Source organism: Stenella coeruleoalba, assembly GCF_951394435.1.
Source record: "Stenella coeruleoalba genome assembly, chromosome: 13".
Classification (NCBI taxonomy): domain Eukaryota; kingdom Metazoa; phylum Chordata; class Mammalia; order Artiodactyla; family Delphinidae; genus Stenella; species Stenella coeruleoalba.
Window position 1 is genome coordinate 74,684,336 of NC_137159.1, and position 70,415 is coordinate 74,754,750.

The 70,415-nt window shown below is 52.2% G+C and overlaps 1 protein-coding gene across 2 annotated transcripts; it reads left to right on the forward strand.

Moving 5' to 3' along the window:
* Positions 1–3,387: 3,387 nt before the first annotated feature.
* Positions 3,388–56,612, forward strand: HS1BP3 (HCLS1 binding protein 3). Of its 2 annotated transcripts, none has more exons than XM_079940101.1 (7): positions 3,388–3,489; positions 8,162–8,327; positions 16,908–17,115; positions 19,278–19,497; positions 31,133–31,296; positions 32,704–32,839; positions 56,525–56,612. In XM_079940101.1, exons 1-7 carry the CDS (start codon positions 3,458–3,460, stop codon positions 56,556–56,558), a joined length of 960 nt encoding a protein of 319 aa, XP_079796227.1. In that variant the 5' UTR covers positions 3,388–3,457; the 3' UTR covers positions 56,559–56,612. The 2 variants fall into 2 exon arrangements, with proteins under 2 accessions (XP_079796227.1, XP_079796226.1); XM_079940100.1 differs by lacking the exon at positions 56,525–56,612 and adding an exon at positions 36,826–39,163.
* The last annotated feature ends 13,803 nt before the right edge of the window (positions 56,613–70,415 follow it).

Genomic DNA, 70,415 nt, shown 5'->3' on the forward strand with positions numbered 1-70,415 from the left:
CGACTCCTCCCGTGCATGTGCACTCGATTCTGTCTTGTCCAGTCCCACTTCCTAAGTCTCTGTGTCACCTGTGCCCTGTTCTCCACCTGGGGGGCCCTCACCCCAATTCATGCCACCACTGTCCCCAGTCTGGATTGTTCTGCAGTTCTGCTCACCTTCCCACCTCCAGCATCACGTGTTCCAAACCGATGTCGGCAGCAGAGCTGGTCGGGCCGCTCCGATGTTCACAGTCCGGCGGTGGCCTCGAGTTGGCCTCAGGGTCAGCGTGAAGCCCTCAGCCTGGCGCACATGAGTCTCTACGCCTGTCCTCCCCCTTGAGCTCCCTCCCCAACTTGTTCCCTGAATTCCGTTTCTTCTTGTCTCCAGGACTTCATAGATGATGTTCCTTCTACCCCATCCTATTCCTTCTCATCTCTTCAGGTTAACCTTGGACTCTGGCTCCTTTCGAGTGTCCTCTCTGACCCCTATCTCACCCCAAGTCTAAGGGCAAAGAAGCTCGCTGAGGGCAGCGACCGCGCCTCGTTCACTGTACTCTCAGCGCCCAGCACGTGGTGTATGGTCCACAAGTGTCTGTGCGGTGGTGACCGCTTGACCGGCTGGCCCTTCCCGAGGGCTGAGCTGCGCCAGACTCCTGGGGTGCCGAGGCTCACACCCTTTCTGCCTGCTTTGAAGTGGGGCATGTCAATTTAAACTAGACACGGGGGCCGTCTGCTACCTCAGACTCTGCCCTGCAGACAGACAGACGGGCAGGTGGGCAGGCAGAGCAGACAGCAGACTGGGTGTTCCCGCAGCCCTTTCACTCACTCATCCTTCTGTTCATTATTGCTCATCTTGTCTACAAACAAATTGGAAACGAGCTATTCAAGCATATGAACATATATATCTATTCAAGAGACAAAGTGGAGGGCTTGCCTGGTGGCGCAGTGGTTGAGAGTCCGCCTGCCGATGCAGGGGACACGGGTTCGTGCCCCGGTCTGGGAAGATCCCACGTGCCGCGGAGCGGCTGGGCCCGTGAGCCATGGCCGCTGAGCCTGGGCGTCCGGAGCCTGTGCTCCGCAACGGGAGAGGCCACAACAGTGAGAGGCCCGCATACCGCAAAAAAAAAAAAAAAAAAAAAAAAAAAAAAAAGAGGTAAAGTGGGGAAAGTGATGCATTTTTCAAAACTTTTCACTGTAGGATTTCTTCATGAAAATGAGTCAAATACAGATAATAACGATGCTGGTGGGGCGGTGGGTGGGAAGCTGAGGCCCACAGGGACACCGTGCTGCCCCTCCTGTAGGAAACACGGTGCATATTACCCCATTGCGCATCTGATGCCGCTAAGCCCAGCTTCTGCTGTTCTCTGTCAGTGGGACTCTCATGGACAGAGCACAGAATACTTGTGGCGATTTGCACTTTTCTCCTGGCCCTGTTTCCAGACTGAGCTTTTCTCTTTCTGGGCCACTGTGGCAGGTGATACAACCTCCATTTCTCACCCCATGGACAGCTGAATAGCTGATGAGAGGGTCTATTATGTCCGGCGCACCTCTACCCCAAGGCTTCTCTGAGGGAAACTGGCCCCTTGACCTCACTGCTCTGGTCCCAGCTGTGTACCCAAAGGCAGCCATCAGGGGCCCCGTCACCTACCAGGCAGTGGCTCCCCGAAGACCCTGAAGAGAGGCTCAGAAAGGGGAAGCTGAGGGAGCAGGTCCGTGGGCGCACCGTGGGAGCACAGGGCTGCAGCGTCCTAGTCACTAAGCGGCTCCAGAGCCTCCACAGGGCCCAGAACACAGGCCCAGCCCAGTAGATAATGTTGAATGAATGAACGAACAATTGAATGAATGACTGAATGGAAAGTCCATGAGGGAGCCAGGAGAGTAGTTTTGTGATGGAGTCTGACTAGTAGCAGAAACAGAGCAGACAGACCTGTCTTTTTAGTTGCTAAACATTAGAGCAACACAAACATTCGCACTGATTAAATGTCACTATGGGCCAGGCGGAGCTAAGTGGGTTTTTTTTGCGGTACGCGGGCCTCTCACTGCTGTGGCCTCTCCCGTTGCGAGCACAGGCTCCAGGCGCAAACGCTCAGCGGCCATGGCTCACAGGCCCAGCCGCTCCGTGGCATGTGGGATCCTCCCGGACCGGGGCACGAACCCGTGTCCCCTGCATCAGCAGGCGGACTCTCAACCACTGCGCCACCAGGGAAGCCCGGAGCTAAGTGTTTTACAGGTAGTTGCAAAGAGCTGGGACATTGGTTGATCAGAGTTCCAGGGCGGTGCAGGTGGGGCAAGGGGCTGGATTTTTGGGAAAATTCAGTCAAGCAGAAGCCCCACCTCCTCTTGCCAGAGGGCCGGAAGCAGCATGGGCAGCGGGTGTCATTAGGGGCAGAGGAAAGGAGGAGTGGGTACCTGGAGATTCGGGTCTGCACGCACAGCGGGGGAGAGGGTTTTTGCAGCTCTCTGAGACGGAAACTTTGGGCAACAAAGACCTTCTCCTTGACCAAACTTCAGGCTCCTCTGAGCCCTCTTCTCAGCTAGGCCTTTGACCTTGGTCTCTGCCCAGTCTTTGGCCTGCCCAGCCCAGTCTTAGCAAGAATCCTGCTAAGTCAGTTTAGAGAGGATTCCCACCCTTGATATCTGATCACCCTTGGTCTCTGATCAAGTTCCTCATCCCCGCCCTTTGATGTCTAAGCCCTTGGCCTGCTTTCAGCAAGAATCCCCCTACCCTTGTCGGCCCCTCCCTACTCCCTATCGACCCCGGTGTCTGCTGTATTCAGGGTTGAGCCTGAACTCTCTCCCCGTTGCGTCAGTCTTGAGCCCTGTTGCCACAGTCTTGAATAAAGTCCTCCTTACTGTTTTAACAAGTGTCAGAACAACATTTCCTTAGTGAGCGAGAAGAAAGACACAGAGTTCTCAGAAGCTTTTGTTGGGAAGGCCCTGTAGGCCGCTTTACAGAAAAGCCACTGGAAGGCCTCGGGGGTCAGGCTGATGCTTCTTTGGATCACTGCCCCTCGTTCCACAGAGGGGTCTGATTTATCTTGTTTTCTGGACTCTTCCTAACCTCTCTCCGAGCATCCCTGGGGCCGTGAGCACCGCTGCGTGGTTTCCCCGTCATTCTCCCCAAGGAAGGAGAACCAAATAATTTCAGGAGTGTCTGAACCGGGACACTCTGGGCACTCCTAAGAGTGAAACGGGCGCTGTCACTGATAACGCTGGGACATCAGATCCAAACCTCTGGATGGCCCAGGACACTCGGGCGCGGGGGACGCGCTCAGCTCCGACGGGGCCTCCAGCAGCGACGAGCCCGCGCAGGACTCTCAGCCCCGAGTCTCCGCCCAGAGTTCCAGAAAGGCCTGGAAACGCGCGGCCGCTTGCGGCCGAGCGCGGTGGCCACTAGGCGGCGGGCCAGGGCCCGGAACGCGGCGACGCCGGCGCCCGCGGGTCTCGTGACCGCGCGCCCCGCCCGGAGCTTCGCCGTCATGCAGTCCCCGGCGGTGCTCGTCACCTCCAGGTGAGCCAGACCCCGCGCCCGGCGCTGCGTCTCGGGCAACGTGGAGTCGGGTGCCCGGGAGCCGCGGCCCTATGCGCCCGGGGCGGAGGAGACGGCGGAGGCGGCCGGTCCCGACGATCCCGCCCGCCCCGCGGCGTCCCCAGCGCGCCGGCCGTTGACCTGGGCTCGGCCCCTCCACCGCCCAGCGGGAGAGGCGGGCGGCGGCGAGTCCCTCCCCCCGCTCCCCCCCCCCCCGGTTTTACAGATGGGGAAACTGAGGTCCCTAGAGGGTAACGAACTCACCCAAAACCCAGTGGAAGGCCTGGACTGGCTGGTCCCGGCCAGCAGGCAAAGGGAGGGCTCTCCTCCCCGCTTTCCTGTCCACCTAGCTTCCTTTCTCTTCGAAGATCTAGTTATGCATCCTGTCCGCGCTCACCGTGCGCCAGGCCCCGGGCACGGCACTGGGGACGGGGTGAATCCGGCAAGGCTCGGCCCTGCAGGGGAAACTGGGATGAACGCAGACCCTCGGGAGACAGATGCTGAATGGGGGGTAGTGGGTTCAGGTTGCCATGGGAACACAGGGCAGGAGGTAACCCCGGCTTCTGAGGGGGTGCATGAGGCCCCCCTCCTGCAGGAGGAATGGAGGTTAATGAGGTGAAGGGAGAGAAGAGGGAGCATCTGCTCAAACAGGTAGCTCAGGAAAAGTGCAGTTACCTCCAAGGCCTGCGGAGGGTCCCTGGAGGCAGAGGATGCAGGGTGACCCACCCCACCCTGACCCAGGCCTGGGGGACCCAGTGCAAGACGGATCCTGGAAAGGCTGGGATGGTCATGGTTTTATTCTTTCCCCCTTTCTAACATCTGGCAAGTGACTCACTTCAAGTATTTTCATACACTCCGCCCTTGTTCCCCCTACCCCGAATCTTGGGCTAAGACATCAATCTCTTACATAAATGAATGTTATTTTTCCAGCAGTAATCTGAACATCCCTGTGGCTTCAGGTCTAGAAAAGTATGTGTGATTCTTTAAGTGAACCCTGATATCAGAACCTGCTCGGCCTCTGTGTGGTTGCTGGTCGTGTCCTCGCTGGCAGAAGAGGTTTCCCCAGGGCCGCATGAATCACCTCCTCTCCCTGAGCCTCAGTGTCATTTCCTGCAAAAAGGAGCTTTGAGGTTGGCAGGTGTGAGCAGGGCCGCCAGCAGCAGACCAGTGGGGCTGTGACCTTGGTGCTGGGAGCCTGGGAAGGGCGTGGGTGGCTTCCCTCACTGCCACACCTGGGCAGGGCTCCTTAACAGATGCAGGTGCTGGTGGTGAAGGCCAGGAGAGTGGTTCTAGGATACAGTAGTGAACCACACAAAGTCCCTCTCGTGAGCTTTCCTGGGGCCGACGGACAATAGGTAAATATATGGTGTGTCAGGGATGATAAATGGTATGAAGGAAAATAAAGTGGTAGGGAAATAGGGTGCTAGGAGGAGTGAATGCTGTTTTATATGGTGTGGCCCAGGAGTGTCTTTCTGACAGAGAGTGGCATTTGGGCAGACTCCTGACAAACGCAAGAGAAATCTTGAGAAAGAGTGTACCAGGCAGAGGGGACAGCAGGAGCCAATGTCCTGGGGCAGAGAGGTGCTTGGGCACCAGCGAGGAGGTCAGGGTGGCTGGAGTGCTGTGAGCCGCGGAGAGCATTAGGTGATGTGGTGCGGAGCTGGGGTCTTGGAGGCAGGGGACAGTCAGGCCAGGCCTCCCAGGCTGAGGTGAGGCTCTGGGCGAAGTGGGACCTGGCTTGGGTTTCACAAAGGTCATTTGGCCGCTGTGTTGAGCAGAAGGTAGGTGAGCAGGGTGCAGCAAGGGGACCGTTCTGGCAGTGATCCACGTGAGAGCTGATGGTGGCAGAGGGGGTGCGAAATGTTTGGGTTCTGGCTGTATTTTGACCGTACAGCTTTCAGGGTTTGCTGATGATTAGATGTGGGTCGCGAGAACAGGAAAGAGGAGTCAAGATTGATTGCAAGACTTGCCCTGAGTTCCTGAAAGAGGGAGGTTGCAATGGACCGAGTCGGGAGACTATGGATGGAGCAGGTTTAGGAAGGTGAGAATCACCATTTGTCTGGACACGTTCATGAAGAAGCTTGTTGACAGCCAAGCGGAGATGTCGGGCAGGCAGCTGGTAGAAGGAGTGTGGCCTTGAGGGGAGAGTCCGGAGCAGAAAGAGGAACGGAGGACCATCCAGGGAAGCGGAGCAGGAGTGGCCAGGGAGGGCGGAGAACGGAGAGAGGCTGGGGGTCCCGGGAGCAATGAAGACAGAGCTTCAAGGAGCAGAGAGGGACTGTCAGCTGCCGCTGGAGTAAGAGGAGAGGGAGAATTAACCTTAGGGTTTAACCACGTAGACCAGTATCAGCATCACATGACAGCCGTTAGAAATGCATATTCCCAGGCCCTGCCCCCAACCTGCTGGATCAGAATGTGCACATTGACAAGATCTCCAGGCAGCTTGGATGCACTTTACAGTTTGAGAAGTTTGGTCTGGGGCATAGGTGGACAAGCTACACCCATGTGCCCACCACTTAACTTTCGTGATAAAGTTTATGTACTGTCTTCAGCTGCTTTCGCTCTACAGTGGCTGAGTTGAGTAGTTGTAATGGAGACCCTGTGGCCTGCAAAGCCTAAAGTATTTACTCTCTGGCCCTTTAGAGGAAACGTTTCCTTGGGGGCCTCGGGGAGTGGGAGAGAGCGTTAGGCTCAGGTGACTGTTAACATGAAGTTGATTCAGCACCCTGGGTCTGCCACTCTCACAAGCTCCCAGGTGATGCTGCAGGGGCCACACTTGGAGAACCCCAGGTCGAGACCAAGGTGGGGCTGCCAGGCCCCACGCTGGAGCTTGCAGGTTGTGGCCGTGAATTTCAGGTGGGACCAGTCAGCACGGCTGTGCGTTTATCCCAGTGACGTGCAGCTGCCGGACACAGGTGCGAGGGACGCGCAGAACTGGAGGGTTTAGGGGCGAGGGCAGGGGAGCTGAGGCCAAGGGTGTGATCCCAGCAGTGGAGCGGCGCGACAGGACGGTGGGGGAGGGGACTGTGGAAAGGGGGAGGGGTCACGGAGGCAGGTCCTGGAGGAGCAAGCTGGACTGATGGGAGGCGCCAGTCAGCGGGGAGGGGGGCGGCAGCCTGGAGTGAACCCTGGCTCCACCTCTGACCCAATGAGCCCAAGCACAGGTGACTCCCCTTTTGTGTCTGTTTCTCTGACTTTAAGTGGGTCTGAGCGGTAGTGACCCTCGGTAAGGCTGAGGGAGGCGGGAGTGTCTCAGACAGGCAGGTGCTTAGAACAGAGCCCGCGGTAGCGCGGCCGCTTCAACTTCAGTCCCCTCCGCTCTCCTGCGCTCCTAACAGTAACACGGCGCGCAGCGCCAGCGGGTCTGTACCTGGTGCAGGGCCAGGGACGCTCATTTGGTTACTGGCAAAAGGAATAGAGGGCTGATTGGTGTTTTTCCGTCTCGCCCATATGTTGGGTTCATTCAACACCTGCCTGAAGGCAGGTTCGCCCGGGCCTTTCTAAGTGATTCGTGCTCATTTTCGCATACCTTACACCCTGTGGATATGTTTGTGTGTGTAAGGGTTTGAATGCTTAGTAGTATGTGGCTACGTGGTGGGCTGTCCTCCCAGTTGGTGACAAATGGCATCATGGTGACAGTGCACATGCTTGGTGTGGAAAGGGGAGGAGTCTGTGTGGAAGGAGTGCTGGGGGCAGGGTGTCATCTGATGGATTGGGATGGAGTTGCAGAGAGGGAAAGGGCCTTGCCCCAGACACAGTCTTAGCGCCAGTAGCCCCACCCCTCGGGCCCTCCCCTTTCCTATCTTCTGAAAGTCCCGCCCGGCACATAGTAGGTCTCGACCCTGATAACTGTGTGCTGGGCATATCCTGTCATAGGTGCTTGTGTGATGTATGTTTATGTGCGTGGGTCTCCATTATACCCTTACATAGAATGAGGAATACATTTAACCTTTTTTCTCACCTCGGAGGAAACATTTCATAACTTCTTTGCTCATCGTGTGATTCAGTACATTTGTATAGCATTTAAAAATCCTCCAAGAGCTGTAATGTTTTGCGGAGTATCCTCTCAAAGCCTCATAGAGCAGGCCTTATCAGTGCCTTGCAGAGGCCCCAGGGCAAACGATGGCCTGGTATCCAGTGCCCTTTCCATCTTCCCCTAGCTGGGCAGGTTCTGTAGCGGCTCTGCTGCTCTCTGGTTAGCTGAAGAGATGCGTTTCTCTCTCCGGATTCCTGGTGGGGTTTCATTCCTGCACTGTGTGCCCAAAGCCAGGCACTTCCCTTGGTTTGAATAGAACCCCTGGAATGCCATCCCCACAAATCCCACAGGAGCTCTTGTGCTGGGTTTGTGTCAGACACCTATAGCTGTTTGTGATTTTCCATGAGTCCCACCTTCTCTGCTGTCACCTGTTTCCCTGCTGGTGAGAGCCCATTGTTCCTGAGTGACCCAAAGGCAGGGCCCAGGCTTGGGGCCTGGGAAGCCAGGCTTTATGAGGGGCTGGGCTGTGGTGGGGTGGGTAGCCGGGACCACAGAGAACGGCCAGTGGAGCAGCCTTGCACCCAGGCCTGCTGGGCCACCTGAGGTCTGGCCTGCATTTCACTCAAGAAGCCTGCTGACTTGAACCTGAGCTTCTTTTGCCTTCTTTCCCTTTGGCAGGCGAGTTCAGAATGTCCACACGGGCCTGGACCTAACCGTGCCCCAGCACCAGGAGGTACGGGGCAAGATGATGTCAGGGCATGTGGAGTACCAGATCCTGGTGGTAACCCGTCTGGCTGCATTCAAGTCGGCCAAGCACAGGCCTGAGGATGTCGTCCAGTTCTTGGTGAGCTGGGGGCTCCGCCAGGATGCTCCCGAGGGTGCCCAGGGTCCGGGGTTCCAGCTGGGCAGACACACCTGCCACCAGGGTGCGAGTAGCATCGGGGTGCGAGCAGTGCTCTGGCCAGCGCTCACTCGGCCTGACGGTGCCAGAGCGATTTGGCGGTAAGGACACCGGTGAACCAGATGCTTACAGTCTGTGGGGAGACAGACCTGTAAAGAGACAGGAGTCCAAGGGGAGGGGAGGACTGTGGTAGTGTAGAGAAGGGGCACCTAACCCATCCTAGGGAAAGGGTTCTGGAAGATGTCTCGGAAGAGGTTAGGGCTGAGCTGGGTTTTGAAGAGCAGGTGGAGACATCAGCATTACTGCGGGTGAGACCCTCCCTTTCTCACTCCCCTTCAGTCTACAGCCAGTGAAACATCCCAAACAGTCTCGCACATCTGTCCATCTAGAGGTGGGCGGACTGGAACATACAATGGAGGCGGAACTGAGGTGGTGTGTGCAGTCCCAGATCCCCGGCCCCGGAGACCGAGCCCGCGGCCCCAGAGAACCCAGCCGCATCAGGGAGGCGGCACGCACAACGCCAGCCTCCGGGCCTCAGCCGCGCCTGCAGCCACAGGGGACTGGGCAGCAGGGCCTGCAACACCGTCCCTCCATTTGTAGAGCTGCCCACAAGTCTGGCCCCCTCTCCCCGACCCACAGTGGCGGCATCCCTAAACCTGACAACCCCAGACACGGCAGAGGTGCCGAGACCCCAGCTCCACCCCGTGCAGTGGAAGCAGACCTGTGACTCAAGATTCTGGACACAGCAGAAGTGCCCACCACCCCACTGACCCAGGCAGCAACAACAGTGACAGCAGCAACCATGGAGACACAAGCAGTGACAATGCGGGCACCAGGCAACACCTCTGACAAGGGCAGTGGAGGCTGGAAAGTGCCCATCCTCTAATATAACCAGAGGCAGCTCAGGTAAGAGAAACCAAAAACTTGTGCTGTAGCGCCACCTAAGGGAAAAGAAAAGAAAACAAAAGCCTCTAACCTGTTGAATAGTTGGAATGAAGTTTAAAAAAAAAAAAGCTTTACCTAAAGAAGAAAGGTGTTTGCTGCTTCATGTGTACCAGCAGAGGAACAACTCATCAGGCACCATAAAGAACCACAGTAACACTGTATCACAAAAATAAAATGGTGATTCTCCAGAAACCAGATTTAAAGTCACAGAACAGTGCAATCTGATAGAGAATTCGAAACAACTGTCAAGAGGAAGCTCAACGGGCTATAAGAAAACTCAGAAAGGCGGTTCAGTGAATGTCAGGGTTGAAATTAATGAACAGAAGAAATACTTTACCAAAGAGACTGGAACTCTGAAAAAGAACCAAACAGAAATTCTAGATCTGAAGAACCTAGTAAGCAAGATGAAGAGTGCATCAGAAAGGACTGGAAATAGAGCAGACCATATGGAAGAGAGAATTAGCCAGTTCAAAGATAGAAATCTAGAAATGATACAGTTAGAAGAGGAGAGAAAATTAAGATCCAAAAAAAAAAAGAGAGAGAAAATTCTACGAGAATTATTGAAGTCTTTTAGGAAGGGCAACATTAGGCTAATGGGTGTCCCAGAAGCAGGAGAGAGAGATAGAGATAGAGATAGATTCAACACCCATTTATAAAACTTTCAGTAAAATGAGTATAGAAGGAATGTACCTCAGCATTAATAAAGGCCATATATGATAAACCTACAGCTATCCCTGTAGGGTCAAGAATAAGACAAGAATTCTCACTCTCACCACTCTTTTTTTTTTTTTCCTGCCCCTTCTGTTCCCTTCCTCCCTCCAGCCCACCACGCTCCACTCACTTTCCAGTCTTATTCAACATAGTATTGGAAGTCCTAGCCACAGCAGTTAGGGAAGAAAAAGAAATAAAAGGCATGCAAATTGGAAAAGAAAAAAGTAAAGCTTTCACTGTTTGTGAATGACATGATTTTATATATAGAAAACCCTAAAGATGCCACCAAAAACTATTAGAAATAATAAATGAATACAGTAAAGTTGCAGGGCACAAAATCAACACACAAAAATCTGTTGTGGACTTCCCTGGTGGCGCAGTGGTTAAGAATCCGCCTGCCAATGCAGGGGACACGGGTTCAAGCCCTGGTCTGGGAAGATCCCACATGCCGCAGAGCAACTAAGCCCGTGAGCCACAACTACTGAGCCTGTACTCTAGAGCCCACGAGCCACAACTACTGTACCTGTGAGCCACAACTGCTGAGCCCGTGAGCCACAACTACTGAGCCTGTGTGCCACAACTACTGAAGCCCACGTGCCTAGAGCCCATGCCCTGCAACAAGAGAAGCCACCACAGTGAGAAGCCCATGCACTGCAACGAAGAGTAGCCCCCGTTCACCGCAACTAGAGAAAGCCCACGTGCAGCAACGAAGACCCAACGCAGCCAAAAATAAATAGATAAATAAATTTATTTTTAAAAAAAGTCAGTTGTGTTTCTGTGTGCTGACAATGAGTGAACAGAAAGAGAGTTAAGAAAACAATCCCATTTACAGCCACCACAGCAACAACAAATGCCCAGGAATAAATTTAACCAAGTACACTGAAAACTATAAGACATTGTTGAAAGAAATTGAAGAAGACACAAACAAATGGAAAGATATTCCATGCTCATGGATTGGGAAAATTAACATTGTTAAAATGTCCATATTACCTAAAGCAATCAACAGATTCAATGCAATCTCTACCAAAATCCCAAGGACATTTTTCACAGAAATAGAACCAAAAAATCTAAAATTTATATGGAACCACAAAAGACCCTGAATAGTCCAAGAAATCTTTTTCCTTGGGAAAAAAGAACAAAGCTGGAGGTATCACACTCCCTGATTTCAAACTGTATTACAAAGCTGTAGTAATCAAAACATCATGGTGTTGACAGAAAAACAAATACATAGATCAATGGAACAGAATTGAGAGCCCAGAAATAAATCCATACAAATGGACAATTAATTTATGACAAAAGGAGCAGAGAACATACAATGAAGAAAGGATAGTCTCTTCAATAGATGGTGTTGGGTAAACTGAACAGCCACATGCAGAAAATGAAAGTAGACCGCTGTCTCACACCATACATAAAAATCAACTCAAAATGAATTAAAGACTTGAATGTAAGACCCAAACCATGAACTCTCAGAAGAAAACGTAGGCAGGATTAGCTTTGACACCAGTCTTAGCAATATCTTTCTGTATATGTCTCCTCAGGCACGGAAAACAAAAAGCAAAACTAATCAAATGGGACTACAGCAAACTAAAAAGCTTCTTCACAGCAAAGAGAGCCATCAGCAAAGCAAAATAACAAGCTTCCGAATGGGAGAAGATAAAACTCATATATCCGATATTACGCATTTTAATAGTATCCAGAATATGTAAAGGACTCATAGAATTCAACAACAAAAACCCAAACAATCCAAGTTAAAAATGGGCAGAGGAGCTGAATAGACATTTTTACAAAGAAGACATACAGATGGCCAATAGGCACATGAAAAGATGCTCAACATCGCTAATTATTAGGGAAATGCCAGAGTTAGCTGTCGCTTCACTCCTGTTAGAATGGCAATTATCAAAAAGGTAAGAAATGACAAATGTTGATGAGGGTGTGGAGAAAAGGGAACCCCCTCCAACACTGTTCGTGGGAATGTAAATTGGTGCAGCCACTATGGAAAATAGTATGGAGAGTCCTTAAAAAATTAAAAATAGGGAATTCCCTGGCGGCCCAGTGGTTAGGACTGCACGCTTTCACTGCCAAGGGCCCGGGTTCAATCCCTGGTTGGGGAACTAAGGTCCCACAAGCCGCATGGCGTGGCTAAAAAATAATAAATAAATAAAAATAGAGCTGCCAGATCATCCAGCAATTTCACTTCTGGGTATTTATCCAAAGATACAAAAGCAATAATTTGAAAAGATACATGCACTCCTATGTTCACGGCAGCACTGTTTACAATAGCCAAGACATGGAAACAACCTAAGTGCCCATCAGTGGATGAACGGATAAAGAAGTTGTGGTCCTTATATACAATGGAATACTACTCAGCCATAAAAAGATGAAATCTTGCCATTTGCAGCAACACAGATGGACCTTGAGGGTATCCTATCAAGTCAGACAGAGAAAGACAAATACCGTATGATTTCACTCATGTGTGGAATATAAAAAATAAAAAAACAGAACGTGAACAAACCAAACAAAACCACGTAGATACAGAGAACAGAGTAGCGGTTGCCAGAGGGAAAGGGGCAGAGGGGAGGGTGAAATGGGTAGAGGGGATGAACTGTATGGTGATGGATAGAAACTAAACCTTTGGAGGTAAGCACACTATAGCATATACAGAAGTAGAAATGTAATGTTGTACACATGCAACTTGTATAATGTTATAAATCAGTGTCACTGCAATAGAAAAAAACAATTTAATGAGCAGACGGAGCTAAGAACAGCAGAAGGGGAGAAGGGTGCCCCAGGCAGAAGGCACAGCCTGAGCAAAGGCACAGAGGCTAGAAACAGGGTATCATGTGGGGAGCTGTGAGCGGCTGAGTATCGTCCTGGATGAAGTGGGAGAAGAGGAGGGTGATAGCGGGCAGCGTCCAGGTCATAGAGGGCGTGCAGGGGGCCCGACCTGTCTGGCAGTCAAGCAGGAGCTTTAAGCAGTGGAATGACATGGTCCTGTTGTCTCTCACTGCCTGCCTGGTGGAGAGTGGAGTTGGATTGGAAGGAACAGGGCAGAGGACAGGGAGCTCAGTGAGGAGGCTGGTAGAGAAACGCCTGGGGCCGGGGGGCAGGCCAGCGGTGGGTGTACAGGAGGGAGGGAGAGCGTTGAAAGGATTTCCAAGGTGACATGCACATAATTAACTGGCTGATTGTTTCTACCCACTGAGATAAAGTGCTCCAGCGGAGGGAGAGGCAGGTGGAAGGAGGACGTTTCCAGTGTGAAGTGTTTGCCTGATGGATACATGAGGTTGGAACTCGGGGCCTCGGGGCGGGGTCGGGCCCAAGGGGCTGCTTTGGGAGGCATCAGCTTGCAGTGATGCTGAAAGGCTGGGAGCAGATGAAGTTGCCCAGAGAGTGGATGTGGGCGTGGAGGTTCTGGCTGAGGAGGAAAGCCTGGGGACGCTAGCACCTCGGGACAGTCAGGGAGAAGAAGCCGAGGCCGAGGGAAGAGAGGAGGCTCAGGGGCTTGAGAATTTCAGGAGGGGGCAAGACCACAAACTCACCCATTTAGTATTTACCTTTGGCTTCTTGTGAAAAGGTCTGGAGACGTGCCCAGGAGAGACGGGCCACGGGATTGTGAGAGAAAGTTAAAATGAGCAAGGGTCCTGTGGGTCAGAGCAGAGCAACCGGCTGGTTTGTTCTGCGTCTCCTGGCAGCCAAGACAGAAAGGCAAGGAGCGAGTTACCCAGGCCTGGGGACCTATCAGAAGAGACACGAGATTCTTTTTTTCTTTGTGTTTAAATTTCTGTCATAATTTCTAATATGGGAAGTAGCAATAACTACAGCTTGCATAAACAAAAGTTCTTTGGGGTCCTCAATAAATTTTTTTTTTTTTTTTTTTTTTTTTTTTGCGGTACGCGGGCCTCTCACTGTTGTGGCCTGTCCCATTGCGGAGCACAGGCTCCGGACACGCAGGCTCAGCGGCCATGGCTCACGGGCCCAGCCGCTCCGCGGCATGTGGGATCCTCCCGGACCGGGGCACGAACCCGTGTCCCCTGCATCAGCAGGCGGACTCTCAACCACTGCGCCACCAGGGAAGCCCTCAATAAATTTTTAATGGAATCTTGATACTAAAATGTTTAGGATCACCTGGATGAGGTAATAAATCCCCATTAAAAAAGAGAAAGTCAAACCCCATTATCAGAAAAGAATAAGAAGGATGGATTTAAGATTGAAATGAACGAGTCAATGTTGTAGTTACAGGAAGAGAGAATTCAGAAAGAGAAAAAAGATGTTTTTAGTAAGATTAAGAAAAAACATAATGTTTTAGGCAAAAGATCCATATGGCTATGCACCCTTTTAACTTCATCAAACAAGGCCATCTGTTTCCCAGAGGTCACTACCAGCTCGCAGACAGTGTAATGCCGCTGTTTCCTGTGCTCATTTATACTTGGTGGTGTCTGACATTTTGATTTTGTGAATCTTGTATTGGTAGGTGTTAGCCCACATTTCCTTGATTACTAATGCGATTGAATATCTTCTCAAATGTTTGTGAAACATTGTTTCTTCTGTGGAATTCCTTCTGAACCATTGGCTGTCTTTTTCTTACTATGTATAGGAATTCTTTATATATTCTTTATATTTATTGCATGACAAATATCCTTTTCCAGTTTGGAGACACCAGCTTCTAAGTGATCAAAGTTTATGGCACAGTTCTTTCGTTAAGAGACATTCAGCACATCCTGGAAAGTGTCTAACAGAGTGTGATGGTTTTCGTTTGCTTCTTGGACAGACTCTTGTTGAGAACCAAGGTGTAATGTAATGGCAGGTGATGGTTCCGGGTCTGCTTTGTCCTACTGGGTGATTTGCAGCTCCTGGTAATCTGACTTGACCCAGATGGAGCTCAACGCACCCATGTTTTTCAGGGACAGGAGCAAAGAGGAAAATATCTGAGACCCAAGTCTGTGGGCGAGACAGAGAGGCAGCACTCGGGGGCCCTTGATAAGGTGCTGGCTGGCCTTATGAGCGAGGGTGTGAGGGGATTTCTTTGACACCTGCATGTGTCATACCAGTGCCGCTTTCTCCTGACCAGTGACTCCCTTGCCTTGCCCTGCGGGTAGCTGTGTGCACAGGTGCCTGTGCGTGGAGGTTCTTCCCAAACATTTTGAACCACCTGCAAGGGCAAAGAACGCGTTGACTCCCTGTGAGGTCTAGGGGTGTAACCCCACACCTGAACTTTCTTTGAAGTTTCACGATTTAGCTTTAAAAAACTAATGAGCATTTTGCTTTCCACTCCTCAAAAGGAGTAGAAGCCCGTGCTTTGGAACACTGGTGAATGTGGGCCCTGTGTGGGGTGGCACCCAAGACTTAAAGCTCCCCGGCTGCCTATGCTGCCAGTGCCCTGGAGACCCACAGCTCCCAGAAGCGGGGCCCTGGTGGGTCGGGTGGCCAGGCCTGCATGGAGCAGTGAGGCCAGCAGAGGGCGCTCCGTCCCCACCTGGTGGAGTCTCGGGTTCTCGGGACCACTAGGAGTTGGGAGCCTGCGTCACTTTTGTGAAAGGACGCTCTTACCTTTCCTTGAGAGCTGTTCTCAGGAAAGCTCCCGAGCAAGGCTCTGTGTTGACAACTGCAGGCCACAGTCCCCTGTCCCAGATAACTCCCCAGGGGGGGTTCCTGAAGTCCCCCAGTGCCCCAGCCACCTGCCAGCATCTGGAACCCTCACGGGCTGGGGGCTCTGAGGGTGATGCCGCGTGCTCCAGCAGAGCTGTGCGATGGGACTGCCAGGTGTCCCTTGTCTGAACGCGTGCAGACGCCTCACAGCCCATCAGCTACACCAGTGCTTCATTGGTGTGCTGTGTGCATGGCCCTGGCTTGGGAGAAGTGGGAATATCTGTCTTCGTAATCGATGCTCCCACGGAGGAGTTAGGGAGACTGGCCAAACGTGCGGGGAGAGCACAGAGGAGTCTAAGACAAGGGAGGACGCTGGGCTGTAGGTGGGGCGTGGCGTGGAGCGAGTGACTCTTCTCTGAGCGCCTGTGTTGGCTTATATAGACCACAGTGATGGCATCGACGCGCTGTGCTACCGCTGCTCCCTTAACTGGAGGCCTGGAGCCTCGGGGGCAGAGACCACACTGTGTGCTCATACAGAGTAAACGCACAGCAAGAGCTTGACAGTGAGTGGACGAGCCCTAAGCTGCGGCGGGAGTTCTGGGGAAAGATGGAGAGGCCGTAGCAGGCAGCCCTTAGCTCTGCAGGAAGCCAGGTACCCCAGGATGACTCTGACGGCCGAGGACCACCTTCCAGCGGACCCCCTGGCCAGCTTCCCCAGGGTCCTGGTGTGCAGTGGGCTTCTGGCTGGCACCAGGGCCAGAAACCAGCTTTGCAGTGTCTGGTTCTCCACCACCTGCGCACTGTAAGGTGTGGCCTTGTCAGAGGCAGCTGCTAGTTCACAGGATAATGACCCTGCAAGACGCTGACCCGTTGTTGCAGGAAGATGACCTAACAACGGCCAGACCGTGAGGTCACCCTGCTAATGCACTGAAGGCCCAGAATGGAGGTATAAGTCACGGCCACCTGCAGGCCAGGTCTCTGTATCAAGTGTCTCTACCCAGACCTGTGATGGTGCCTGGAACCTGCCACGATTGCATCTTTCCTTTGGGCCGCTAGGACTTTCAGGATTAGCACCCAGCGTTGACCAGGAGGCCTAGGAAGTGGAGCCTGAGGCAGGGAGCTGGGCGGAGGGTCCCGAGGGAGGCACAGCCTCCTGGGGCCGGTCCTAGGGGAGGACTCTCCCAAGAGCCCGGCGCCCTCGGGACCTCTGTTGGGGCCGGAAGAGCGGCCTTCTCTCCTTCCCCTCTTCACTCAGGGAACCACATGCTCCTCTCATTCCAGGTCTCCAGAAAGTACAGTGACATCGAGGAGTTTTACCAGAAACTCAGCAGTCGTTACCCAGCGGCCAGCCTTCCCCCGCTCCCCAGGAAGGTGCTCTTTGTTGGGGAGTGTGACATCCGGGAGAGGAGAGCCATGTTCGATGAGATCCTGCGCTGCGTCTCGAAGGATGCTGAGTTGGCAGGCAGCCCTGAGCTGCTAGAATTCTTAGGTACGGGAGGCTCTTTCTCAAATTCCTGAGGTCTCTGCTGGCCCAGAACTAGGCCTCCCTGCCCTGGCTTGGCGGGAGGGGGGTCCACATACCCCCTGCAGCCCAGAAGCTTCAGCCAGGCTGTTGAGGCCCATGGGCCTCACTGCCGTGCTTGGGCCGGGGTGGTGGGTGGAAGAGGCCTGGGACCCAGCCCTGGAGGACTGACCATCTGGGTGCTGGATGGGGCTCACCCAGGGCCCTTCTCCGTAGTCTAAGCCCAGCCACTCCCCGCCTAGCCAGCCCCCTCCAGAGCTCCCCCCACCCGTACACACGCCTCCGCCTCCCACCAGCCAGGCCTGGGGGCCTGCAAAGTCTGGAGAAGGCTGTGCTCCCACAGCCAGGCTGGTGCCCTGGTCCCTGGGGACACCTCGCTCAGCTGGTACCCCTCACCGAGAGGTTTGGAGCGTGGCTCCAGGCAGCCCCTCCCACCCAGTGATGGGAACCTCGAGCACTTGCAGTCCAGGTCCTGCGGCCTCCTGTCTTCCCGCTAGTCCTGTCTGTCGGATGGGAGTCGCCCGGCTAACAGGTGCTGGTGAGAGTCACATGTGCAGAGCTCGCCACACAGGAGGCGCTGTAGAAGCGATGGCTAACGTCTCACCCCCACTCACACCTACTGGACTCAGAACGCTGCGGGCGTGTCCCCGTCCTGCGCCAACACCCCGGGGCAGGGGGAGCGCGGGGAGGGCTCCCATCCGGGGGTGCGGGGCACTCACCGCATTTAACTCTTTTCCCGAGTACCGTGAATCTCCTAGTTTCCCAAGACAGATGGGAATTTTTTAGAAGAAAATTAACAGGAAATAAACCAATTTTGAAAAAAAACAATGTGGGGAAATAAAAGTGGAACGGGTGAGCGCACGGAAAGCCGAGCCTGGTGAGACTGCAGCACCGGTTTTCTTCTCTCCTTTCCCACGCCCCCCACAAGGGTCTTCGGGCTGGGGTCTCTCCGGCCCTCCTGTTTACTGAGGTCACAGCCCTCCGCCCTTTGCCTCTCTCTGGGTCTGCGTTGACTGTAGGAAGGGGGCCCCAGCCTATCCGTAGCTGGAAGAAACTCCCCATCTCCTGGCCCTCTGTGTTACGGGGAAGCAGGATAGGATGGTCTGACTTTCCTAGCCTCTCCGTGCCTCAGTTTCCTTATCTGTAAGATGGAGGAACAGATAGGATCTCTCACGTGGGATTTTTGCCATATTTAAATGAATCTGTACCTGTAAAACTTTTTATTACATGATGCTTATTCCATGAAATTGACGGTTCATGAGATTTTGAATGGGATTTTTACATTTGTCCTAATAAAACAACAGAGCATAATATAATGCAACATAGTCATTGTCACTCAGTTCTACATACTGTGTCAGCATACATATCACATCCTATGTGCCAGGCACTCTGGGGCATATAGGTGGCTTCTTTACCCACAGGGTCATATACTTTGTAAGTAACTGCTATCAAAAATACACTATTCAGTAAACTACTTAGATAGAGATAAACAAGTAGTGTAAACCCACGCTTCTCAAACCATTGTGGGGAAGGACTAACTTTTTCATTCCCAGTATGTCACAAACAGCATTCCAAGGTACTGTGGAAGTTTCTGGATGCTTGCTCCGCCTTTCTGTAGTTACCTTGTTGTGGACACCCGCCTATGGACCACACTTTGAGAAGCGCTTATGTAAGCCAGTTCGTAGTGAAGCCATCACAGTGCGTTCTCGAATCTTCCATGTGCTCGCGGAGCAGTCACTGAGTTCCTAGTCTAATCACCCAGACCCTCGGAGCAAGTCTCCAACCGTGGTTGGCAGAGCTCCCCGATGGGCTCCGCAACTGCAAAGCATTTCTGGAACTGTTCTGTGGGAACCCACGTACACTGGCTGGCTTCTGCCATCAGCCCGTGGACTGTAGCCTGTCGTCCCAACAGGCCCTGGGCTGCAGAGGTTCAGGAACTGCTCCCTCTGTCCCTCTGTCTTCTCCACCCCAGGCTTTGCTACCCCCATCCAGACCCACCATCCTGGTCCCAGGACGCTGCAGGAAGCCCCCAGCCTCGGGTGCTGGCACTGGAGCTTGCGCGCCGGGAAGTGCTTCCTCGCGTCCCCCCGGCGGTGGGTGTCAGGTGCCCTCTCTGTCTCCCTCCACAGGTACCAGATCCCCCGGGGCTGCGGATCTCAGCAGCAGAGATTTCTCTGTCCTGGACACAGACAGCCAAGGGGGGGACGACGGGGATGCTTTCGACTTCTTCCAGCAGCAGGATCGAGTGGAGGGTGAGGGTCTCCCCACGCTGGACCAGAAGGGCCAGGATGCAGGGAAGTCCTCAGAGGACGAGGCAGAGGAGGCCCTGGACCCTCTGGGCATCATGCGGTACGTCTCCTCTTCTGGGTGCCCCCCCCCCCCCCCCCCCGGTCTGGTCTGTCTTTCTCCAGGCTCCTCCCTCCCTCCTGGGAGTCTGAGAAAACCGGTATCCCTGGGTTATTGCCCCTAGGGGCCTGGTACTCAGGGAACTGGCTCTCTGCTCGTCCCAACATCACCTGGGTCTTTGGGGCTCAGCCCAGGTATCTCCTGCCCCTCCCTGCTCACAGCGTGGCCCCCCACCCCCCAGTTCTGCACTGAGACCAGGCAGGGCTGCCCCCACCCCTGGCAGTTCAGCACCCCAGGAGGCCTGGGTTCTCAGTCCAGCTCGTTGCTGACAGCCTGTGACTCGTGATGCGTGACTGGAGCTCCCTGGGCCGTGTCCCGCTGCTCTGGGGACAGGGCTGTGTACCTTGGCCCTGCCTCCCCAAGGTGGTTGTAAGGCTTGGGGGGACTGGTGACCCCTAAGCTGCTGACTGTGATGGAAGGAGGTAGAGTGAGCCCCAGGGTAAACTGTGTCCCCTTTACACGCGCACACTTGCACACACACGTACACACACACGTACACCGGAGAAGAAGAGGCAACTAGCTGTGGTCTTGATGGCCCCTTGGTGTCCTGATTCTGTCACCTTCCTGTTCCTTCTCCTTTCCTGTCCCTCTGCCTGCCTTTAGCCAATCAGTGAGCTGCTCCTGAGCCCCCACTGGGAGAGCACCCTGAGCTGGGGGAGGGGCTGCAGGCTAGATGAGACCGGAGAGCCAGACCCCAGGCTCCCCAGGCCCCTCCGATGGGCACAGGCTGAGGCGTTGGGCAGGACCTCCCGACCAGAAGGAGATGAGGGGGAGCCCGACAGACGCAGCCCGCCTCCCAGGACCCTCACTTCTTGGCCCGAATGAGCAAGAAACAAGGTGGGAACTGCTGATCTTGAGCACCTAATACGCGCCTGGCATTGTACTTTGCACTTTGTCTACTGTGTCTCATTGACAGCCTGCCCCGCATACAGCTGTTAGTATGCCATTGGACAGATTAAAGAAACTGACGTCTGCAGAGGCCAGGTGCCTTGCCCGAGGTCAGGCGGCTTGGTGGCTAATGGTACTGGGGTTCCAACCGAGCTCAGGGTCCTGTCCTGGACTGCGGAGCCAGACTCCCTGGACCAGAATCCCGGCAATTTACCCCTTTCCTTCAGTTTTCTGCAAGGAAAGCAGGATAATGATAGCACCCATCTTTTGCGGCTCTCATGAAAATTAAGTGAGTTAGACGTCACGGCCCCATCGTTCTGCCCCACCACCTCTGCAGAGGTGGACAGACCACAGACCCAGTGACATTCTCTCTGCCTGTCTCGCAGGTCCTGTTCCAGAAAGAAATTAGAGCCAAAGAGAAATCAGGCAGGGACAAGTTCAACTTAAACAGCGTGAAAAATACAGTCGAGAGAGCACTGCCCACCACCCGCAGGCCTTCCTCTCCTAGTGGGGTGTGTGAGGGTGGGCACATGAGGACATGTGGCTGCAGGGTCGACGTGAGACCAGCCTGGAGGGGACGAGGAGTCAGACTTGGGAAAGATCCCAGGCGCTCGGGGAGACGGGGGGCCGGAGCCGGAGGTCCTGCCGCTCCTTGGTGCCAGGTGTCAGGCCCTTCCAGCACCTCCCACCCCCGCTGGCCTTGTCCTAGGAGGGGGTCAGCGGCCTGTGGGAGTGACTGCGAGGTTATGTCGGGAGAAGTTCGTAATAGCCGCTCGTTATCAGCCTTGTGCGACCCGAGGGCCTTGTTGGGCTGTATTTGTTTGAACTCAGCCTCTCTGTTATTCTGAGTAACCAAATGTTACTTGCTGCCAGACTGCTATGGGCTTGCGTGGTTTGTGCCAGCCTCTGGCTAAAGGACGTGCTTAGCAAAGCAGCTCCTTTTTTGGGTAGGAAAACGCTCTTTGGGGTTGGCAAGGGCCGCCTTTAATTCCCTGCTTACTCCAGTAGCAGATGGTTGGGTGAGGTGCTGGCTGTCTGGGGACCCCCTGCGCCCCAGCACCATCCCCAGCTCTGCACTCGGGGGGCCTCCTTTCTGAATCCGAGGAGAGCTGAGCACCTAAAAGGGATCCCGGAGGCTTTTGACCTTCTGCCGGTCTTTCTTTTAATACCGATGTGACAATAGTCAGTGCTGTCGTCTCCACTGGGAATAATAACAACTAACATTTTCTGAGAGTTTATTAAATGCCAGGAACTGATTAGCATTTACATGAATAGATATTTTCTATTCTATTTCTTTTTTTTTTTAAGGGTCATGACTCAACCAAATTGCTTTCCATATCCACCGTGGGTCTGGTTTGGGAAATGGTGCCCTAGGAGGCGGGTTCTGGCGTCGGGCTCGTTCTGTGTGTGAGGAAGCTGACATTTGGAGTCCAGTAGCTCATCCAAATTCATCCAGCCCCAGATGGCAGTCAGGACTTGGTGTCACCTCCCTGCCCTGTCCCCGGATCCCAGTCTCCCAGCAGATTGGGAGGCAGGCAGGGCCCTAGGATTATACCCCCTTCAGAGATGGGAAAATTGAGGACAGAGTTGCGCGGGGACTTGGCTAGTGCCTTGTGTGTGGCAGGGCCCTCCCTTGAAGTGAGGGTGTCCCCTTGGCCTCTCGTGGGACACCCAGGTGGGCCTGTTGACTTCTTTGTACAAGGCTGCCTACCCGACCCTCTGGTGAGGAACATTCTGTTCTTTGCAGGAGACTTAGGCTTGGCCTGCATATTTCTCCATCCTGTGCCCTCAGTTCCTCTGCGGCTGCGGCTGCGGCTGCGGCATCCTTGCTCTCCCAGCCCCCCACCTCCCTGAGCGCCCATCTGGGCCGGATGCCGGCCTTCCCCAAGCGGCCACGTTTCCAGGCGGCAGGCGCTGGCCCTTCCTGCCGTGGCCGCGCCGGGGCGCTGTTTCTCCACTGTGGGGTTGCTGGACGGGTGGGGGCCACGGCACAAAGCCTGGCTTTCCTTTGTCTGTAAAACCTGGTTTTGATTAGGGAAGGACGCACTGCTGCATGCTTAGAAAGTGCCTCAGGATAGACAAAGCCCTCACCGCCTCCAAATCCCACGCTGCCACGCTCCTCTTTTCGGAATTTTTGTGTGTCCCTGTCCCGGCCAGTCCATGTAACTGCAGACATAGTACACATGCCTTTTTACACTCCGCTCTTGCACTTAATGTCCTCACGATCGGTTTCCATGCGGAACACAGTTTTCATGTTTAACTTTCTATTTTAGAGACTTCACAGTCCTGAGAAAGGTGAAGTTCTCCCATAATAGTTTTGCCTTCTGCTGGAAATACTCTGCGAGGAACATTTTAAATTGTAACTGAAATGATGTATGATTAGTGTAGAAATATTGCAAACACCGCTAAAAGCCCTTTCATCATGAAAGGTGTACACTTTTGGATATTCACGTTTTACTACCGAAATGGAACTGCGTTACGTGCGCCATTCCATAATTCGCTTTTTTTCAGCTTACACACTGGGTTTTCCCGGATCAGTAAATAGACTTGTACATTCTTAACTTGGTGCTAGCCCCAGGCCGATGTGCTGTAAATGGCATTCCCAGGCCCCCGCTGGGGGACACTGTGGTGTTTGCCATAGGTTTTTGCTATTACAGGCAATGAAAGAACTTTCCCCCCAGTCACCTGACCCAGAGCAAGGTCCTAAAAGCTTCTGCTGGGGGTCTTGGTTGTGCCTCTCCAGTGAAGGGGTCTTTAAGGACTTAATTCCCCTGTGTTGGGAAGTCCTCCCTGCTTTTCCAAACCCTGCCCATCCACAAGGCCCGCTGCCCCCTCCTCTTCCCCCAGTGTCCAGGGAGCTCCGCAACCTCCAGGCCCCAGGTCCCTGAGGACCCTCAGCTTCCCAAGGGGCAGGCTGGCTCCTGCAGGATCACGCTTTCCTGTAAGACTGGGCTTCCTGCTGTCTGCTCCAAGGAGGGGGAGCCAGCACCCGGGGCCCTGTGCCGTGGCCTCAAGTGGTGAAGCTGGACGTTTCTCTGGAACGTGAATCATGTGTTTTGTCATAAATATTTATACAGATTTTGCTATATCTTTCCTAAAATAACCGTATGTGTTTTAGTATAAAAATACCTCGCTTCCTTTATTCGGATGGAACTGCTACTCTGGGATCATTCTGTGGTTCTGAAGACTTCCGGCACGCTGCCAGGTGCCCCCAGATCTACTAACCCAAGATTTACTTATTTTCCCGCCAGCTTTATTGAGATAAAATTGCCATGTGACGTGTGTAAGGTTAAGGTTCACCATGTGATGACGCGATGCACCTACGTAGTGTGAAATGATTACCACAATAAGGTCAGCCATCGCCTCACCACCGTTTCCAAGATAGAGAAGCGAGGCGACCCCCAAGGACAGGAGCTCTGCAGGGACAGCTTGGCCTCACCCCGCCTCACGAGGGGCCCCAGGAGCTGCTCCTCCTCGGACGCCTCTTGCTAAGTATCCCGGCTGTCCCTTTTGGGCTTACGGCCCCTTTAGGGTTCCAGCCCCCGCCTAGGAGAGCAGAGCCCGGCCGGGAATTCTGCACCACCTGGAGCTGGTTAGAAATGCAGGTTCCACCTCAGGCTCCCTCGAACCTGGACGGGGCCCAAGAACCTGTGTTTTAACGAGCTCTTGGCACGCTCCACAGGCAAATTCCTGCTTGAGGAGCCCCCCAAACCGAGCTCAGCAGAAGTCTGGGAGAAGCAGGAGGACAGTGATGCAGAGAGCAGGTGCACCAGCCGCCAGTCTCTGCCACTCACAGGGGTTCCAGTAGGCGGGCTCGGGGAGGCCTTTCCTGTTACTGTCAGCCCCCGGCCCACCACTGTCTCTCGGGTCTCCCTCTCTGGTCTCCTGCTGGAGGGCCGTTCTTCCTATCGCTCTCGGGGCTGTGAGCCAGGGCTGGCGGCCTCGCGCTGTACCTCCACGCACAGCACTTAGCCTCGGCCGTCCTGGGTCCAAACAAGGAGCGTGCAGGGGGCACAGTGGGCCCCTTCGTCTCACCCTAGAGCTGTCACGGTGACTGCAGCATCAGCTACCGTTAGGGGTGACCACAGCACCCCCTACAGGCATGGGTTTCCCCATCCACGGCAGTGCACAGAGTCTGTCCTGAGTGAATAGAAGTGTCAGGGACAAACACATGGAACAGTGCCTTCCACTTTTCTAACTGAGTAGCAAGACGCTTTGGTTCTAGAGAAATCTCATACAGGACCCTGATATATGAAACAGACAGAAGTAAAGTTGGCCGGGTTGGGACAGGAGTGGGGACTGGATCTCTGCCCCTCAGCCTCAGCCCACCTCGGTGGCGGCCCTGGGCAGCTTTGCAGAAGGCCAGGGCCCCTGAGCGTGGTTTGAAGGCCACTGGATGGAAAAGCAGGAAAGCCTAAGATGTGTGGTCACCCCAGAGCAGGGCTAGCGGCTGACTGTCCCAGGTTCAAGTCCCGGCTCTGCCACTTAGCAGCCGGTGGGCCCTGGGTGGGTTGCTGAACTTCTCAAAAGCCACAGTTTCTCTCTTTGTAAATTAAAGTCCAGGCCCAGTGATTGTAAGGGTAAAACGGGATGAAGTACAGGAAATTTCCTTTGTATGATGTTAACACTATTTGAGGTTTACTTTGCTCTGAAAAAACCCTTGGGTGTTTAAAGTACACAATTGAAATGGAAAAGGCAGCTTTTCCATTTCCTGTTGTCATGCAGATATCGGCCTCGTGTGTTGTGCACACAAGGGCCTTTGCCTCCCCTCCAGCGTCTTTGTGGTTATAATTGAGGAGCCCCTCCAGGATCACACGGTCTGGGGCGTGGTCCAAGCGGGAGCTGCGTCCTCTTGACTCCTGGCCCAGGACTTACCCCATCACCCCCAGACCGAGACGCCCACCTGTGCCGGGTGCCCACTTCACCGCCCCGGTCCATTTGCTCTCCATGGCGGGTGATGTAGGGGATGGGTGTTCTTCGCCGCAAGGACCACCAGCGTCCACTGGTCACGTCAGCGTTTGGAGTGTCGTTGGGGGTATTGGAATAAACGAAGACCGCCCAGATGAGAACACGCAAAGGCCACTTATTCAGAGCAGGCCATAGCAGGGGACTTAGCCACCATCACCTGCGTTTGGGCAGAGACTCACAGGCAGGCGGGGAGCGGGAAAGATTTCTGGTGGCAGAAGGGGAAGGCTCGGGTCTGCCTGACTGCAGACTATTGGCATGCGAAAGCCAGAGGCCTAACCAGAAGTGGGGCGGCCTGCAGCCTGCGTGTTTGCTTGGGGGAGCATATTTGCCTCTGTCGCTGGGCCTAATAAGCGGGAAGCAGGGTGAAGACGAGGGAAGCTGGCAGTTACCGATCAAGGCTTGGCCACTGGGGCCATAGCTGCAGAGACTGCGGTGGGGCTTCCTGGGCCGGTGGCTGCAGGTTGCGGGTTCTGTTTATATCTGGCCTGGCGGTTGCCTGTTTGTTCATACGGTCTGTCGGGGCCACCGTGGGTGTGATCAGGGTTGGGAGTTTTGTTTTCAAGCCGGGGGTGGCAGAGCCCCTTCAGCTGGGCCGCCCTGGTTTCTTGGTGCTGCTGCCGTGGTGGGTGAGGGGCAACGTTTGGCCGCCCCTGTGCAGAGAAGGAGAAATGTCATCCCCCACAAGCTGAGAAGAGAGAGAGGTCCCTGAGGTCCTGGTCCCTCGCGGGGCGGGGAGGGTGCCCAGCGGCCTGGAGAGTCAGGCTGGGGCTGCTGAGGGTGTGACTTGTGGGAAAGGAGCAAATGATGGGCGTCCAGGGCAGCTACCTGGACTGGCCGGTTTACTTTGTAGAGCCCAGAATGGAGGCAGTTGGGACGAAACACAATGTGAGCTAGACGTCCTCAAGCAGCGCCTGTGATCACGGGCCTCTGCTTTGCCCAGCAGCGTACAGGCTCCACTTTGCACCTTCCAGATCATTCCTTGTTCCCACTGAACAGATAAGGAGACACTCAGAGAGTGAAATGACTGGCCTGGGGTGGTACACAGGTTCTCCTGCATCCCCCTCCAGTGTGTCCTCCCTCAGACCGGTCATAATGCCCCCATCCCTGGCCCTGCGGGATGTGGCCCGACTTCCCCTCAGACCCTCCCCCTCCTCCCTCCATGCACCTGCCGTCCAGTTGTTGGGCACTTGAACATACCAAGCCCTTCCCACCTCAGCGTTTTCACAGGGGTCTTCTCTCTGCCTGGAGCACAGCTTTCCCAACCCTGCTCACCCTTCCTCCGGTGCTTTCCTGAATCCCCTGGCCCAGCGAGGCTGGTGTGGGCCCACAGGGTGAACGCCTGTCCTCCATGATTGGCGCGACTCCTGTGATCGGGTCGCGGCGGAAGCCCGTTGCCTAGCGCTGCTGCAAATCACATTGTCCTGGAATGAACATCACAAGTTCATTTACTGGCACTCGGAGAATTTTCACTAATGGGAAAAAAAAAAGAAAGTGAATTTAAGATTAAAAAGTGAAAAGTGCTGTATTTTGAAGCAGGAACGTTACACGCTTGGAAAAGAGTTGATTTCCGTGTCTGATTTAGTATCACCCTGGCTCTGAAGGTAACAGTCATGTTGTCTGTGAGTCTTGGCTTCAGAAGGATCCACCGTCTTCTGGTTAGTCTAGGAGATGCCTCTGCAACTCAAGTGCACTCAGGACCTTGGCCCTTGGTCCCCATCGGGGATCTGTCACAGGGGCAGGTGCATCCGGGAACACTGACACAAGCCCCCTGGGTGGCCGGAGGGGAGGACGTTCTCATGTCAGTCCCTGTCACCAGAGCCGCCTGAGCCCCGTGGAGCAGGGCCGCTCCTTGGCCTATCAGAGCTGTCAGCTGTGGCACCTGCCGCCTGTCACTCATGCGCGCTCCCCGCCCGCCTGCAGGATGTGGCCTGGCCTGGACATCTGTCTTCTATCAGGCACACACAGCAGGAAAGCTGACGTCTGTGCGTGCACACGCGTGTGCACTGCAGGAGCATGGTTCCATGTGCCTGCACCCGTCCAGGGACCTCCCCCCACCGCCCCCCACCCTCGACCTCCTGCAACCCGTGCTGTGCGGGAACCCGCACAAGGTCGGCAGCTGCGGTTCCGTCCATTGCAGACCCCACTGTTTGATGCTCAGTTGCCCCATCCCTGGTGACAGGAGTCTGATCGTACCAGCCTTCCTTTGGAGGAGGGAGAAGGGGGGGCATCCTTTATGACTCCGTGCAGAGGGTGTGCTGGTGGCGGGCACAGCAGAACTGGGTGGTGTGTCCTGCGGGCACCCGGGTGGATGCGGGTGGAAAGGAGCTGAGGGGGGACAGAGGGGGCGCCAGGACCGTAGCCGTGTGTGCAGTCTGAGTCCACGTTCACACGATGTGTGAGGGAGGGGAGGGAACGGGCTTGGAGTCAGAGTGACTCACCTGACATTGAAATGCCTGTCCTGTCCCTGAGTCAGAATCTGGCACCATCCTAAACTTGTCCCTTCTGCCCACGGGTCACTTCAGCAGTCCACATTTATCAGCACTTTGCCTTCTGACGGCCTCCCTGCTCTCATTTTCCCCAGTCCGGGCCCTGGTTGTTCCTCCAGGGACCAGGAGCAAAGCTTCCATTGGGAACTGGGTTCCCGGTGGTGCCCAGTCCCGCAGCCCCTCACAGATTGAGGGTCTCTCTGCCCGTGTCAGTCTTCTGCCCTCAGCCCCACAGGTCACTGCCCTCCTCTACGCCACCTCCCCTAGGAAGCCCTCGGGCTGGGTTGGCTCCTTCCTCGGGGCTCCGGCTATCACAGAATGAGTGCCCTGTGTGGCGATGACGGGTGTATGTCTGTGACCCTGCTCGGCTGTGAGCTTCTGGGGACAGCGCCAGGTCTTCCTCACCTCTGTGCCCTCATCACCCAGCACAGGTTCTTGCCCGTGGGAGGTACTTCCCAAGCGCTGGCACATAGAAGTCACTCCGAGTGAAAGGATGAGCTTTTCTTACAGGAGGGCCGAGGGGCTGCTGGAGAGACCAGCTGGGGTGCCTGCGAGATCCCTGGAGGAGGAGCCGTGGGGTGGAAGGCCTCTTTCTGAGATGATGCTGGCCGCCCCTCTCTCTTCACTCCCTTTCCCCCCATCCGTCTGTCTGTCTGTCCATCCTTGCGCCGCCCCTCCATCCATCTGTTCTTTCGTCTAATATTTATTGAGTGTCTGCTCTGGACCAGGCACACTACTGAGTCCCCAGAATTTGGGGCTAACCAGGACAGGACCCTGGGGCTTTCGGCCATCAAAGCTCCGTGTTTCTTCTTCTTCTTTGTCTCCCCTGGAGACGGGTCGGGGGTAGTCGGGGAGACGGAGGATGGCCCAGGAGGAACGGGGTGGGGTTCAGATGGTGCCTGACTGAGCAGCCCCATGGGCTGTAGAGTCGCTTTATTTCAGTTCGAGACACAGAAGATAAAAAATGTCTCCAGGGAGAAAAACAGGAACATTCATCGGATTTGAGAGGAAAACTCACATAGCAGGAAAGCCAGGCCTAATTTGTGCTCTCCGAACCAGAAGTAGGTGCAAGAAGGGAAATCGTTGAAATCTCTGCCTGGCTCCTCCAGAGATAATTAATCACGTCTGTCCGTTCACTTCCTTTGTTCTTCAGACCCTCCCTTCTCTCTGTGCTGCCTCTGATTTCTGGTCGGTGGAAAGCCCCCAGCCCCTGCCCCAGGGGGCCAGTCTGCTGGGGAGGATGTGTGTGTGCCTTCCCCATGGGTGGTTTCAGAGCTGCCGGTTCCGGTTCCGAGCAGGGTGGACATGCGGACGCTGGCTGCGAGCTCCCTGCTGGGGGCTCCCCGCCCTTCACTGCTGCAGCCCCTGCCGGGTGCAGAGGCACAGCCAGGCAAAGGGCGGCTGCGACGGGTAATTGAGGGGCAGCCTGTGGGACGGAGCCCGCAGGCCCCTGGCTGGTCCAGTGGCTCCCAAACACGGCCGGTCATCAGAGCCCACAGGGACACAAGCGGCTCCCGGCGCCTGCCGCTGGGGTTCTCATTCAGCGGGTCTCGACTGGCTGTGGCCATCTCCAGCTGGCCTGCCCCGAAGGCCAGGGCCTCGTCGGTACCCGCTTACTAGGGGTCATTAGAGCAGCGCTGGCTCTGCCTGGTCTGTGAGGCAGAAGGGGAAGACATCCCAGGAAAAGCAGGACTCCCTGACTCCTTAAGACGTGTAAGGAAGCGCAGATGAAGTTTCTGGAGGAGCCCAGGCTCCCTTCACCTTGCCCAGCACCACAGGCAGGGCCTGGGGATGACACCACAGCGGAGGTGTGGCCCTGGTGGCCTGTGGCCTGAGCCCATCTGGCTTGTGCCCGAGATGGAGAAAAGTGCAGGGACTGGGGTGCGGCCATTGAGTCCCTGGCCCTGCCTGCCGTGTGGCCTTGAGCAGACACCCAGCTTCTTGAACCACCGTTTCCTCGTCTGCTGAGAGAGATCTTCCCGCTGGGGCCTCGGCCCTGAGTGCCGAGGAGTGTTGGTCCCGCGGCCTTCCAGCAGGTGCAGCCTCACCTTTCCTAGCTTCTCCCCACCTCCACCGGGAGACTGAAATTCTAGCAGACATCTAAATCCAGACCGTGGGAACAGCCATCTCTGAGCGCCCTGGCCTCCTACGCCCAGGGCCGCCCTGCTGCTGTTTCTCTGCTGCTGGTTAATCTGTGCCTTGTTTACGGTGGTATCAGCGCAGTTTGACTGCACAGTATCGCCCGCATGAGCTCAGCTGGTGGCCTCGGTCCAGTGGAACGGCCCTCCAGGCAGACAGGCGCACGGAAGCCCCACTTCCGGTCAGAAGCTTATTTCTGTTGTTTGCAGGAACCTTAAAATGGCTAATTTAGGCACCACCAGCAGGGGTTGGATCACCTTGTTAAAATAAAACCAGGTTTGTTTATTTCCTGGCGCTATACCTTCCAGTGACGTGTGTAGATCTGCGGTCTTCAGCTCCCTGAAGGCTGCCATGTCCGCTGTGTAACCACCACCCGGATCGGGAAATAAAGCCCTCCCGGGGCCCGAAGCTTCCCCGAGTCCCCTCCTGGTTTCCCGCAGCAGTGTCTGGCCCAAAGCAGGACCTTGGCCAGTCGATGAATGAGACGCAAAGGCACCCGAGGGGTGCAGAGGTGACTGGGGCTCTGAGTAGCCAGAGGGGTTTCCCGAAGGAGGCGATGCTGGCTCAGTGGGACTGAAGTGTTTTCTGGAACGACGGAGGTTAGACCACTCAAGGGAAGGGGGGATGTGTGGGTGGAAACAAGGGAGCATTGCCCAAGGCTGCCTTCTGTTCTCCCCTGGGTCCAGGCCCTGAGGTGTGCAGCCTCACGTGCGTCCATCCCTGTGTCCGAGCGGCTGTCGGTGGCTCTGTGATGAGCCTGGCCCCCGGGGTGCTGAGGTGGTGTGGCCTCGCAGCTCCGGAAGGAGGGCACGGCCTGTGGCCTGTGGCCTGTGGCCTGTCCTGCTGGCCCTTCAGGGCTGGAGTCGTCTGCAGTCAGTCGTGTAGTCCGGACAGCCTCCTGCCTGCCACACACCCCACAGCGGCCGTTCCCTGGGCGCAGGGCTGGGCCGCTTCCGTAGCGGCGCGTCCCCAGCTCACTGTCGCTCCTTGGAAAGCTCCTACGCGACACCGGCTCAAGCCTGCCCGGTGCCTGTGTGGCTGGCCGGCAGGGCTCTTGTGAGAGGTGCTAACCTCGAATTCTGTCTGTGATTCCCCAGCTCCAAGAAGCCCAAGAAACGCCCGGAGGAAGTGGCCGTGAAGCCCAAACCCTCGCCCTGTCTCTCCATCTTTGATGAGGAGGTGGACCCCGACGAGGGGCTCTTTGGCCCGGGCAGGAAGCCCTCTCCCCGGAGCCCCGCAGAGGACGCGCCCCCCAGGGACTGTAAGTAGAGCCCCGGGGGTGTTCCTTTCACTCTCGGTGTCTCCCGGGTGACCCAGCCAAGCTTTGCGAGTGGCTTTGGACCCACCACACATGAGCAGGACGGCTCATGTGTTAACACGATGCAGATGCAGTCAGTGGAGAGATTTTCTGCTGGAGAAATCTAGTCTCACACCTTGTGTCCCCATAGCCTGGAACGTTCCAGGGCTGTATGTTTATTCTAATCATCCCTCAGAAGCAAAGAGTAGTTTTCTTTGCTGCTTTGAAAAGTGTGGGTCATGACTGGTGTAGAAGTGCCTTTGTTACCTCTGCAGCCAGATGTGGGCACCTGGTGGAGAGTGGACGCTGGCCTGCCTCCGGCCTGCTGGGGCTCTGCATGACTTGGAGTCTAACAAGAGGCTCTGTGTCCCCTGCAGAGACCCCGAGGGAGGGTCCAGTGCAGAGCTGGAACAGGGAAGCTGAGCAGCCCTGGGACTTCCGCACTCGTGCCTGTTCTGACCCTTCCTATCCCCGCCCGCGTTTGCATCCAGGGTAGGGAACTGATGTCACCCATTAATTCAGCCTGCACCAGGCGCCCACTGACGGCCAGGCACTGTGCTGGGGCCGAGAACACCTGGATGAGTGAATCACAGTTCTGGCCTCAGGGCCTCCCTGAGGGAGGTCAGGGACATCTCCTGACCATTAGAGGCTAGCCTGGGCCTGTAACAGGTCTTAGCAGGACGTCCGTGCCTGTGGGGACCCCAGGGAAGGCTTCCTGGGTGAGGGTCAGGTGGAGGAACTGTACCTGAGCTGGATCCTGAAAGGTCAGCGGAGTTTGCCAGGGCTGCTGACGAAGCACATTCCAGGCGGAGAAGCTGCAGTTACCTTTCACGAAGGGCAGCGTTGAGCGGTGGAGACGGCGAGAGGGTGGGGAGTAGACCCCGGCTCCTCGAAGGCAGAGGCTGTGGTCAGAGCCGTGTCTGCTCACCACTGCATCCCAGAGCTGGCAGCCCCGGGCCGGTGGTTGGCGCTCAGTGAGCGCTTGTAGGAAGACTGAGGTGCAGTCCTGGGGGCTGGCCGGGGCCATGGGGAGCCCGGGGTGTGAGCTGAAGAGGCTGTTTCCTCCTAAAAGCAGTGGGGAGGCCGCAAGGACTTGAAACCGGGAGGAGTGCCATCAGGTGGCTCTGGCCCAGCGTGGAGGGAGGCGGGGGCCAGGGCCGCAGGCCCCCGTGAGCACATGTCTCTTGCCCCACGTGGCCCCGTTCCTCTGGTACTTCCGCAATCTGCCTTGCAGACCGAAGTGACAATATTGCTTCCTCTGTCCTGGCTGTGCCAGGAGGTTGGGCCAGACCCTCTCCACCCTGCACCCCGCAGGCAGCCGAGGACAGGCTAGGACTTCTTCTGACCCCTCTGCTGCTTCCTCCTCCGCAGCCCTGAAGCTGTTTGACGATCCTGACCTCGGTGGAGCCGTCCCCCTGGGTGACCCCTTACTGCTGCCAGCTGCCCACGGGGGTGGAGGACCCACGTCCCGCCCAGGCTGCAGGGAGGCCTCCGAGGAGCTGTTCAGGTACCATCTGTCCCCAGTGCTGCTCTACCAGGTCTGAGAGTGGCCTGGACAGAGCCAGGGACCCATCCAGTCTGGGAGCACTTCACCATCCTTGGGCTCCGAGGGAGGGAATCCCGACCCATCAGAGGCAGGAGCCTGTGGGTGGGGGCTGACCAGGAGGCAGCAAGTGGGGTGCGATGAAAGGGTCGGGTGGGGGGCTGTCAGCAGCTCATCAGATTCTAGAAAGACAGGACTGCGTGTATACAAATAGGGTGTGTAAAGAATGAATTATGTAATTGCACGAGCAAGTGTAACTGGCATCAAAGGTTTGGGAACAGATACATAAAACTGACTTGGTAGCACGCAGCGCACGTCGGGGGGGGCAAAGTGCAGACGTTCTGGGCAGTGGCCGGTACCCATCGGCAGGCCGTATGGAGGGGAGAGCGAGGCTTAGCCTGTTACGTGGAGGTTGATTGACAGAACATGTGCATACCTGACCGCCGCGAGGGGTGTGCCGTGTGTCAAGCAGTATGCTGGGCTCTTTACATGTTATCTTATTTAATCCTCAGGCAGCACCGCCTCCCACCCTCACCCTCCACGTAGGTGCTATTTTCTCCTTTTTACGGAAAATGGAGGGTGGGAGAGGTGACTAGCCCAAGGCCCCCAGCTCCCAGGTGACAGGCGGGGATTGAGACCCAGGTCAGCCTGCCTGTGTCCCGTCGTCCCACCCTTCCAGGACTCTGAGCGCTTGGAGGAGGAGAGACTGGCAGCTCCGCCTCCCACCCCGGGGCCGGCAGGCTCTCCCTGGGCTTCTGCTCGTGCCGCTGCTTCCTCAGCACGCTGGGCACTGTGCGTCTCTGCGTCGCATCATCTATGTCCCCAGGAGGCAGGCCGAGCCTGGCCGTCTACGGGACTCTGAGCTCTCTCTTTCCAGGAAGAGTTACGTGGCGCTGGACATGCGATCCCGGGAGGCTGTCACCACCCCCCCTCGTTAGCAACCGCGGGCTGTTAGCCTTCCGAGTGCCCGGCGAGCCTGAGTCACAGCGACGGCTCCTTGCCATTACATCTCCCCACGGCCCCTGGCAGCTGTTCACGCTCATCCTGCGTCCTCACCGCTGACACCCAGGCAGCAGTACTCCCTGGGAGAAGCTGGGACTGTTGTTATGTGCTTCGGGGTGACGCTGAGGCCCAGGGAAGCAGGTCAGCCCCGTTGCCAGGACTCAGCATGTCCTAGCGGGGCAGACCCAGTGGGACCTTTGGGCATCGTTTATACTAAATCCATTACACTGGAACTTTCCAGCCCATGTTCTGCGGAACGCCGGTTTGGGGGGTCTGAAAGGTGTTACCTTCAAACGCTTTCTGTGGCCAGATGTCCGGGTTAAGCAGGACTTTCCAAGCCTTTAGTGTGTGGGCACGCGTGGCTCAAGGGCGATGCCAACGCAGCATTTCACGTTCCGGTTGGTCCCTGGGACCCTTTCCTTTGTAAGGCCTCCTACATCCCACAGGGCTCTCTGGCAGTCACTGCCTTAGAGAATGTGAGTCCTGTGACCCTGCCTTTGCTCTGCCAGACATCTGGTAAAGAAGGAATTACCCTCTTGAGAGCAGGAACCGTATTTTGTTTTCTTTGTGTGTGTCCTGGGACTATGCAGGTGGTAACCGGGCTTCCTTATGATAAACTTTCTAATATTCATCCATCCATCAGTGCTTTCATCACCCCTTCATTCCACCACTGGCATCTGCCATCCCATCCTGAGGCAGCACGGAGGGGCGCTTGAGCCGGGTTTGGAGGCTGAGAAACCCCCGTTCCCTCTTGCTCTGGGGCCCCAGTTTTGGTCTTTAGTCAAGTTCTGCAGAGACCTGGGGAAGAGGAGTGGCCTCGGTGGTTGACCTCACACCTGCAGGGCCTGGAAGGGAGGGGAGCTGGACCTTGTGTCAGTGCGACCTGTTTTTACCCGTGACTCAGGGAGCCCAGTTGGAAATAGGGTGCTTGGCAAGAGATGCTGTGTGGCCACCTGTATCCCGGGTGTGACTGCCCCACCTTCTGCCTCAGAGCAAATCCAGCTCCTGATTCGCTCCAAAGAGTCATTGCTTTGCCAAGCAGTATAAATCCTGAACTCCGACACAAGCTTTTAGCTGCTGCTTTATTTCCCTAAGGGCCCCTGTTTGAGGATTTCAGTCCCCCAGAGCTTTTCCTGGGTACCCAGCCTCCAGTGGAGGATGCAGGACAAGCCAGCACCTGCCCCAGGGGGGCTCAAGGAAGGGCAGCACTTGGAGGGAGCGGGGACACAGCTGAGCTGAACTTGCCAAGAGGAGCCTGTCCCGGGGTGATGCCTCCTGGGATTGCCTGGAACTCACTCTTTCAAGGCCTGGCTTGGGCCAGTCCCTCCGGGTCTGGAGGGACACCTTTTGCTCACTTCTCTGCCATCCGTGCGAGGCTCTGAATTCTCCCCTTGGGGCCTATGCCACATCACAGGAGGCTGACCGAGGAAGCAGGCAGGGTGACCCACTGCCCCTTCAGTAGCTGCTACCTGGCAGGCAGCCCTTCCCGGGAAGGGCACCTCCACCCTCATGTAGACCTCTGCCAGGCCCCGTGGTGCCGGGAGTTGTTCTGGCCAGAGGTGCCTCCCCTCTGCTCCTGCCTTTACTCAGCCGTGCTGCTGTCTGAGCTGGAGCCCGTTCACAGTTAGGGAGACGGAGGCCCAGGCAGGTGGGGTGGGCTGAGGCCACTGAAGGAGTAGCAGGATGAGGGAGGGAACCGCACTCTGCCTGCCACACTGCGTGTCTCTGTACACGGGGTTGTAACCCTGTGGGGTGATGCCGCTGTTGCCATTTGGCAGATGGGAAACCAAAGCTTGGAGAGGCCAAGTGGCCTGCGCGAGGCCCCCCGGTCTTCTGCCTGCAGCGCCTCTGCCCTCCTTCCCCTGTCCCCAGCTAGCTGTGGGCCCCAGGCCAGGCCCTTTATCTTTCTGTGCCCCAGTTTTCACATCTGTAAAATGGAGCTAACATCTGCTACCAGACAGTGTCTTGTGATTACTCAATGAATTAACGGATGCGGAGAAGGCCGGCCGTGGTAGGTACCCAGCCCAACGTTGATTGGGTGGGCAGGTCGGGGGGTGGGTTGATTGGGTCTTTTCGCTGTGCATCTGGTCTGCAGGAGTTGAGTCCTTGTACAAGGAGCTGGCAGCAACAGCTCCCTCGGGCAGAGGGCAGAGCGGGGCTGCCTTTCTTTCCTGCTGTCCAGGACTTGGGCTGATCCTGAGTGACCGTCACACTGCTTCGGCCTTCAGTTCCACCAACAGGCTGTCAGGTTCGGGGCGTGGCGGAGTCTTGGTGGGTGATGGCCGAGGCCGGCTTCAGCCCTCGGTGGGCCGTGTCTAACGAATGCCCGGGTGGCCCACCAGGGGACACTGTGGGCCGGCAGACCCCACCCAACGATGGCTTAGAGCCCCTCATTCATTCTTTCTCTGGCTGAACTTGGCCTGGATGAGAGCCCAGCATCTCAAGTCAGACTTACTGGTTCCAACTCAGGCCGGCCACATGCTTTCACCTCAGGCAGGTGGCTCGGCCTCCTAGGACTTGAGCGTCCGCATCTGCAGGGTGAAGATAGCGCTGTACCTCCCCAAGGGTTGTTGAGGATAGCAAAAGGTCATGGGTCTAAAGTGCGTGGCCCAGAGCAGGAGCTCTGTATGTGGCAGCTGTTACTGTTATTTCTTGAAGGGTTGAGGGAGAAGTCACCTAAAGGAGCCAGCTTGTCTGGAGTGGGGTCACCCGAAAAGCAGTCCTGCAGAGGCTGCCAAGGGGCCGGCTCTGCTCGCGCTGGGCTGCGGGGTTGCAGGGAAGGAGAGCCCTGCCCCTCAGTTCCTCCCCGGGGGCGGATGGGTGGAAGGGCGAGGCTGGGAGGCGGGGGGACCGAGCCCAGTGCCCTGCAGGGGTGCCTGCCTTGGCAGGGGGCACCTTGTCCCTTTTGCAGGAGATTGTGCTCAGGGCTTCTCCCTCTGGTTCTCTAGAGTCGAAGAGGACTTGGACCAGATTCTGAACCTGGGGGCTGAGTCCAAACCCCAGCTTCAGCCCCAGCCCCAGCCCAAGCCTCCAGTGGCGGCTAAGCCAGCGCTACTCAGAAAGCCAGCTGTTCCCCCCAGGGCGGGTTCATCTGAGGCTGTGGCCAGGCAGCAGAAGCAGCAGCAGCAGATCCAAGCCATGGACGAGACGGACATCTTACAGTACATCCGGGACCACGACGCGCCTGGCCAGGCTGCCCCCAGCCTCTTCTGACCGCCCCCAAGCCCTGTGCTCTTCCTGAGCCAGCAGACTCTCTCCTGTGGAGGGGCACGTAGTGAGGTGCAGACTTGGACCTGTAGGGCCAGAACCTCTATTCCCAAGGGAGGGAGGGTGGAAGCCGGGTCATAGGACCCCTGTACTGCCTTTTTCCTTTTCCTCAGCCCTGTGGGTTCATGGAATCCTGCAAGATGCAGAGAGCAAGGTCACTATAGGAAGTGGAGCCTAAGTTGTCTCAGCCATGTGGATGTGGAGGGGAGAGCCTGTGGGGATGCCTTGCTAACCAGGAGCCCAGTCCCCAGGATGTCATGAGACTGGGAGCGCGGGGGGCCAGGGAGGCTCCACTCGGGGCGGGAAACTTTGTGCCCACTTGTGCCCACCGTCTCTGCCAGCCCCAGCACGTGCCCACCGGCTCTGCCAGCCCCAGCACGGGAGGGAGGGCTTGGCCAACCTGGGGTTTGGGTGGGAATCTCTAGTCACCATGACTCCTGGAGGCTTGCAGGCCCTGGCAGGGTCCCCAGTAGAGGGATGCTGAGTGGGTGCCCAGGAGAGCCTGGCTAGGTGGGGTGGCCCAGCCACCTCCGGTTACCAGGTGCTAAGCACGGTGCCTTCCCAAGTGTCGGAGCTCAAGGGAAACGTCAGGCCCAGCCCTGCCTCTGGTGTGTAGATGGCCTGACAATCCCCATGTCTTCCTCTCTCTTCCTTTCCTAGGGAAGGCCTGGCCAGACCACGGCCTCCTTGGGCCTCTGGCCATAGGGCCGATGTCCGCCGTTACAGCTTTGAGCACAGGTGTCCCTGCATCCTTCAGGGACGCTGTGGCTGAGGTGCCCCTCCTTCTCACGGCCTGGGCTGGATGCTCTTCGGCCGCTACTTGAAGGCCCCGTCGTGTCCAGCGGTGGGTGCTGCCAGGCCTTCCCTGTCCTCAGGGTCTGGATTTGCTCACTGGCCTTCCCCCAGTGGGAGCCTCCTTCCCGGGAGAAGGAGCCCTGTGCCGGGCAGGGCCAGTGCCTTCGACTTCTCCCCGACCCCCTTGCCCCGGCATACGGGTCTGAGCATGGTGCATGTTTAATGCAGCAAAGAATGCCTCTTTTGTTGTTGTTGTTTTTGATACAGTCTTCATGTTCAGAATTAGTTTTTAAGGAAACACAGAGTTTTTAAGAAAATGCAGCCGCTGTTGTCCCTTGGGTTGTGCTGCTCGACAGAGAGGATTGGAAGGAGGATTTGGGATGAGGACCCCAGGCCGTTCCCCATCGGGGCCAGGAGCCAACCCTGATCCCTCAGGGATTCTGCCGGAGCCAGGCCGGTGTTTGCTGCCCTCAGAGTCTCTAGCACCCGCTGCCCAGTGCCAGGACCTGCAGGGCGGGAGGGAGCACTCAGTCTGGTTTGTCCCGCGTCTCACGTCCCCCTTCCCCTCCACTGGTGCCAGCGTGAGAGGAAATAGGCGGCTCTGGGGACTGAGAGCCTAGTTCCTCCTCCCCCTCTGCCTTATCTGGGCCCCGAGGGCAGCCTCCCTGGGGCCCGGAGCTGGCTCCGGGACAGCCTCAGCCCCCAGCACAAGCTGCCCCTCTTCTTTTTCGCCGCCAGGCCTTCACACCCGCACGCCACGCCGGGGTCCGCGCTCTTGCCGACTGCAGGAAGGCCTCCGAAGGAAGGAGCAGGTGGTGAGGCGATGGGCTTCCGTGGCCTCTCTCTCCTCCCTGTTCTCTCCTCTGGGCCGCGCCCTCCCTCCCCCAGTGTGCGACATAGGGGAGAGGGTGCAGCTGGCAGGTGCCCGTGGGGGGCCACAGGCGGAAGCTGCCACTCCGGTGTGGCTTCGCCCACTGCTAGCCCGGCCTCCTCCCTGGCAGCCTGGCACTCGGACACCTCAGCAGAGATACTGATGCTCCACGGCGCCGCAGGTCTGTGACCCACCAGCCGATCTGTGACCTCCAGTCATCCAATAAAGTCCGTGTCGGTGGCTCATTCCCGCATTTGTTAGTGGCGACCTTTTCTGACCCCGGGCTGATGGGGGACAGTGTGGGGCACTGTCTTTACAGCCCCGGGCTGATGGGGCTCAACAAGGGGCGCTTCCCTCGAAGGACCTGGGGTATGCCAGGCCTCCCAGGCTGCTTCTGGATGGGCCAGGGCGAAGGCAGAGGGAGGATTCCACTGTGTGAACTGAGGCAGAGGGGCCAGAGGCCCCGGCCTGGTGGGGTCATCCGTCAGTAACTGCTCAGCCAGGACCTGTTTGGAAAGAGGACTTTTTCCCTCTCCAGACCTCACTTCTGTCTCCTCAGGGTAGGGACTGGTCTAGGCTTGAACTGGCCTCGAGGTCCTTTCAGCTTTGACACAAGACAGCGCCACCGAATAAACCCGTCCATCTGCTTCCAAACCCGTCCTAGCCTCCACTCTCCTGCCAGGGTCAGATTCTGAGATGCTGCTTCCTGCCCGGGACCCAGAGGTTCTTAGCAGACGGCTCTGCAAGCCGACATCCCCCAGAGCGCTAGAAATGGGTCCCCGGGAGCCCCGTGCAGGGCAGTCTGCGAGCCCACGCCGGCCTCCCTCACCACTCGGCTTTGGAGCTCACAGCTAAGCTCAGATGGGGGTCTTGGCTCCCAAGGACAAGCAGTTGGGTCGTTCTGAGAAGGACCACGCAGCCCACAAGCCTGCAGCGGAGAGTTCACCGTGGAAGGAAAGTGAGGTTCACTGAGGGCAGCGTTTGTTTGTTTTGCAGCTGTGTGAGCCCCGTGGACAGGATGTGCCGGCTGCTCTGGGGGCCCCGCTCCCATCCCCCATTTTTCCTCTCAGGAAGCCGGGAACTCCAGCCACTTCTCCTGGAAAGTCCCCATCCTAGTATCTGTGCCGGCCGGGCCGGGAGGCGAGCTCTGCTGGGGGAACCCACCCTTCCACATCTGGTGTCCCGTGATCGTATCAGTGCCACAAGTCCGGAGCCCAGCCTGCCTCTGTGTGCTCTGGGGCTGGCCCGAGGCTCAAGCCCTCACAGCAGACGCAGATGAGGCAGCAGAGGTCCAGGTGATTGGGGGGCCCTGTGGGCCTCATGCCCAGCTGCCAGCTTGGTGTCGTCGATACAGTCCGTGTGGTGGTAGGCTTTCCTTTGTCTCTGGGGAGACCCGGCGTGGAAGGTCACGTTCGGCTCTCCAGCTCACCAGCTGCCCAGGTGAGCATAGCCTGCGGACGGGAGAAGGGAGAAGAGCTACCAACACGGCGCTTGGATGGTGGGCCTGGCTGGGCAGCAGGCACCCCCAGTGCTGCCGGGCCTTTGGGTTGAAGGCCACCCAGAGCAGGTGTGGTCGACACTCAGAGCCCCTTTGAGTGGATGACCTTTCAGTGTCAAGTTGTGGATGGTACCATTCAGTGCAAACCCTCATCACTTAAACAGTTCCCTGAGGCCTCACGGGTGGGGGTAGCCGACCAAAGGACCAGGCTCCGTGGGCCTGGAGGGATCTAGGTTCCGGTCCAGCTGGGCTATCCGACGTCCCTTCACCCTGCAGTGCCGAGTGAAGAGACTTCCCTGGGTTCATGTGAACGGCCAGGTAGGCTGTAACGTCCTATTCGTGCCTGAAGGGCTTTCCTTGGGCTGGTCACTAGAGTTCATCCCAGAGGGACCCCTGCCCAGGATAAGCTGCACAATAGTGAGATGGGGCAGGCTGAGGATGGCTGGTCAGAAGGCACTGCCGGCTTCCGCCCAGCCTCGCCCACAGCCCCGGGCACTGACGTGGACTTCCAGGTGTTGTGCTACGTACGACATGGTGAAGGGGACCCAGGTGTGCAGCGTGGTGCGTACAGCCTGGAGCACAGATGCGCATCCCTCTCGTGGCTGAACCTCTGGTTCTGGTTTACCACGGCGCTGGCCGCCGGTGAGAGCTGAGGGATTTCATTTCTCAGGTCACGCTCAGGATGAAGCCGCACGCCTGGAGCGGGGATCATGGGCTCGGCGCGTGGCCCCAGTGAGCAGGAATCCCTGTTGGCAACTTCCAGAGGTGCCGATGCTTCTCTGCTAATTTGGCAAATAGCGGCAGCCTCTAAGTTCCTTTTTGAGTTAAGCTGGGGTAGCTTTCTCCAGCCCAGGCAGCCAATCCCGTCTGTTTCCTCACATGCCGAACGCATCCGCAAACGCTAAGCATTTAATGGCACCTACCGTGTGCAGGCGCCGTGACACGTGGAACACGGGGAGTCAGGTGGGTGAGGCGTAGTGAAAGATGCAGGTCAGCCCCTCTGGTCTAGAAGCTCCCCATCGTGCTTGGGCATCAAGCAGTTTGATGAATAAGCGCATACAAGGAACAAGAAAAGTGCACGAACAATACAGGGCAGAGCAGCGGGTGGCAAGGCCTGTGTAGGCGGCACAGCCCTGGTGCTCAAGAGACACAGAGCAAGAGAGACCCGGCCAGCCTGGCCGATGAATGTTTCCTGAGCACCTCTGGGTGCAGTACCTGTTCTAGGCACGATGGAGGACACAAAGATGATAACACATGAGTCATCAAAGCCGGGTCTACCGTGAGCCACGCTGAACTGTAGGTTCTGTTCTGTTCTTTGGGCCTCCTGCCCAAGCAGCAGACACAACTAGGAAAAGCACCTCCTCCCACGCAGCCCTCTCTGCCCCTCCCCCCCTGCCCCCCCCAGCAATACCGTGTTACATGCAAGGTGACCCCAGCTCTTAGTCACTGTCTTAATTTCCTAAGGCAGCTGTAGCAAGTACCACAAACTGGGTGGCTTTGAACAGCAGGAATTTATTCCCATTTCCGGAGGCCCGCGTTCGCTCTGAAGGCTCTGGGGAGAATCCTCGCTTGCTTCTTCCAACTTCTGGTGCTTGCTGGCAATCCTGAGAGTTCCTTGGCTTGTAGCTGCTTCACTGCAGCCTCTGCCTCTGTCTTCACACAGTCATCTCCTCTGTGTCTTTTCTGTCCCTGTGTCCAAATTTCCCTGTTCTTGGAAGTAAACCAGTCATTAGATTAGGACCACCCGAATCCAGTATTACCTCATTTTCCCTTAATTACATCTCCAAGGACCCTATTTCCAAATAAGGTCCCATTCACAGGTTCCATGTGGACAAGAATTTTGGGGGGACACTGTTCCACCCAGTTCAGTGCCTCAGGGTCTGAGGCTGAGCTACTTGAGTGCAGAAGTGATGACTTCATATCTCCTGTATCAGCTTCTGGGCTTTTTGGGTGCCATGTGGTACCATGTGGTCTTGGGGCCTTATTATCATACAAAATTGGGGAAAATCACCCCACCGCTAACAACAGTCCCGGGACTTTGTACATTGCTTGTGTCCAGTGGCGGGAGCAGGACACACCACTGGTGGAGCCCCAGGGCCTGACACCTCTGGGCCATTATACACCCTTCCCCAGGGCAATGGTAGGCTCCAAATAGGTCTGATTACCCGTGTTCTGAGTGGATGCAATTCACGAGTAAGCTGAGGCAGGCAGCGTCCCATTCTGTCCTGTCCACGCCATGGCCTCTGTGGTGTCCCCTTGGGCTTGTATTTCAGCAATACCCTGTCATCCCCACACCCTGTCTGAGGAGGGGACAGGTCGGGGAGGGAGCTGGGATGGAGGTACCTTTGTTGGACACTTACCCGGTGCCAGGGTTAGATTCCTCTCATTTGCAGCTGCCCCCAGAAATGCCCAAACCGCTTCCCTTCAAATCTTAGTAAGAATGACTCTTTAGAGCAACATGTAGCACAAGATGGAGATTCAGCAGGGCTCAGAGCCGTCCTGACTGACAGGGGGCTGTGACTCCCTCCCTGGAGGGTTGCAGGGCTCTAGAGGTCTTTCTGGGGACCCACATTGCCTCCTGCTCGGAGCCCTGGCTCAGGAGTGGCCTGATGGCTTTCCCAGGTGTCTGCCCTCCCCCCGACACCCACCATCCTCTCTCTGGGCCCCTGAGGAAGATGGAAAAGGCTTCCAGAGAGTAAGACCTGCGGGCCAACTCCCAGGCGCCCGAGGGGGTGTCCCAAGGCCTCGGCCTTCTCAAGTTGGTTTTCTTACCTTGGCAAGATTGCTCTTGGCTTCTCCGTTCGTGTGTTTCTTTTTTTTCTTTTGGTTTAATAGCCACTCGGCTCATTTCCTGCTAAGAAGCGCCCTCGGTCCCAGAGGGCAATTTTTAGAGTAGAAAGCAGAACAGCTAACTTCTTGTCTGTCTCTCGGACCATCCCGAGCAGCAGAGGCTCAGCGCAACCCAGTGCTGGTCTGAGGGCTTCCTTCTACTGACCAGACAGTTGAGGGCTGTAGTTAGGCTCGGTCTGGTTGTATGGGTGGCCCTAGGATTGGAACCCTGGCCTCACTCTCTGTATAATGTAAGCCACAGACATGGGAATGGAAAACGCTGCAGCACCTTGCGTAAAAGGTTTGGCAGTTTTTAAAAAAGCTGAACATAGATTTACAATACAACCCAGCATCTCCCCCCCTAGGAATGTACCCAAAGAGAAAGGGAAACATGTCCACACAAAAACGTGTACACAAATACAGCAGCTTTATTCGCCGTGGCCAAAAAGTGGAAACACCCACAAAGTCCATCAGCTAGTGACTGGATAAATAAAATGCGGAATAGGCACACAATGGAATATTATACAGCAACGAAAAGGGACGATGTGCTGACACATGCTACAACATGGGTCAACCTCAAAAACATTACACTGAGTGAAAGAAGCCAGACTCAGAAGACCACATATTGCATAATTCTATTCATATGAAATTTCCAGAAGACAAATCTACAGAGACAGAAAGTAGATTAGCAGTTGCCTTCGGTTGGAGGTTGAAACAGTGGCCAATGGACACAAAGGATCTTTTTTTGGGCTGGGGAGGGGATGGGGAACTGTTCTAAAATTGGTTTGTTGTAATAGTTGCACAATTCTGTATATTTACTGAAATCACTTAATTGTATACTTTACGTGGGTGAATTTTAAATTATACCATTAAACTCTACCCCAGTAAAACTGTTAAGAAAATTAATGACTGGAAAATGAAACAAACAAATAAAAAATCCTTGGGCAGCAGAGGGCAGCGGCTGGAAGGGTGGGCCAACCCCTGGCTCTCCAGCCTCCTCGCTGTGTGGCTCCAGGCCAGTTACTTACTCTCTCTGTGCCTCAGTTTCCTCACCTATAAAATGAGGGTAATAATTGTACCTGCTTCATTAGGGTAGTTATAGGGAGAAAATTAATATTTGTAAAGTTCTTTGATCAGTACCTGGTACACCTTATACGTGAATAATCAAAATTCCATTGAGTTGTTAGTTGTTTAATGTGCTGTAAGGAATTCTAGGATTCCTCTCTTGATCTAAGACTGAGAACCAGACCTTTGGGTAGAAAGGGAAGCCGCCGGGGGGCTCATGTGTGAGGGTGGGTCACTCTATGTCAACCTCTCGGCCTCTCTGAGCAGAGGTGTGCAGAGAGAGCGAACACAGCCTGCTCCTGCTGCCTCACGGGGTGGGGATCACGAGAGATGACACATGCAAAACCATCAGAGACCCACTAAAGGGCCCTGGCGCTGAGGGGCCTGGTGTCTGGGGCCCCAGGGAGGTGACCAGGGTCCTAGATCTGGATGGGCCATGGAAGGTTAAGGAAGATGGAAATGGCCGGAAACGAGCTGCTGAAAAAGATGTCATTCTGACGAATATTCCTAATAACACCAGTGGGGCCATGGCCCCAGGGAGCTCATCCCAGCAGCCCCCCACACTCCAGACCTGGTGCAGCTCTCCCAGCACCATGGAGACAAGGAAATAAACACCACTGGCTTCCCTCTCCCGGCCCCTGACCTTTTGTTCAGAGCAACTGGCGGGGCGGAGCTGGGAAGGGAAGGTCAAGGAGAGTTTTCTGGCAGCCTTGTGGCCTGACTGGACTGACTGAGGTGTCTCAGCACTCGTGCCCCTTCCTCTTTTCGCCTTGGGCCTACTCCAACTTCTCATCATCCCCTGTTCACTCCGGGCCGCAGTGGGGCAGAGGGTGTCCAGCACCCGCTTTGAAAAGAAGCCACGCCCACAAAGGCTTATACACAAATGTTCATAGCAGCGTTATTCAAAACAGCCCTCACCCCCAGCCAAAGGAAACAACCCAAATAGCCATCAACTAGGCAACGGATAGACCAGCAGTTACATCCATACGGCGCAACAGTGCTCAGCAAATGGGGAGGAGACTACGAGTAGATATAATGACACAGACGGATCTCAAAACATGGTTACTACATACTGTATGAGTCCATTCATATGAAATTCTAGCAAAGGCAAAACTACAGCAGATCAACGGTTGCCAGGGGCTGGGGCTGGGTAGGGGAGAGGGAAGAATGACGCCAAGGAGACATGAGGAGACTTTCTGAGGTGACAGAAATAGTCTAAAATTTGAGTATGACTATAAAAAAAAAACTCATTGAACTGTACCCTTAAAATGGGGAGATTTTATTGTAAATTCTACCTAAATAAAGCTGTTGAAAAAGGAACCACAATACAAAAGTAAATATACTTCTACCATTCAATTCAGCAATCATGCTCCTTAATATTTACCAAAATAAGTTGAAAACTTACATCCACACAAAAACCTGCACAGAGGTGTTTATAGCAGCTTTATTCATAGTTTCCAAAACTGGGAAGCAACCAAGATGTCCCTCAGTATATGAATGGATGAATAAACAATGGTACATCCAGACAATGGAATATTATTCAGCACTAAAAATATATGAGCTATCAAGCCACGAAAAAAAAACATAACATGCCCTTAAATGCATATTGCTAAGTAAAGGAAGCCAGCCTGAAAAGATGGCTTACTCAATGATACTAACTTTATGAAATTCTGGAAAAGGTAAAACTACAGAGACAGTAAAAGGATCACTGGTTGCCAGGGGCTGGGAGGTAGGGGATGAGTAAGTGGAGCAGAGAAGATTTTTAGGGAAGTAAAAATACTGTGTATGATTCTATAATGTGGATACACGTCATCATACATTTGTCCAAACCCATGGAATGTGCAACACCAAGAGTGAACCCTGATGTAAACGATGGACTTTGGATAACAATGATGTATCAGTGTAGGTTCCTCAGTTATAACAAATGTGCTTTCTGGTAGAGGGTGTTGATTGTGGGGGAAGCTGGGAGTGTTCGCGGACAGCAGGTACATGGGACTCTGCATTCTCTGTTCAATTTTACTCTTCGCTGCTTTTATAACATATAAACATAAAATCTATTTTTTAAAAAGGAGCCACAGTGAGGAAGTTCCTTAGCCCAGAAGATACTCAGCACACCAGGAGGCCAGCCCTGCTTCACCAGACCATGCCCTATTTTCAGTGAGCTCCCTGCATAGCCTTCAGGTGCCCTGGGCTCCAGCTGGGGCTCAGCAAACATTTGGTGGTGGAAGGAGTTTCTGGTCCAGCAGATGGGCAAAACGGAGGGAAGGAGCAGGGGGCACCTGATGAAACGGAGGACCTGCCCCCGAGTCCTCTGGGGAAATGAAAGGTCCAAATCCTCAAGTCCTGGAAACCCCAGGCATTGACTGGTCTTGGTTCATTGAAAACTTCTCTCTCCTCCACTGCATGATTTCCAACTTTCCTTTTTCTTTCCTGTAGTTGCCCTGTGTTGTCCTGGGCAGGCAGATGCAGAGGACTTATTGCAAGGTGGTACCTTTTGAGGGTAGGTGAGATGGCCTCCACAGATCCATGGATTCCCTCTTCCCTTCCCCCGTGGAACAAGGCTGAGGGCCTCAGGATCAGGAAAACACACCCAGGGTGCTCTCAAAGGCCTCGTCAAGCTCCAGGGGCTTGGGATACAAGGGCTCTGAAGAGAACGAGCCTTCCTGGGAGGAGACCCAATGGTCCACCTGGACCCCTGGAGCAGCTTTGAAGTCTCAGTGCTGCCAAAGCTGTCTATCAGCTCTCCCTTTGGATTGGAAAGTGCACAGATCCTTGCTTACTGGGAATAAGGAAGTGCTGTTGCAGGGTTCTCAGGGGCTAGAGAGCAGAAGACTGCTCACGCAGCCCTGTTAGAGCAGCAGATCGGGATCCTGGTGTGGGGCAGGGGCTCATCCGGCTGCAGGCTTTGATCAGAGATGGGGGAGTTGTTCTGTGTTGTCCCATGGTGACATGAGAATAGACACCCTGCATGGTTACCTGCTAGGAGCTTTACACACGGCACCTCATTTCTTCTTAATCTAAGCCTAAAACGTTATTAGTGCTAATAAATGAGAAGCAGTCCTGCTGATTCACCTCCCTATTCTTGAAGTAACTTTTTTCTTGACATTGGTGCCTTTGGGCTGGGCTTGAGGAAGACCCCCTTCAACCTGAGGTTCAAGGGTTCCAAGTTTAGGGAGGGAAGAGGAGGGATCCCAGAGCCTGAATCCAAGAACTGGGGCTCCAGGCTCATGTGGAGAACAGGACAGCAGACCAACCATAATAAAGACAGAGCTGGGAGACAAGCTCTCCAGCCAGCTCCCCCAGCCTGCCCCTCCCCCTCCCCGGCTTCATCTTCACCTGCCACTCAAAGGTAATCCTTCCTGGGCCTGGTCTTTGGAGGGACTTAGCTCATTGATAATTATTTCTGTTTCTTCTATGAATATTCATCTGCACAGGTTTTTGTAATTTTTTTAAGTTAATTATGTTTTAATAGATCTTTATTGGAGTATAATTGCTTCACAATACTGTGTTAGTTTCTGTTGTAGAACAAAGTGAATCAGCCATAGGCATACATATATCCCCATATCCCCTCCCTCTTGTGTCTCCCTCCCACCCTCCCTATCTCACCCCTCTAGGTCATCGCAAAGCCCCGAGCTGATCTCCCTGTGCAGCTACCGGTTTTACATTTGGTAGTGTATATATGTCCATGCCACTCTCTCACTTCGTCCCAGCTTACCCTTCCCCCTCCCCATGTCCTCAAGTCCATTCTCTATGTCTGCGTCTTTATTCCTGCCCTGCCACTAGGTTCATCAGTACCTTTTATTTGTTTTTAGATTCCATATATAGGTGTTAGCATATGGTATTTCTTTTTCTCTTTCTGACTTACTTCACTCTGTATGACAGACTCTAGGTCCATCCACCTCACTACAAATAACTCAACTTTCTTTCTTTTTATGGCTGAGTAATATTCCATTGTGTATACGTGCCACATCTTCTTTATCCATGCATCTGTCAATGGATGCTTAGGTTGCTTCCATGTCCTGGCTATTGTAAATAGTGCTGCAAAGAACATTGTGGTACATGACTGTTTTTGAATTATGATTTTCTCAGGGTATATGCCCAGTAGTGGGATTGCTGGGTCATATGGTAGTTCTATTTTTAGTTTTTTAAGGAACCTCCATACTGTCCTCCATAGTGGCTGTACCAATTCACATTCCCACCAACAGTGCAGGAGGATTCCCTTTTCACTACACCCTTTCCAGCATTTAATGTTTCTAGATTTTTTTCATAATGGCCATTCTGACCGGTGTGAGGTAAGAAAGGCCTCATTGTAATTTTGATTTGCATTTCTCTAATAATTAGTGATGTTGAGCATCTTTTCCTGTGCCTCTTGGCCATCCATATGTCTTCTTTGGTGAATTGTCTATTTATGTCTTCTGCCCATTTTTTAATTGGATTGTTTGTCTTTTTGATATTGAGCTCCATGAGCTGTTTGTATATTTTGGAGATTAATCCTTAGTCCATTGTTTCATTTACAAATATTTTCACCCATTCTGAGGGTTGTCTTTTCGTCTTGTTTATGGTTTCCTTTGCTGTGCAAAAACTTTGAAGTTTCATTAAGTCCCATTTGTTTATTTTTGTTTTTATTTCCATTACTCTAGGAGGTGGGGCAAAAAAGATCTTGCTGTGGTTTATGTCAAAGAGTGTTTTACCTATGTTTTCCTCTAAGAGTTTTATAGTGTCTAGTCTTACATTTAGATCTCTAATCCATTTTGACTTTATTTTTGTGTATGATGTTAGGGATTGTTCTAACTTCATTCTTTTACATGTAGCTGTCCAGTTTTCCCAGCACCACTTACTGAAGAGGCTGTCTTTTCTCCACTGTATGTTCTTGCCTCCTTTGTTGTAAATTAGGTGATCATATGTGCGTGGATTATCTCTGGGCTTTCTATCCTGTACCATTGATCTATATTTCTGTTTTTGTGCCAGTACCATACTGTCTTGATTGCTGTAGCTTTGTAGTATAATTTGAAGTCAGGGAGCCTGATTGCTCCAGCTCCATTTTTCTTTCTCAAGATTGCTTTGGCTATTCAGGGTCTTTTGTGTTCCCATATGAATTGCAAAATTTTTTGTTCTAATTTTGTGAAGAATGTCACTGGTAGTTTGATAGGGATTGCAGTGAATCTGTAGATTGCTTTGGGTAGTATATTCATTTTCACAATATTGATTCTTCCACTCCAAGAACATGGTATATTTCTCCATCTGTTTATGTCATCTTTGATTTCTTTCATCAGTGTTTTATAGTTTTCTGAGTACAAGTCTTTTGCCTCCTTAGGTAGGTTTATTCCTAGGTATTTTATTCTTTATGTTGCGATGGTAAATGGGATTGTTTCCCTAATTTCTCTTTCTGATTTTTCGTTGCTAGTGTATAGGAATACCAGAGATCTCTGTGCATTAATTTTGTATCCTGCAACCTTACCAAATTCACTGATTAGTTCTAGTAGTTTTCTGGTGGCTTCCTTAGGATTTTCTATGTATAGTATCATGTCATCTGCAAACAGTGACAGTTTCACGTCTTCTTTTCCAATTTGAATTCCTTTTATTTCTTTTTCTTCTCTGATTGCTGTGGACTTCCAAAACTATGTTGAATAAGAGTGGCAAGAGTGGACATCCTTGTCATATTCCTGATCTTAGTGGAAATGCTTTCAGTTTTTCACGATTGAGTATGATGTTTGCTGTGGGTTTGTCATATAACACCTTTATTATGTTGAAATAGGTTCCCTCTATGCCCATTTTTGCGAGAGTTTTTATTATAAATGGGTGTTGAATTTTGTCAAAAGCTTTTTCAGCATCTATTGAGATGATCATATGGTTTTTATTCATTAATTTGTTAATATGGTGTATCACATTGATTGATTTGTGCATTCAAGAATCCTAGCATCCCTGGGGTAAATCCCACTTGATCATGGTGTATAATCCTTTTAATATGCTGTTGAATTTTGTTTGCTAGTATTTTGTTCAGGATTTTTGCATCTATGTTTATCAGTGATACTGGTCTATAATTTTCTTTTTTTGTGATATGTTTTTCTGGCTTTGGTATCAGGGTGATAGTGGCTTTGTAGAATGAATTTGGGAGTGTTCCTCCCTCTGCAATTTTTTGGAAGAGTTTGCGAAGGATCGGCGTTAGCTCTTCTCTAAATGTTTCATAGAATTTGCCATCTGGTCCTGGACTTTTGTTTATTGGTAAATTTTTAATTACAGTTTCAATTTCATTACTTGTGATAGGTCTGTTTATATTTTCTAATTCTTCCTGGTTCAGTCTTGGAAAATTGTACCTTTCCAAGAATTTGTCCATTTCTTTGTGGTTGTCCATTTTATCAGCATATAGTTGTTTGTAGTAGTCTCTGATGATCCTTTGTATTTCTGCTGTGTCAGTTGTGATTTCTCTTTTTTCATTTCTAATTTTATTGATTTGTGTCCTCTCCCTTTTTTTCTTGATGAGTCTGGCTAAGGGTTTATCAATTTTGTTTATCTTCTCAAAGAACCAGCTTTTAGCTTTATTGGTCTTTGCTATTGTTTTCTTTGTTTCTATTTCATTTATTTCTGCTCTGATCTTTATGATTTTATGTATTGAGATGCTCCTATGTTGGGTGTATAAACATTTATAATTGTTACATCTTCTTGGATTGATCCCTTGATCATTATGTAGTGCCCTTCCTTATCTCTTGTAGCAGTATTTATTTTAAAGTCTATTTTATCTGATATGAGTATTGCTCTAGCTTTCTTCTGATTTCCATTTCCATGGAATATCTTTTTCCATCCCTTCACTTTCAGTCTGTATGTGTCCCTAGGTCTTAAGTGGGTCTCTTGTAGATAGCATATATATGGGTCTTGTTTTTGTATCCATTCAGCCAGTCTGTATCTTTTGGTTGGTGCTGAGATGAAGACCTCCAGGAGACCTCACTCCGATGAATATTCCCTGGGGTCTGAGGATCTGTTAGTCCACTGGTTCCGACTTGGAGCTCCCACCGCAGGAGCTTTGGCCCCACCACCGGCTCATGAACCAAGATCCCACAAGCCATGTTGGCCAATAAAAAAAAAAAGGAGAAAAATAACAAAGTAAAAAAATAAAATTAGACTAGGAAACTGACAGATATGTTAAAATATATATAAAAATAAAAATATTGATGAAATAACAACCAGAAGGTGAAACAGAACCACAATAGTAAAAAAGAGGAGGAAAAAAAAAGTGGAAAAGGCCTTGGCTGTGGAGGGCGGGGCCTAAGCAGGGGCAAGGTTTGGGTGGCGAGCTGAGTGGGGGCCTGTACTTAGAACCCACAGGGCTGGAAAAGGCCCTGGGAGGGGGGTGTTGCAGGGTGGGGCTTAGGCTCAACAGAACAGCAGGGGCCCAGGCGTTCCTCCTGGTCTCAGAGGGTGGGGGACCCCACCTGGGTGCCCAGCAGGCTCCCTAGGCCTTAGTGGATGTGGCAAACCCCCTCCACTCCTCTCCTGCTCCTCCCATCCTGGAGGACTCCTCCCGCCTGCCTCTCCTGGGCTCCCTCCTATGCCCCCAGGACCAACCCAGCCCAGAGGGGACCTCTGAGGGCCTAGGCTGGAGAGCAGGGCAGACTTCCTTGGCTGAATGGGCAGGGGAATCGCTGGGCAAGCTCACCCCTGATCCAAGACCACGAGGGTCCCTCCAGGTGTGGGAACCCCTCCCCCTCTCAGCCACACCTCAAGGGTGCTGGTCTTGTCCAGCCTCCACTCCTCCTCCCCACTCAGTCCCCCGACGTCTTACCAGTTTGCTTGGGGGTTCTTCCCGTCTACTTGGGCGTTGGGGTTCCCCATCAGTGTCCAGCAGGTGCCCTACTTGTGGGGAGACGCTAACTCCATGTCTTCCCACACTGCCATCTTGACTCTGCCCCCTCAAATTAGTTTTGATCCTTTATATTTTTCTAGAAAATTGTCTACTCCATCCAGATTTCAAATACATAACATACTCTCTTATAACTTTAAAAGTTATCAACATGTTTGTGGTTATAGTCTAATTTTCATTTCTAGGGTTTTTCTCTCTCTTTTTTTAATTGGTTATATTCATCAGAAATTTATCCTCTTCATCTTTTCAAAGAACCAGTTTTGGGTTTTAAAGATCTATTTTACTATTTTTTCCATCTAATTCATTCATTTCTATTTTAACTTTATCCATTTCTCCTTTCAGTTTTTTTAAATCACATTTTATTTTCCTTTCAGTTGTTAATTTTAAAAACACTTAAGCTACAGAATTTCCTCTAGAAGAGTTTTGGCCCCCTCCCATAGATTTTATCACATAATGTTCTCATTTTAGTTAATTTTCAAGAAGTTAAATTTGTAGTTTTAGTTCCTGTTTGAAACTGAAAAACTATTTTACATACTAGTAGTGTTGGTATGTTTGTGCTTTTGTTTCCAAGTTTTAGAAACTTGTTTCCAAGTTTCCAATCTCTTTGTAATTCATTTCTAGTCTTATTGCATTATGATCTGAGAATGAGAATCTAAATGACTGCTATTTCTGTAATTTAAAAATCTTCCTTGGCATCTAGGATATAACCAAATTTTAAATGTTCAACAGATATTTTAAAGTATTTATTCTATTTGTGGAACATATATATATATATGTATATATGTATATATGTATATATATATATAATTTTGAAAGTATTAATTATGTTTTTCAGAATTCTGTATCCCTATTTACTCTGGATGCACTTGACCCTGAGGGGGGATTGTAAAACGCCCACTGTCACGATGGTTTTGTGCAGTTCTCCTGGGAATTGTTCAATGTCAGTTGTGGTTGAGGGTCCCCAGCAGCCTCTAGCCTGGTCTCAGAGAGGCTGAGAGCTCCCATGAGGATATGACCTCACCTTAGCCAAAGGAGCTCATGATCCTGGGCTTGCCTGGTTTCTGTCTCTGGATTTATGTTCCAAGCATGCTTTTTTGTGGCTCAAGCTATTGTCTTTACAGAGGTGCTTGGCCTCATGGGCATGGGCATCAGGGTGGGCACTGACAGGTTTCCCCTTCAGCTAAGAGAGCAAAGGGTCCAACCCACAAACAAGGGTTTCCATGCCAAGTTGGCAGGCTCTACCTGCTATGGAACAGGTGCCCTGGAACACCTGTGCCTCTTGGATGGCAATCGGTTCCTCTGGGCTCCTGCCAATTGGGCCAGCAGAAATTGGTGATCTGTTTTTCCTGTGGCAAGGCAGGCCCAGACATAGCTCTTTTCAGCAAGCCCGACCTCTCAGGCTCTTGGAAAACAGGTGCTTTTCAAGACCCCAGCATTTATGAGGTTTATTCCTGTCTCCTTCGTGGTCAGGACTGAGGGAGACGGCCAAGGAGGAGAGACATTGACTATTTGGGGCCACATGGGTGAGATTCAGAGAACTCCTCAAAAAACTCTTGATTTGAAGGATGGGGAAATTCACTGTATTGCAGAGGGCAGAGGTGGGAACTGGAGGATGTGACAAAGGCTGAAGAGTGGTTTCCCTTGGGGCAGCAGAGTGGGTGAGGGCAAGGAGTCAGACACCCTGAACAGAGTGGGCAGATGAGCCAATGAGAGTCAAGAGAGCACTTGGTGAAAGACTGAAAGCTTCCCGCTAAGTCAGGAACAAGACAGGATGCTCACTTGCACTACTTCTTTTCAGCCTTGTCCTGGAAGTTCTAGCCAGAACAATTAGGCAAGAAAAAGAAATAAAGCAAATCCAAATTGGAAAAGAAGCAGTAAAACTATATTTGCAGATGACATGATCTTATATATAAAATAGCCTAAAGAATCCACCAAAAAAACTATCATAGCTAGAAAATGAATTCAGCAAAGTTGAAAGATAAAAGATTAACATACAAAAATCAGTTGTATTTCTATATACAATCTGAAAAGGAAATTAAGAAAGTAATTCCATAGATGATAACATTGAAAACAATAAAATACTTAGAAATAAATTTAACCAAGGAAGTGCAAGACTTGTACACAAAAACTATAAGACATTGCTGAAAAAAATAAAAGAAGATGGAAATAATAAACAGAAAAACATTCCATGTCCATGGATTAGAAGACAATATTGTTAAGATGGTAATACTCACCAAATTGGTTTACAGATTCAATGATTGTTTTTATAAAAATGGAAACACTAACCCTAAAATTCATATGGAATTCCAAGGGACCCTGAATAGCTAATGCAATTTTGAAAAATAAGAACAACGTTGGAGGACTCACACTCCCTGATTTCAAAACTTACTGCAAAGCTACAATAATCAAAATAGTATGGTACTGGGACAAAAATAGACATATAGATCAATGGAATGGACTGAGAGACAAGAAATAAACCCATATATCTATGGTCATTTGGTTTTTGATAAGGGTGCCAAGACCATTCAATTTAGAAAGAACAGTCCTTTCAACAAATGGTGCCAGAGAGGCTATCCACATGCAAATGCATGATGTTGGACCCTACCTCACACCATGTACAAAAATTAACTCAAAATGGATCAAAATCCTAAATATAAGAGCTAAATCTGTAAAACTCTTGGAAAAAAATGTAGGGATTGATCTTCATGACCTTGGATTTGGTCATGGATTCTTAGATATGCCACCAAAAGCACAAGCAGCAAAAGAAAAAATAAATTGAACTTCATCAAAATTTAAAACATTTGTGCTTCAAAGGATACCATCAAGAGAGTAAAAAGTCAGGCTTCCTTGGTGGCGCAGTGGTTGAGAGTCCGCCTGCCGATGCAAGGGACACGGCTTCGTGTCCCGGTCCGGGAAGATCCCACATGCCGCGGAGCTGCTGGGCCCGTGAGCCATGGCCGCTGAGCCTGCGCGTCCCCAACAGGAGAGGTCACAACAGTGAGAGGCCCGCGTACCGCAAAAAAAAAAAAAAAAGAAGAGTAAAAAGTCAACTCAGAGAATGGTAGAAAGTATTTGCCAACTATCTATCTGATAATGGTCTAGTATCCAGGTTATATATAGAACGTTTACAACTCAAAAATAAAATAACTCCATTTTAAAACTCACAAAGGACTTCAATAAGCATTTCTCCAAAAAAGATGTACCAATGGCCAAGTGCATGAAAATATGTTCCACGTCATTAGCCAGCCGGAAAATGCAAAGCAGAACCACAATGACGTACCATTTCATACGCACTAGTATGGCTATAATTTTTTTAAAAATTGGAATATAACAAGTGTTGATGAAGATATGGAGAAATTTGAACCATCATAAACCGTTGGTGGGAATGTAAAATGGCGCCCTGCTGTCAAAAAAAAGTTTGGTTGTTCTAAGAAGTTAAAACGTAGAATTAGCCTAAGATCCAGCAATTCTACTCCTAGGTATACGCCCCCCATATTGAAAACAGATTTTCAAACAAAACTTGTACAAGCATGTTCAGAGTGGCACCACTCACAATAGCTAAAAGATAGAAAACAACCCAAGTGTCCATCAACTGTTGAATGAAAACCAAAATATACACTGTGTGTATATCCACACAATGGAATATTATTCAGCCATAAAGTCTCAGCACATGAAATACTGATACATGCTCCAGGATGGAAGACCCTTGAAAACATTAAGCTGAGCAGAAGAAACTAGACACAAAAGACCACATGTTATATGGTACCATTTATGTTCTATACCCAGAACAGGAAAATTCAAAGAGACAGAAAGCAGATTTGAGGCCGCCAGGGGCTGGGGACAGGGGGAATAGAGAATCACTACTTAATGAGTATGGGCTTTCCTTTCAGGGTGATGAAACCTTCTGAAGGTAGATGCTGGTAATGATTACACAACATTGTGAATGTATGAAATGCCACAGAATTGTACACTTTAAAATGGTAAATTTTACATCGTGTGTATTTTACAACACACACACACACACGCACAAGTGTATCTAGGACATGATGGGGAACAAGCCCAGCAAGGAAGGTGGCCTTGCCCTGCCAGGCCAAGAGGCCCAGGAGTCACCAGATGATGGGGAACAGGGGCTGATGTGAAACCTGGGGGGCAGTGGAGGATGGAAGGCAGCATGCTTGCACAGCTGATGCTGAATCGGGTTGAGAGAGGCTGCTGGGAGTGCAGGCCTCCCAGGTTGAAGAAGCCCGTGTGTGTTTGCATGTTTCCTGGGAATGATAAGGGCTGCGACTTCTCTTTCATGGCTGCATCTAAACTGAAGACAAGCTCTCCCCTGGTTTGGCAGGAAACATTTGAAACTATTGCCAAGACATCTGTTTCATTTTCTTTGGCAACAAAACGCATCCTGAGAGATAGACTCAAGGCTTACGACTGGGAGCATCCCTAATTCTTTCTCCTTTTCTCCCACAGGAGTTTAAGTAGAAGCTCCCAAGCTCATGTTTAGAGAGGGTCAAACCGGAGGCGGCTGAGCTGCAGAGAATCCAGCATTTGGAGACGGAAATGAGCGAAGGTGAGGCGGGCAGGAGAGCAGGCAGCACAAGCAGGCGGCGCCCAAGAATGTCCTGACAATCCGGAGTCTGGGAGCAGAGTCCCTCTTAGGGGATGGGGGTGGAGGAGACCCCTGTTCTCTGTGACCTGCTCTGCTTCTGAAGTGGAGAAATTGGGGGACTCGTTCCAGGAGAACGAGCGTGGGCTTTGGCATCAGACAAACTGGGTTTGAATCCAGTTTGCTTACTCTCTGCGTGACCTTGACCTTACTCCCTGTGTTCTCATCTGTAAAAGGGAGAAATAATATCTACCTCCTAAGTGTGTTGCTGGGATTAAGGGAGGGGATGCACGTGAACCGTGGCGCAGAGTGTAGCACACTGGAGGGGCTCAATAAATGCTTCTGAATCCTCCAGAGAATTGAGATGAAGAGGCCCTCCAGCCCGGCCTGCACGTCTCTGTGCCTCAGTCTCCGTGTCTTGAACATGAGGGGGCCTGGAACTGACTTTCTGTGATTTTATGACTAAGAACTGCAGATCCAGGGCTGTCTCTGGGGATTGTTTAAAAGTAGCGTGGCTTGTACACAAGCTGAGAGAAGCAGGGTGCAAGGTATAGACTGAAAAGCTATTGATTCCTCAGCTGAGAGTCAAGCCGTTACATGACCACTGGGGGTACCAGTGACAGCTCCTCTCAGGCCATCCCCGAGGCAACAAGACCCAGTCCCACTCTGGGCCAGCCCCAGCTACACTCCTGCCCTCCAACATGCTCCCTGAGTTTCTCGGACCTGTAAAGTCTGGTGAATTATTTAAACATCTAAACATCAGCAAAGCCAATGGCAGTCAATTGTCATGAAGAGACTGCAAGTCCCACTCATTTAGGAAGTTTAGCACCTTCTGAGGCCGGGGGCCTTGGAGGGCCCTCTGGGGAGCAATATATTCAGTTACTACTGAGTTGCCAGCACCCTTCCACCCAGCACAAGCCCACCGTGCATCACATGCCACTGTCTCCATTTTAGGGAGACGAGGCTATTTGTCTGAGGAGGTTGCATGGCTGGGAAGTGGCTGAGCTGGGGTTTGAACCCATCTCTGTGCTGCCACGTAGACCTGGGTTCCCGTTAACTAACTCAGTCTACTGAGTGGACCAAGCACGGCGACTCCGCAGTTTTTTTTAAACAGCTTTATTGAGAAATAATTCACACGCTGCCTAATTCACCCATTTAAAGTGTACAGTTGAGTGGTTTTCATTACATTCACAGAGTGGCTCAACCACCTCCACAATCTATTTCATAACATTTTCAGCACCTAAGAAACCCCATAGCCCTTAGCTATCACAGTCCAATCCCCACAGCCCCTCCAGCCCTAAGCAATCATTAAGCTATTTTCTGTCTATATTTGCCCATTCTGGGCATTTAATATCAGTGGAATACAAATATATGGCTTTTTATTGCTTGCTTCTTCCCACTAGCATAATGTTTTCTGAACTCATCTGTGTTGTAGCATGTATCATGCTACTTCATTCCTTTTAATGGCCAAACAGTATTCCATTGTATGGTTATATCACAGTTCATCTCTTCATCAGTTAATGGACTTTTGGGTTGTTTCTACCTTTTGGCTATTCTGAATAATGTTTCTATGAAGATTCATGTACAAGTTTTTGTACAGACATGCTTTTATTTTTCTTGGGTGTATACCTAGGAGTAGAATTGCTGGATCATATGGGAATTCTATGTTTAACTTCTTGAAAAACTGCCAGTCTGTTTTCCAAAGTAGATGCGCCATTTCACAATCTTGCCAGCCGTGTATGAAGGTTCTGCTTTCTCCACAGCCTCCCCAAAACTTGTTAATATCTGTCTTTTTGACTATAGCCATCCTCATGAATATGAAGTGATATCTCATTATAGTTTTGTCTTGTATTTCCCTGATAACTAATGATACCAAGCATCTTTTCTTGTGCTTATTGGCCATTTTATATCTTCTTTCAATAAATGTCTATTCAGACCTTTTGCCCATTTTTATTGGATTTTATATTTTTTATTATTGAGTCCTAAGAGTTCTTTATATATTCTAGATACAAGTCCCTTGCTAATGAGTTGCAAATATTTTCTTTCATTTGGTGGGCTATCTTTTCTCTTCTTTCATTGTGTCCTTTGAAGCATAACAGTTTTAAGGTTTTATGAAATCCAACTTATCTAGTTTTTCTTTGGCAGTTTATACTTTTGGTGTCATGGACTTCCCAGCTTTTTAAAGCAATATTTAACATAGAGAAATATGGCCATACCAAAATAGCAAGAGATATTGATTCTTTTCATATTTTTTCAAGCTCAGACTTTTAAATAATTCTTTTATTATACTCCACTTCATTCCAAAAGCAATTTGATGCCACCTATGAAAATTCAAATAATACAAAAGGATACCATAAATAAAAAATTCTAGGCAAAAGGAAAATATGTATCAGAAATGAAGCCAAGGGTAAAAGCCAGTGTGTAGAATTACATATGTAGAGCCTCCTAGTGACCAAAGCAAAGAGGAAAATGCAATTATTTATAAGATTCACAGGCCCATGAGATAAAAATATATCTGTATCTTAGGGGAAGCATTACTTCTCCTGGCACAGAGTCTGGAAACAAATTTCTCCTATGGCTTCTTTTGAAGGGAGAATATGTTTGGGTTATCAACTAGAAGAGAGCACATGTATAAAATCCCCAATAAACTATCTCTTCACGGCCCAATTTCCTTCCCTTTCTGTTTCCAGATCCACATCTCTTCCAGACAACAGTTCCGCCGTACATGAAATTGTCCCTGTTGCAGTAATCTTTTAAAAACACGAATATGAGCACTTCCCTTCCCTTCTTGAAATCCTTCAATAGCTCCCAATGGCCCTCGGAATAAAGTTCAAAGTCTTTAACACGACTTACGTGATATTATGTGATATAACCCCAGCCTACAAGAGCCATTAATTTTGAACCCCTCCCGACTCTGGATCTCAGCTTGTCAATGCCTCCACCTGTGAAGCCCTCACTCAGATCTATGTTCTCTTAGTTAACTCACACTTCTAACAAATATATGTGTTTTTATCAAGATGACAGTAGATTAGAAGCCCCAAATTAAAAACAGTGTAAAAGAGTTGCCACAGGTGGGATACTGAGACTGCCAATTCATCAGCAGTGGAAGACATTGAAAAATTATAAAAAGCAAATCTAAATACACAATAAACTGAGTAATCTGAGGCCATTTAATGTAGGCACAAATACTTCCGCTCACCCAACAGCCCTGAAGATCAGCCTATTATAAAATAAGTTAGAATTTGGACCCTTTACAATGATGAAGTTAATGATAAATTCTTTTCATTGTACTCTGTTGTAAGAAGGCATGAGAATATGGTGTTGTTTAGAATAACTTTCTTATATACTGGTTGATGTAAACATTTTTTTAAAATATTTGTTCTTGAATTAATAAAATATTAGTTATCAAGAAAACTTGATTCTCCAAAACAAAGCCCCCTCATGAGTTTTATTAACTGAAGTTTGATTACAGAGGGAAGGAATGAACACCCTCTAATTCTCTGAACCAATTTTTAAGAAAATAAAGTTTTTAGAAGTACAAGAGAACTATATGTTCCTCAGAGAAAATGCAGATAAAACAAAAGAAAGAAAATTACACATGATCCCACTTTTCAAAGATAATCACTGCTAACGTTTTGAAATATTTTCTTCTATATTTTTACTGGGTACATACATATATATATATATATTTTTTTTTTTTTACAAAAATGGCATCTTATTGACAGTTTTGTGACCTTGTTTCTGTCAATCATGAGGACTTTAATGTAATAAATATAATGGACATCGTCATTTGAATGACTGCAATCTGTGCTGTCGTTCGGCTGTCCCATGCTTTATGTAACCATCTGTTGGACACTTGGCTTGTTTCTAGTTTTTCTCTTCCTCCTCTGATTCTGCTCTCAGGGTGACTTTGAGGCTGGCGCTGGAACCATTCTCTTTAGTGTACTGGGCTCTCTGTGACTTGAAAGCATGATGCATCTCTCGGTGGGGCTGTTGCAACTGGTAATAATGGCGCTTTGTGGCTTAATGAGAACAGGGCTCTATTAATCCCTCTTTGTCTGACCTCAGCCAACTTCGGTCTCAGTAGAAGCAGGATTCTTAGGCCCTTGGGACCCTATTGAGCTGTTGTCATAGTGATTGGTGCCGGGGGTAGGGTCACTGGGCCAACGTCCCTAACCAGACCATCTCTGTCTTAATGACACACTCAGGTCACGGCTGTTCAATCCCAAACTCAGAGAGACACATGACTAACCCTGCCGTGATGCCAGCATTTGGTCTGACTGTCCTGAGGCCTGGGGACTCCGAAGGCTTTCTGGGGCCTGGCATAACTCTCCCCAGGAAGGCAGCTCAGCTCACCTGTCCACAGAGCCCCAGGGCTGCTCTGCTGTCACCCCACAGACCTGGGACCACTCCCAAACGATGGCCCAAGCTTCTGCTTCTGAAGTGAACTCTCTCAGATCAGAGGAGGCCCTGCGCAACCCAGCCACCCAGCAAAGCTTCTTGTTACCTGATGTCAGGGCTGAACAACCTTAGAGACTATCGGGTCCACCTCCCCCTCATACAGATGGAGAAACTGAGGCCCAAGGAGCCAGGTCTGATTCCAAACCATCTGGCAAGTCAGGAGCACTGTCTGAGCCAAGCAATCCCCACCCACAGCTCTGGAAAGGAACATCTCTTGTAGGACAATTGATATTTTTACAGTAAGTTTTTTAGGTTTGGTCTTTAAAAAAATAATACACGTTATTATTATTACCCAAGTAGTCCATGAATACATTTTCCTTGAAAAAATAAAAAAAACAAAATAGAACATTGCAGAGGAGGCACAAAGCCCCTTTGGCCTCTGTCTGCAATCCCAGCTCTCTTCCCTGAGACAGAGTCCTGGTTTGGTAGATATCCAAATCTGACTTTAAAGTACCCAAATCTTATTTGTTTGACTTGGGTGGCTAGAACAGCTAGGGTGACGCAGACCCATGTCCCCAACTGGGCATGAGTCCAGGTGACTTGCAGTGGCTGGCAGGACTGCCCACACAGGATGTACTTCCCTGGCCCCAGGGTGGCAGGGAGTGTGGGACGTGCCGGCACTGCTGTGTCCTCACGCAGCCCTGGGCTGTGACGCTCCCCCATCTTCTTTCCCCATTTCCTGTTTCAGAACCCAAACAGCCTCTGCTACTGGCCTGGATTGGATACCAGGAGTCTAAGCTGAAAAATAGAAACTTTTCTACCAGGTTTAGCAATCTCTCCAGCAGACCGCAGGCCCCAAGGGACAGTGCTCCAACTTTGGGTTCCTGGGCCCATTTGGATTTCCACCCCCTACCCATTCCCGCCACTCCCCACCCCGCAACTTTCCTCCCCAGCATCAGTTCCCTCCTTCCCAGACATCCGGGACCCTCTGCCAGGGAGAAATTCAGCAGACTATCTCAGTACCCCCTGGAGAAGGAAGAGGGAGGTTTAAAAGAAGAGTTTAAATTGCACAATGATATATTCGAAGCAGTTAGTCTTACATGAGAGAAATTCCGACATTGAAGACAAGTATAGGTTGGAAAGAGGCCTTCCTGGTACACCTACTTCACACCAAGTGGGGGACCTCGGGGGTCTCCATTTTTGTCTCCCTAACCACCTGGGGCCAAGCCTTGCTCCAGGCATTGAGGCATTGAAGCCCCTGCTAAGGAGATTGGCAGGACCTCTAGCCATGCCTGGGAAAGATAATAAGCGTCATGAGAACAACAACAACAGTTTATGGGCTGGAAAACGGACAGCAGCTCTCTTCCCTTGAATTCACCCAGTCCTAACCTTTGAGAACCTACCACAGTTTCAGTGCAAACTGTTCAGGTATCTCAATGCATAGAATCAAATCCAGTAGTTTTTAGGATTTTTTTTTAATCAATGAGAATCTTAATTTTTTTTTCTCAAGCAAAGACTCTTGCCCAGAGTTTTGACATAAAAAAATCAATCAGAGAGGTTTTCTCCAGGCAAAGTATTTTGTTTGGCAAAAGGACTCTAATGTCTGGGGAATCCCCAAGCTGCCTATATCCTTTTTTGATCACCTCTCATCAAAATCAACTTCCTTCTTTTGCAGCTGAGAAAATGGAGACAGAAGGCTCGGGGCCTTGCTGAAACCCCTAGCAAGTCAGCGGCAGATCCAAGATTGCCCCGGACTCCTGGAAAGCTGGCCAGCGCTCAAAACCCAGCACGAGACTTTCCTTAGCCTGAAACGGTAAATTTAGACAAGATCTGTGCTTAGGAGGACACTTCGCTAGTCCAAGACTGCTGGGGAAGGATGTGGGGCAGGGAGAGATGATGCTGCCATGGCTACCTTGGCCCAGGAAGTGACCCTTTGCGCCAGAATGCTGGAACCAAAGCTCATTTACTGCTGGGCTGGGGGAAAATGACTGGGGTTGAGGCCAAGGGCCTCGTGCTGCTCACGGCCTGTGGATCCCATGTTTCTAAGGCCATGCCATGAACATAGAGGGAGCCCAGGGGCCCTGGGATGGGGGATGAGGCACCTCTGAGTGGCGGGTCTCTCAGCCTTGCCTCCTCTGGGCCTCCCTCTTCAGGTGGAGATGAGCGGTGATACAGGCTCAACCCCTTTATGTGACTATGAGGGGGACCCTGAGCTGGACCCCAGACACACTCAAGTGGTTCACATCCCACCCAGAGTCCAGTTTGCTGAGGTCCCTGGTGACGTCTCAGGTCTGTGTTAAGCAGTCACCAATGGGGCACCTTGAGGGCCTAGCCAGGGAATGCAGTGATGAAAAGATACCAGGCTCTGAAGGAGCCCAGACACATGTGGGGACAAACAGAGAACTGGGTACTTCAACACAGTGGGAGGAACCCTTCTATGGTAGGGATGATGGAATATAGAAAGAGAAAGAAGGGACCACTTTGCCCGTGTATGTGGGCAGCATGGAGGAGAGAGATCCGGTAAGCTCAGAGGAACTGGGGTCTTGAAGGATGCCTAGGAGTTTTCCATGAGGAGAATGGGAGGGAGGGGGGAAGGAGAGGAGAGAGACTGGGCATTCTGGGATGACAAAGCAGAGAGTGTCAAAACATGTGAGGGCCAGGACAAGACCAGGAAGAAGCTAGAGTGGCCAGAGGTGGGGTTGGAGCCGCGTTGGGGGGGATGGAGGGGAAAGTCATGAAGAGCTGTAGACATCTGGGTCACATCAAACCACTGGAGCCCTGGGTTTGGTGGGAGTGCTTCAGGGCCCTGAAGCGGTGGACAGGGGGAACAGTTGGGTCACTCCTTCCTCCATTCTATATTCTGGGCCTCCACACAGGAAAAGCTCTGAACTAAGTTCCCAGTGGTTAAAAACGCAACCTGAGAAATCTGCTGTGAGCCAGGCTAGAAGCTTCTGCGGATTAGTCCAGGGCTCTACTTCGTGGTCGCTGCCTCTTGTTGGACTCAGGGCCCCTCCTCCCTACCTGGCCGAGCCCTGGAGGGCAGCCACTGATGAACAGATGTGGCCATCACCTCGCCCACCTTCCCTGCCCAGCAGGGTCCGGTGGGGATGACTTCAGCTGCTGGCTCCCTTGGCTTTGAAGTTGGTGTGTCTTGTCTCATTTGCATTTATATCACAGAAGAGTCAGCAGGAACCAAAAAATAGAGCTAGGAAGGAAAACAGTCATGCTGCCCAGAGCAGCACAGAGCAGACCACAGCCCCTCTGGGAGAAGGCAGTCCGCCAGACACAGGCTGTGGATGGAATCACTGGTTGTTATGGCCCTGTGAGGCCCAGCTCAAATCCTGCCTCTTCCATGCAGTTCTCCTGGGGCCGAGTGGGAATGACTCCCTCTTACTGGGCCTACCTGCATGAGTAATTGTAATGATGATGACAGTGGCTCTGTGTGACGTGAAACTCCGGAGATGCCACTGGCTCACGGGGAACCTTTGTGCAAATTGGGAATAGGCGCCCCTTTCTCTGGGTGCGCACAGCCCTACCCCAGGGTGAGTGGCCCCCACTCAGTCCCTCAGTCACTGCCTTTCTGCAAAGCACAGCTACACGTGTCCCGGCTGAAAAATCGACGGCGGGTATGACCTCTACCTCACAGGTGGGAAAGTGAGGCTATCATCATGCTGTGGGAAGGGTTGTGCTGGGGTCCACAGCTGTTCTGGGGAAGCCTCACCTCCAGCAGCTGCAGACGGTCCCCGGCCAGGCCCAGCCAGGGCTCCAGGCCTTGTTGATTCAAGTCCTGAGCCAGAGACCAGCCTCGGCCGCCGAGTACCACAGCCACACGGGAAGCAAGATGCAGAGCAGGGCTCTCAGCTGATTGTCCAGTGGGCTCCAGCCCAACCTAGGGAAGGAGCGGTCTCTCCACCGGGTCACCGAGGACTTCCTGGCCAGCAGCACACACTCGTTGCCTCCGAGTCACCATCTGCACTCTGCAAGGATTGTTGGTGCCACCAGCTACTCTTTTCCAGCCCTTCGCCTCCTCTACAGGATTCACTCTCTACCACAGGCATCCCTAGACTCACAGAGACCTGTAGCACCCTCCCAAGTCATCTCATGGAGCTTTTGCATGCCTTCACACTCCCTCTTCTCCCCAGCCTCCGTGGCAGACATCACTGATTGACCACTGTGCTTAGCTCCTTTTATGCTTGGACTGAACCTCAGAATCCTTCTCAACACTGTGCTCTAGGCAGCCACAACAGAGCTATTTGAGTCAGTAGTTACGAGGCACCTATTTTAGCCATCTCTGATGTGTTCAGTGCCCAGGATTAGAGATGAGGCAGTAGGAGGTCAGCAGCAGGAGGGAACTTGTGCGAGTCCCATAGCCAGTCGCCAGCAGAGGCATGGTAAAAAATGAGTGTCCCCTCTATCGCCAGGCCCAGGGCTCTCTCATCCACCTCTTCTGAAATGGCAGCCTGGTGCTATTAGTCAAGGATTTCCAAATGTGCGGGGCTGTATTTTGGGGTGGGGGTCCCCCCACAGTCAGTGTTGCAGGGCCCCAGGGCCAGGCCTGAACCTCGGGAGGCCCTCATCCCAGGCGTCAGTGCATCAGAAAGACGACCTTCCCCCGCCCAACACCCCACCCCCATGGTAGTTCTGGAGACAGGCAGGGGCAGCAGGGCCCCCCTGCCCTTCCCGCACTGGCCCCTGTGCACACATGGCTGAATGTGACCAGAGCAACAGTGGGCCAGGCCGGGGGAGGAGGAACCAGGAAGGGGCCAGGGCCCAGGGCTGACTCTCGGGATGGGCTCAGGGAGCGTTTGCTAACCCAGCAATGCTCCACTTCTAGACTCACGCATTGAAAAGAAGGACACAGAGGCTGGCTTGCGGGGGCCCTCACGAGAGTCTAGGTGTTCCAGGAATTCAAAGAAGGTGGGGTCAGCATGGCCCAGGGGTTTCCATGATGGCTTCTGGGAGCTCACGACTCAGCCTGAGCAGAGGCTTGGTCATTCACTCATTCATTCATTCATTCATTCATTCCACCCAGACCTACTTGTACCTGGCATTGTTCTAGCTGCTGGATACAGCGGTGAACAAAACTGACAAAAACCTCCCTGGCCTCTAGTAGAGGGGTCAGCTGACAAATAAGATAAATGAGTGAAATGCATGTATGTTTAATGGTGATAAGTGCTGGAAAAGATAAAGAAGGAGAGAGAGAGGAAGTGTTCTGGAGAGGGGCACAGTTTAGACGAGGTGGCCAGGGAAGGTCCCGTCAGCAACAGACCATTGACTGAACCTGCAGAAAGCGATGGAGAAAACCCTGTGGATCTCTGGGGAAAGACCATTCCAGATGGAGGGACCAGCACCCGTGAAGCCCAGGCAGGCACGAGCCTGGTGTGCTAGAGGAGGGGCTGGAGCCCTGGGGCGTGAGGACAGGGGGCCGCAGGGTGGAGGTTGTTGGCCTGAGGTCTGGGGGCTGTGAGGTGAGATGGGAGGTGCAGAGGTTGGATAGGGACCAGATCCCGCAGAGCCTCATGGGTCAGTGTAAAGACTTGGGATGTGTAATGTAAGGACTTGTCATGGGTTGAACTGTGCCCGCAGCCTGGCTAAAAGATAAGTCTACATCCTAGCCCCCAGAACCTGTGAACATGAACTTATTTGGAAATGCGGTCTTTATAGAGGTAATTAAATTAGTATTTTGAGATAAGATCATCCTGGGTTATCCAAGTGGGCACTAAATTCAATAAGTATCCTTATAAGAGACCCACAGAGGACAGACACAGAGGAGAAGGCCATGTGCACGCAGCGGCAGAGTTTGCAGGGATGCCACCACAAGCCAAAGAACACCAGGACCCACAGATGCTGGAAGAAGCAGGGAAGCGTTCTCTCCTGCAGCCTCCGGTGGGAGTGTGGCCTCAGTGCCAGGGCTGTGCTGTCCTTTGACAGTCTGTGGCTCCAAGGTGCCAGAGGGCAGCAGGCCGCATGTGCAGCCCGGCAGAAGTCTGACAGCAAACCCTCCAGCATTAAATCCCTGGACAGCTTCTGATTCTCAGGGCTCCCAGATTCTGAGTGGCTATGGCTCTCTGGGGGCCAGTGGCCATGCTCATGTCTGAGGCTCTTTGTGGTGATAGGTGGCTTCAAACAGGACTTGGTCCTTTTTCCGTAAAGCAGGAGATGGTGTGCCACGGGAGGGCTGTTTCCTGTCCTGGGAAGATGGCGAAGGTTTCTCTTCCCTTGGCCGCTCCCATGGACGGAGGGGCTGATGGCATCACAGGGACACGGGGGCAGGTGGAGACATCCCTCTTCAGTGATGGAGGCAGGCTTGGATTCTGCTTCCTGCATTGTGAGAGCAGCTGTAAACTATCAGAGCCTGGCTGGCAGGCTTCAGGCCCCCAGGGTGGCCATCCTGCCCCTGTGTTCCTCCCTCAGGCTCTCCCCTGCTAGGAGCTGCCATGCTTGCCAGGACTCAGGGGCTCTGTCGCAGGGTGAGTATCGTGTCATGCAGAAAGGGGGAGGGGTTCAAGTAGGCGCAGCCTGAGAACGGCTGAGACCTGGGTGGCCTCCGGAATGTGCAATCTGATCCCCTCTCTTGGGGGCCAAATTCCTCATCGTAAGGTGGGCAGCTAGCTGGCCAGGCCAAGAAGTACCTGTTATATAAATGTTTGAAAATACAGAAAAGCACATGGAAAACGAACATCACTTTTCATCCTCTCACCTATTATAACTATATTTTGGTCTCTTTTTTTTAACATGTTGGAGAGACATCTGGCCCCCGAGAACTGGTATGAGAATACCTCCCACTCCCACTCTGAGGTGTCCTGCTTCCCGGGGCACTGGGCCGGGGACATTTTGTTATGACCAAGCCTGGTCCTGAGCTCAAAGGTCAGGCTCCCCTTACCTCTTGGCCACTTGGATCATGTCCCTCAAAGTGGTCCTATTCTTGGTCCACTGGTCCTGACATTTTCTGACCTACCTTGGGACCTGGATCACCATCCCTGGCGGCACCCAAACATCTTGCTTCCCAGGCACTCTCTTCTCACCCTGGAACTTTCCTCAAGCTCCTCCCCCATTCCCAGCCCCACCTCCCTCCTCTTAAACATGAAATGGTCTCATGGCATGCCTACCTTCCTCGGGAGGACAGGGGATAGCGCCAGCTTACGTGCTTTAGAGACTGTGCCTGAGGGGAAAGCATCACGACTTACTCCCCCCGCCACAGAGGTACCTGGTTGACGGTTGTCACGTTTCTATACGGCCGTGTCATTCCTATGTACATACGCTTTTTAAAATTGGGATTGTACAATTGCTTTGCAGCCTACTTTTTTCACTTAATATTTTATAGATCTTTTTCCTTTGCATAAACATTCTTCAAAAATACCGTATCGAAGGGCTACGTCATCACAGAGCTGTATTGTAATGTACTTAATTACTCACCTATTTTGGAGCATCTGGGCTTCCATATTTTTGCTATTCAACATTTCCTTGATTGATCGCCTTTGTCCATAATTTTTTGTTTGAATTTCTAATTATTTCCTCGGAGGAAATTCCAAGACATTTAAGTTTTCTAGTTAAATATCCTTGATAAGTTCCATGAAAGTGTTTCTGGAAGGGGTACGCCTGGCTTATTTATATGCCACCAGCAGCCCAGATCTGAGAGGGCTGGTGTCGTGGGTCTGTACCAGCTTATGGTAACATCGGTAAAGCAAATCCTACTATCTAAAACGAAAATAATGGTATTTCAAAATTAGAACACATGATTATCCACAAAACAGAAACGTGCATAATTATTAAGCAATTTTAAATTTTGGAGGGGTCAGTTATCTGCTTCTGTTGCCTGTTTTTCTAACAAGGTTTTGATGGATTTATTTAAAAATCGTTTTATGAGCTCTTTATCCATGGCTATTGTGACATTTTGACATATGTATTTTACGAGCGTGTTGGTTAGTTTTATGGTTGTTTTTGATGGTTTTTAACATACCAAAGCTTTATATTTTTACACTGTCAAAGCCACTGGCCTTTCCTTTTGTGACATTGTCCATTACTTAGAAAGTCCTTCCTGGGAAATAGCTTCTTAAATGGGTCAAGAGGTTGCCTCTTCCTCTTCTTGGATCTCTATTTTTGGTAGATTTTGAACAAACATCCTTTTCCCAGATCCCGTTTTCCCTGGAGCATCTGGAACGTGCTTGCTTTTATTTCTTGCTCCCCCCTAAAGGCCAGCGTGCTAAGGCAGGAAGAGGCTCTACGACATAGTGTGATGATCTCTGGGTGGAGACACTGGAGCGGGGAGGTTTGGGCTCTGGAAATGGCTTGTTTTCCACCTTCAAGGGGGCCGTGCTCTGTTCTAAAAGACGTCTGATCTTTCCCGCCAAAGAAAGGATAATGCTCTTCGAAAACCTCTTCAATGTAAGGTAGCTGCAAGTGAAGACCCTCTGTGTATGGTCAGACAGACTCAAAGGGCTTACTTCTGTGCTTTTGGGCAAGATGGTCCTGGCTCCTCGGCAGCCAGAATGCCTGGGGGCCTTGAGGGTCTGTGGGTCCCAACACATGATTTAGCCATTTGTCTGCCATGGGCCCCCTGGAACCACGTTCCCTTGTTGCCTGCTTCTGAAGTGTGTGCACCAATATTGTGCACCATGGAGAGTTCCCTCAGCTCGAAGCCGGAATCCCAAGTTCTAGCCCCAGCTCTGCGTCCTCCCAGAGGTGGTAAGCTGCCCCACCTTAGGGAGTTTTCCTTCTGCGGAAGGAAGGCTCCAACACCCAGCTTGCAGGGCTGGTGTGAGGATTAGATGATCGTACCCTGTTCATCGTCTGGGACACGGGTGGCGTCATGCTCCTTGTTCATCTGATGGTAATGAAGCTGTCGCTGCCAAGGAGCAAAGCATCATGGCCAAGGTGGCCAACGTGTGGGGCTGGGACGAGAGCCAAGCTAACTCCAGGACTTGTTGTTCTCTCTCTACCATTTGGAGATACTAGATTCTCAGTCCTTCAACGCATCAAAGGATTTTAGGAGAGGAAGTCCGGTGTTGTGGCTAAGCAAATGGCTTTGAAGTCCAGCACTGAGCTACTAACAGTGTCTGGATTTGCCACTTTTAACTCTACGACCTTGAGCAAATTATTTATCTTCTCTGAGCCTCCGTTTCTGCATTGTAAAGTGGGGCTGTTAGCAGTTCCCCACTTGTAGGGCATCGTGGGGATTAAGTAAAATAATACCTATAAAATTAGGGCAAATATATAGTTATCTTCCAGACCAGGACACTTCTAAGAGCGAAAGGAGGCATGATTAATAATTGTCCAGCATCCCAGGACTGTCCCAGGCAAACCAGGGCATGTGGCCACACCTTAAAGAAATTAGCACAGTGCCTACCTGAATAT

Coding starts and splice junctions, on each gene's coding strand:
- HS1BP3 (XM_079940100.1), top strand. CDS start 3,458: ATGCAGTCCCCGGCGGTGCTCGTCACCTCCAG. Junction 8,328..16,907: donor AGGATGTCGTCCAGTTCTTG/GTGAGCTGGGGG, acceptor CTCTCATTCCAG/GTCTCCAGAAAGTACAGTGA. Junction 31,297..32,703: donor GGACGCGCCCCCCAGGGACT/GTAAGTAGAGCC, acceptor CCTCCTCCGCAG/CCCTGAAGCTGTTTGACGAT.